Consider the following 72,089-nt stretch of genomic DNA (forward strand, 5'->3'; position numbering starts at 1 on the left):
ACTTGACTTAGCCTAGATAATTTCTTCTTCTCTTTCCATCTTAAAGTTAGACATCCCTACACTTAGAGAGTACGTGCAGGCTGATCTCATTTTATGTCATTTCAGTTTATTGTATTTCACAGGTGGTGGGTTTTTCACAAATTGAAGGCAAGACTCCCCATTAGCAAAAATGATGCTGCGGGATCCATATTCCTTTCATCTTATATTGCTGCCATCTGGATTCACTGCAGAAGGGAAAGTGAGAACCTGGACAACAGCACAAGGAACTTTATGGCCAACCTGAGAGTGACATACATCATATGTACCCTGTCCTATTAGGTAGAATCCGGTCATGTGACTGTAAGCTAATATGGGTCCCCAAGGGTTTCTGTGAAATGTAGTTTCTCTGTGGGCTTGGGAAAGAGATGAACAACATGGGATTTGGTGAGCTCTGGGTTAGAAAAGTGAACTAGAATGAACACCCTGTTCCCCCGAAAATAAGACAGTGTCTTATATTAAATTTTGCTCCCAAAGATGCGCTAGGTCTTATTTTCAGGGGATGCCTTATTTTTCCATGAAGAATGCAGTACGCATTTATTGTTAAATGAAAATAAAGGAAATTTATTACCTGTATATGGTACGGTAATATGGTAGTTGTCGACACACACCAGACAAACTGTGAATCCTACAGTATCAAGAATTTACTCATTTATTCAATGATAATCATGTCATCATCTTCTGGAACATCATCATAACAATCCAATTCCTGAATTTCCTGGTGAATTTCTTGTGACTCCATTTCTTTCAGAATCAGTGGACCAAATCTCTCATGTTTAGCCTGGGGGGGGAGGGGGGCTTATTTTCAGGGGGATGCCTTATATTTCAGTCAGAAGGAAACCTGTAAGTAGGTCTTATTTTCGGGGAAACATGGTAGTTCGCTTATTAGATGCCGTTTGCAAGATCTGGGGCAGAAAGATAGGCTCTTGAGATCATATTCCCAAATCAGAGCTGGGGCTGCTCAAACTTCCCTCCCACCCCTTTCAGCCCCACCTACCGTCTCCCAACAAGTCCAATGCAAAAGTAATAGTTCTTACATCTTAGTGTGTGCACCAATCACCTGGAGATCTTGTTAAAATGCAGATTATGATTCAGTAAGTCTGGATGGGGCCCAAGATTCTGCTTTTTTTTTTTTTTTTTTTTTTTTTATATATATTTTATTGATTTTGTACAGAGAGGGAGGGAGGGAGATAGAGAGTTAGAAACATCGATGAGAGAGAGTCATCGATCAGCTGCCTCTTGCACACCCCCTACTGGGGATATGCCCGCAACCAAGGTACATGCCCTTGACCGGAATCAAACCCGGGTCCTTAAGTCCTCAAGCCGACGCTCTATCCATTGAGCCAAACCGGTTTCGGCCAGATTCTGCATTTCTTAAAAACTCTCAGGTGAGACGGATGCTATTTGTCTGATGACCACACTTTCAGTAGCAAAGATCTCCCATTGGTTCTCAAACATAACTGCATATCAGCGTCATTGTGGTTGCTTGTTTAAGTTACAGGCTCAGTCACCTATCTGGTATGCTCAAGGGCTCAGAAAGTCCTGCTCTGAAATAGTTCCCCTTCAGAAATTTCCATCTGCCTTTTCCACCAACCCTCTTCCTTGGGCTAAGAGGATTCACACAGAAAATCAACCTTGTGGGTGCCAGACATGGCGGGAATCTCCCTTTTCCACATCCAGCACAGAAAGAGAGATGAACAAACCGGTTCTAAGTGGAGGTGGCCATGGATTGAGAAATAATAGAAAGAAAGAAAGAAAGAAAGAAAGAAAGAAAGAAAGAAAGAAAGAAAGACACAGAAATAGATTTAAAGCTGGGAGCTGGGTGGGATGCCATCCTCTCTGATGGAGAAGCAGGAAGACAACAACAACCTGACCCCTCCCAGCACATTTATTTTATACCCCCAATACCAGGAAGTAATACCAAAGCTTAGGATCAAAGGAGCTTATTTGCATTCTTAAGTAGGCCCTAGCATTCCTGTTGCTTGTCTGGATTTACATATCTAGACTCACCCCTGCCTGGGCTGATATGAAGGCCAAGTTGATTACACTTTCTGCCATCCTGGGGAAATGTGTATCCTAATGCGGCTCTGCCAATTGTCTTGGACTCAGCTGGCAACAATTAAAAGAAATGCCCATGTGCCTTCCCAGGCGTCCCTCTACACAACCTGTTAACCTCACTGCACACACATCTTGGTCTACACAGAGGAGGCATCGGGGGACCTGGGGTTTTGAGATAGGGGGTATGGGAAAGGGTAGCAGCTCTTCCAGTTCTAAGGAGCTACTCTTGGGTTTTTCCTTCAGACATCCAAGAGTTTGTTTAGTTGTGAGGCACCCATGAGGTTTGGTGGGAGTTGGTCAACACAGGCATACCTTGGAGCAGTTCCTGAACACCGCAGTAAAGGAAGTCACAATCTTTTTGCTGGTGGAGAGTCTTGCCTTCTATTTGTTAAAAATAAAAACAAAAGAATAAAAGCAGCATCTGTGAAGCACAATAAAGCGAAGCACAAATAAGAGGAGGTCTGCCTGTATACTATGGGCCAAGAACTGGAGGGGGCAATCTGGGAGGTGGGGGAAAAGAGGTGGAAAGAAGCAACCCCTGGCTTTAGGGAATTTAAAGTTAAGGGATATAATTTTAGATCCTTTCAAAGCCCCAACTAAACACATGCAAAAGTAATCAAACAGAACCCTGGGCTGCTGAAAACACAGGGAACTGAACTGCCAGGGATTCAGAGAGGGGGACTTCAGGTAGAAGTGAATCTCACACTGGCTTTGCAGGAGATAATCCAGGGGGATTAGTGGAAGTGGTGGAGGAGGTGGCTGAGATTAGGGACTGAAAGGTAAAGGCCCTGGGGTGGGAGGGGGCGGGGAGGGGGGGGCAGGAGGAGAAGAAGGGAGGGGGAGAGGAACAAGGTCTAGGAAGGACTGCCCTTAAAAGCCATCGGATTTTCAAAATTGGAAAGAAATTGAGGTATTTGTCAAGGACCCACAGGCACTCTCCTCTAACAGCTCCAACAGTGAGGTGAGGACTGGAACAGCGACCAGACCACATCCTGCCTCCTGGCACCTGGATGGGCCCTCCACACTTCCTGCCTGGGCTTTCAGAGACCTCCGACTGGTGTTATTGTGATCATTCTTGCCCAGCAGTCAAATAACACCCAACTAGAGGGCTGTCAACTGCAAACTGTTCCAATCTACTGCGCCCCTCCCCGCCCTATTCCCAACTATTCCAAAGTAGCCGATTTTCCACACGCTTCTGAGCAGGGTCAAGTGAAAGGCACAATCGAGGCTTCTGAGGGGGAGGGGAGGGGCTGCCTCCCTTCAAGACAAAGCTGGGTGAACAACTGAGTCTTTGCCTCGTTGACAAAGGAGAATGAGGGACTCTTGCCAGACTGGCTGGAATTGACTGGAGAAAAGCAACTTTTGTAATTCACAGCCCTCTGCGTGCTATGGAAACGCTGGCAAGGCAGCGAGACTGGCATGCACTCTGCAGGCAGAAAGAGCATGAACCGTGAAACAATTGCAGACTTCAGGGTCAAGGATGGAGTTCCCCAGTGCCCCAGGGAGACAGGGATGGAGTTCCCCAGTGCAGCCTTAGGGAGACAGGGCTGCTGGGGGAGGGGCCTGGCTGCCCCTGCAGGCCTCAGGATCTCCAGCTTTGGCAGCACTAACCAGCGGGTGAGAAAGGACTGTGCCAGCCCATCTACTTCCATAATCACATGAGGTTAAGTTAGCCAATCCGCGGTGGCCACTGCAGGGCCCTATGGAGTGTCTAGGAAGGTTAGAAGGCTGCTCTGTTTGGAGAACAGGTGCAAAGACAAGTCTACTAGACCCAATAAGCAAGTTTAGTAGAATTATTGCAGGATATACACTATTAACAAACAATCAAAAATGAAATTAAGGAAACAATTCCATTCATGACAGCATAAAATAATAAAATACTTTGGAGTAATTTTAACAGAAGTATAAGACCTATACACTGAAAACTTCAAAAATTGCTAAGATAGAGTAAAGAAGATCTAATCAAATGGAGATATTCCATATTCATGGATTTGAAGATTCAATGTTATTAAAATTGAAATTGTTCCCAAATTGATCTATTGTTTTAATGTAACCAAATCAAAATCTCAACAGGCTTTTGATTTGTTTAATTCTAACATTTATATAAAAATGCAAAGGGCCTAGAAAAATCAAAATAATTTTGAAAAACAAAAACAAAACTGGAGTTTTTATTATCAAGACAGTGTGGTATTGACCTAAGGATATGCATATAGGTCAATGAGACAGAATAAACTCCAGAAATAAACCCTTCCATTTATGATCAAATGATTTTGACAAAGGTACAAAGGCAATTCACTAGTTTTTTCAATAAGTGATGCTGAAACAATTGGCTATCCATATGCAAAAGAAGGAGAGATGGAGATGGAAATGGAGAAGAAGAAGAAGAAGAAGAAGAAGAAGAAGAAGAAGAAGAAGAAGAAGAAGAAGAAGAAGAGGAGGAGGAAGAAAAGAAGGAGGAGGAGGAGGAGGAGGAGGAGGAGGAGGAGGATGATAAGGAGGAAGAGTAGAAGAAGAACTTATATCCTAACTTAAATTTAAAACTAAAACTTCTAGCCGGGACCGGTTTGGCTCAATGGATAGAGCGTATGCAATTGGCTATCCATATGCAAAAGAAGGAGAGATGGAGATGGAGAAGAAGAAGAAGAAGAAGAAGAAGAAGAAGAAGAAGAAGAAGAAGAAGAAGAAGAAGAAGAAGAAGAAGAAGAAAGAAGAAAGAAGAAAAAAAAGAAGGAGGAGGAGGAGGAGGAGGATAAGGAGGAGGAGTAGAAGAAGAACTTATATCCTAACTTAAATTTAAAACTAAAACTTCTAGCCGGGACCGGTTTGGCTCAATGGATAGAGCGTCGGCTTGGGGACTGAAGGGTCCCGGGTTCGATTCCGGTCAAGGGCATGTACCTTGGTTGCGGGCATATCCCCAGTAGGGGGTGTGCAAGAGGCAGCTGATCGATGACTCTCTCTCATCGATGTTTCTAATTCTCTCTCTCTCTCCCTTCCTCTCTGTACAAAATCAATAAAATATATTTAAAAAAATAAATAAATAAATAAATAATAAAACTAAAACTTCTAAAGGAAAACAGAAGAAAGGCTTTGTGAACAAGGACTAGTCAAAGATTTCTTAGGTATGACACAAAAACATGACCATTAAAAGAAAAATATTGATAAATTGGACTTCATCAAAATTAAAAACCTTTGCTTTTCAGAAGATACCATTGAAAAAATGAAAAGGCAAACCATAGACTGGGAGGAATTATCTGCAAATTATATTTCTGCTAGAGGATTTGTATCCAGAATATGTAAAGAACTCTTACAACTCATAAGAATATAAACAAATTGTTTTGAAAGAGCAAATGATTTTAATAAGCATTTCTCTAAAGTAGATATACATGATCAATAAGCATATGAAAAGATACTAACATTATTAGACATAAGGAAATGCAAATTAAAACTACAATGAACTACTATTTCCCACCACTAGAATGGCTATAATAATAGATCCACAATATCAAGTATTGACAAGTGTGGGAGAAAAGAGGGCCACATGCTAACCTGACAAGCCCAGGGGAGACCTGCATGGTGGCCTTACACAAACTCATGCTGAAAGTAACCACATAGGATGGACTGCACATAAAAATTCCTAACTAAAAGCAGGTCATGGAGGATAGTCACATTCTAGGCCTGTAGCTTCCTTGACAAAGTCAATCTTTACCTAAGCAAGTCTGTCTATTGTCTTTTTTAAAAATTTGAGAGAGAGAAAAAAAAGAAAACACACCCATTGATTTGTTGTTCCACTTGTCTATGCACTCATTGGTTGACTCTTGTATGTGCCCTGACCAGGGACCCGCAACCTTGGTACATTGGGATGATGCTCTAACCAACTGAGCTACCTGGCCAGGACCTGTCTATTGTCTTTTTGCATTTAAGGTAACACACTTTTGAAATGTCAGAGTGATCCTTTCCAGTCACCTCAGGGTACAACTGCACACAATAGAGTCATTCCCTCATTCTTATCTTCTTCCCCAAATACCCTCTCTCTGTGTTAATTATTAACTATCCCATTCCCACCAATGTAAAAGAAGGATGTGCTTCTCTATTTTGCCTTTTTATCCAATCTCAGAGATTTCCTCACTTTGCTTTCTCCCTCCCCCTTAATCTATCACCAATGGATTTCATGTAACCCTCCTTACATCTTCTTCTCTGGAGCATTTTTCTCAATTCATTGAGATTTTCCTTCCTGGCAATTGTCAGTTTTGCTCAACACTGATTGTGGAGGAAAAAGGAGTCCCATACTAAACCTCACAAACTCCAGGGAGGCCTTACAAACTCAGACACCTAACTGCAACCACAGAGGATGGGCTGAAATTAAAACCTTCTAGCTGAAAGCAAGCTATGGCAGGTAGTCACGTTCTAGATCAATATCTTCCCTGATAAAAGCCAGTTCTTTATCTTAACTGAGCCTGTCTATTGTCTTTTTGTATCTAAGATAACATACCTTGGGAATGTCAGGGTATTTCCTTTTCCCCCCTGAACCCCTCAGGGCACAACCAGAGCAGAAACCACAAATCCCCTCATTGTTATTGTTAGGTGCTCATTGTTGACTGTTAACTATCCTAAACCTACTGATGTACAAGAAGTGTGTCTCTGCATTTTACTTTTTATCCAATCCCAGAGAGTTCCCTGCTTTGCTTTCTCCTACCTCCCTAATCCATCACCAATGGATTTCATGTAATGCCTTTATGCCTCCTCCTTTGATTGTAAAGTATAGTAAAATGAGGTGCAAAACTTCCATCCTCAGGAGCATTTTCTCAATCCGTTAAGGTTTTGCTTCCCAGCAATTGTCAACAGAGTTTGGCTCAAATAAACTCATAAAAATTCTTACAGATTTGGACATTTCTTATGTTGATAAAATAAAGGTTAAGTGAGGGCCCTGGAGTCAGATCGTTTTCAATATTATTTTCCTCATTCTTATCCATCATTCAACTCAACTCAGACTCCAGGAGTTTAATAGGCAATAGGAGGGCAGTGTACCTGTATTGACAGCCCCATCAAGACTGTACATAACTGGGAGAGGAAACTCCCTCCCTACAAGAATCCAAGTGATTTTACCAGAACGAAGCAGGAACATGTGCTGGGCATCCATAACTACAGCAAGTGTCCACTGCGCATTGTTGGGTGGAGGACCGCCAGCCTCCTGAGGCAGAAATGCTGTCCCATTAAACCACCACTTTCCCCTCCGCTCCTCCAGGAGGCATTCCCGGAGGAGGGGAGGAGAGGGTGGAGGAATCTCTCACAAAGCCATCTTTGAATGCCAGCTGGTCTCCTACTTGGGAGTTTCTACAGTGTTTCAGAAAGTGAGAACTCACTTGTCTTCCAATCCAACCACCCCTCACCCCCCCACCCCACCCCCACCCTCCCACTCTCCCCACTTAGACCTGGCCTGGTTGGCTTTGTTTGTTGCTTCTGTTGTTATTCACACCTTCCTGTGGGATCATTTCAAATCCCCATTTCCTGACGATCCAACATCCTTCTGCAATCAACGGGCAGGGGTAAAGCCTGCCAAAACCTCAGGTAGCAGGCCTACCCAGCACCATTTTCAGCAACATCCTGTGTTCACAGCTTTCCAGTTCAGCTCCAGATGCCAATTTTGGTTTGTGAAATTTTCCATGGCCTCCTGCTAGGCTGGTGTTTACATATCCCAGCCCATAGGCCTAGTGACCTTGGCCGGATTATACTCTTATGCCGGGCTCCATCTCCAGCCTGCGCCTTGTGCCATTACTACCTACACAGGACACATTTGATGTAGGCATGCGCTCTCACTTCTGAAGCACCCCAACAACCCCACTTGGAGGTGGGGCATATGTCAGGAACCCGGAGAGGTTTAAGGACCCCCGGGGTTAGTCATATGGTTTGACTGTGGTAGAACCAGGTTTGAAAACCAAGGCTTTCAGGCCATGGTCCCAGATGCCTTCATTAATGAAAATGCCAAATCAGGTCAATGAGAGACTTGCAGTCTGGAACAACACACCCGGAGAGCCCGCAGTTCTGTATTTACAACAAAGCCCCACTTTTCTGTAGAAGTAATTGGTCCAGAGTTTTCCTTAGTAAGTACCCACGATGTTGTCAGGCTCTGGGCTAAGCAGTTGATGTATATATCGACAATGTTCACAGCTGCCTTGGTATTTACTTCACAGGGGCTCAAAGTCATTTGTCTCAAATTCATACGGATAGTAAGTGCTACAACCAAGAGTCAGACACAGTAGTCTGATTCCAGAGCTCTCATTTTCCCACTGCACTGAAATTCATAACTGCCTCCCATAGGTGTTTTCTCTTTCTGTGATCACTATATGTATTCTCCTCTCTCTTCCTCTCTAAAACCTTTCTAGGAGTCTCCCTGTCCTTTGTTTTAGCAGCTTTGTTGACGTATAATTGACATACTACCAAATTCACCCATGTGTACAGTTTGATCATTTAAGTAACTTTATACAGCTGTACAATCACCGCAATTATCTTAATAATCCAGTTTTAGAACACTTCCATCTGTGGATATAAGAAATGTTCAAACCAATAGGGCATTTCTATAATGTCAACATAAGAAATGTCCAAACCTGTAGAATTTTTATGAGTTTACTTGAGCCAAACTGATGACAATTGCTGGGAAGCAAAACCTTAACCAATGGGGAAAATGCTCCTGAGAATGGCAGTTTTGCACTTCATTTTACTATACATTACAATCAAAGGCGGAGGCATAAAAGCATTACATGAAATCCATTGGTGATGGATCAGGGAGGTCGGAAAAAGCAAAGCAGGGAAATCTCTGGGATTGGATAAAAAGTAAAATGCATAGACACACACTTCTTGTACGTCAGTAGGTTAACAGTCAACAATAAGCACCTAACAATAACAGTAAGGGGATTTGTGGTTTCTGCTCTGGTTGTGCCCTGAGGGGTACAGAAAAAAAGGAAATACACTGACTTTTTAAAATTATCTTAGATGCAAAAGAAGAATAAACAGGCTCAGTTTAGATAAAGAGCTGACCTTTGTCAGGGAAGACGTGACTACCTGCCAGGGCCTGCTTTCAGCTGGAAGGTTTTAATTTCAGCCCATCCTGTGTGCTGTGTTAGGTGTCTGAGTTTGTAAGGCCCCTGTGCAGGCCTGCCCAGAGCTTGTCAGGTTTAGGATGTGGCCCTTTTTCCTCCGCAATGTACACCTGCTACCTGAATCTCATCTCTGCCCCTTATATCTTGTCTCTGCCACACTTTCTCAACTCCTCAGTTCTGTAAGCCCTGATATCATGCCAGTAAATTCTGTTTTGATTAAATTAGCTGCAGTCCATTCTGTTTCAAAGAGCAGGCAGAGAGCACGGCGGGGGCACCCTTGCTCGGGCCGCTTTCACAGATGCAGCGGGAGGAGAAAGAGCCCACCCTCAGCGCCCCGCTCAGTAATCTGACTCCTGAGCTTCCGAACCACCTGATCACAGACAGGCCAGTTACTCACTGCCCCTGAGCCTTAACCGCCTTTGTGAAAGGGAAATGCTCTTACTTTGCAGAACCATTAGGATTAAATGTATGTACCCATTCGTTCATTTAATATTTACCCTGCAGCCACCATTTTCCTGGCACTCTGAGAGGAGCCAGAACAGAGGAGTAAACAAGACAGATGTGGTAAGTCCCTGTCTGCATGGAGCATACACTCTAATGGAAAGGGAGACATTGCACATCCATTTGTAAGTCCCTCAGCACTGACTTGAATCACGTGATTTCAAGATGTGAGTGCGAGGCTCAGGGTTTGTGGTTGTACTATATCACACAGCAGGTGCAAGGCAATGCCAGGCCTCAAAGCCCAGGAGGCTTTCCTTGTGCCCTTGGATTCCTTGTATTGGCTCAGGTCCTTTGAGCATGTACGACAGAAACCGACCCTCATCAACTCAAGCACAAAAAGGATTTTTTTTGGAAGGAAAGTGGGGAGACTCAGCTAATTGAAGGAACTGAAGGACCAGACCCCCAGGTGAAGTGGGAATAAGGGTAGCTTCAGGGACATGTCTTTGATCTTCCTTCAGCTCAAGGACTAAGCTCAAGCTCATACCCTAAAGTTGTAAATACCTAGAAGTGAAAATTTGAGAGCCCCACCCAGTCAGGTGTAAGCCCTGGATCAATCAGCCATGGTGGGGTGTGTTGGCGGGGTGAGGAGGGGGAGTAGGAGAGGGCAGGATAACAGAACACTGATGTGATGGCTGAGGTCCACGCCTGTGTATTAGAGAGTTTCCCAAAGTAAAAAGAAACTGTTGTGATCTGGTCATACGCCCCAACTTGAGTTTCTTGCAACCATCTTTCTAATATTTTAAATAAAGTTCACCAAATAAAACTGGGTAATGGAAGGGTTGGGTGAGAACAGCTCCAAAGCAACTTTAACGTTTTAACAATTAGCCATTGCACACTTTTCTGTACAAAGGGCTATGCTAGACGCAGGGCGGGGAAAGAGATGCAGTTGGGATGTGGAAATCAGCAAGGCCTGGCTCAGGGTAAGAGAAGCATTTAAATTATGACGACGCAAGGCAGGACAAAGGAAGCGGGCCTCTGAAAGAGGTACAGAGTGCTGTGAGGTCCTACAGTACGGAGAGATTTCCTAAAATGTAAATGGGGGCGGGGAAGGAGGGGAGGACCAGGAAACGAAAGTCCAGATTTTCCTCCTTATTGTCACTTCATCATTTGCTGGAGAAGCTACAGGACACCACGCGGAGAGGAACACAATGTTCTTATTTCCACCTGCTGCAGCCCAGCTGCCAGTTCCAACATCTGCACCCTGTAAGCGTGCATTTCGGGAAGCGTCGGGCTCAGGGGGCTCCTGTGCCCCTGCCAGGCCTCCACTCAGACGGACTGTTGTAAGCACAGCATCTGGGACGGACAAAGGGAATCGCCAAGGACTTCTGCGAGATTTCAGACGTTTGCTCCCCCGGGGAGGCACTTCTGAAAATCTGCGAGCACAGAAGGAGGAACCCTTAGAATCCTGAGGGAGCGGGTTAAGGACAGAGCCGTTCGCTGATAACAAGCTGTACAGCGAGGGTTTGCTGCAACATTTCCTAACTCAAGAGCCGCAGGCCCAAGGCCGGAGTGTCGCAACAGATTTGGCTCCGTCTCACGCTGTGGTGGTGAGAGAGTGAGAAGAGTTTAAGCATCTTGGTCCCCTTGGGGTTATCAAAACAGTCTTGCTTTATTGAGAGCTCCAGGTGCATCTCGTGACCCTTCAGGTCAGGGAAGAGGAGCTTAGGGCTTGATGTGGAGGTGGGAATGCGAGGGCTTCCGTTCTGCCAGGCCTCTTAGCTTGTTTTCAGTGGGTGGTTCCAGGAGGAGGGAGGGCAAAGGGGATCCAGAGAAAGGGAGGGAGGGAAGCAGGGGCAGGGAGAAGAAGGAGGGTGCATGGGAACAGGGAGAAAGGGGAAGACGCATGGGTTTCACTATTGAAGTGGGAAAGCTAAACCAAAACAGAATCAGTCTCTCCCTTGGCAGTAGAGAGCAAGGAAGTGATTGAGGTGGAAACTGAGCCAGTCGATCATTATTTCTATAGATCAAGCATGTTAAACTCAAAGGCTAGCACGGGCCAAATAAACAAGGCTTAAGTTTATGTGGGTTGCAAAGAAAAAAAAGAAAAAAAGCTTCAATTTTCATAGAAGCATAGGTTTATTTTGATAAAGACATGCTGAAAACAAAGGGCTGAAATAAATGAGTAATCGCTAACACATTATGATAGAACTTTTTAATAAAAATTAATATTTTTTTCTTGAACATTAACTTACCAGACACTGCATAACTGTACAAATTAATAAGTGCAACGCAAATAAACCTATTTTTCTTGTTCTCCGAAAGCCAACTATTTCCTGTTGCGCACACCAAACAAGTCAGTCCAAGACTAATGACGTGGCAATCGGCTGTTAAAACATTCGCTGCTAGTATTAGTGGACAGAAATGGTATGCCTGTGCATAAGGAGCATAAGGGGAAAATGAATGCAACACGATTATAGTAATCAGTCATTAGCAAGCATTGTAGTTCATTATTAATAATTATGTATAACAGGATATTGTAAACATTAAGTTATAAAACTTTTATTAAAATGTTTCTTACATACCGTTTTATTGGCTGGGCCACAGAAATGTCCATTGTGGGCCACATGTGGCCCAAGGGCCACAAGTTTGACATACTTGCTGGAGATCCTCTGTGAGTCAGGGATTGCTGCATTTTCTTTGACTTGGAAACTTAGGAACAGAGAAGCCTCCAGAATGTGTACTTGAAGACTTACAAAGAGATAGCAGACACCTCCTCGTCCTTAATGCCTGAGTGGGTTTTATCTCTAGAATGCAGCTTTCCTTAAGCCAGGTATCCAGCCTCCACCCTGGGTCTGAATGCTCAGAATGCTTCTGTTCGGAGGTTGGGCGTTCACGATCACACAGAGATGAGACACCCTCAACCTTAATGCCAGAGTCAGTATTAGGGGAGTCAAGGTGGGCAGGGATACCTGAGGTCAGTCCTCATAGTCATGACAAGGAAGGGCAGGGCCTCAGAATCAGACTTCTGACATGTATTTCCAGTTGAAGTTGTATTAGGCTGAATTACATAAAATAATTTTTTTTCAAGGTAAAAAAACAAAACAAAACAAAAACCTGACAATTCCATGTGGCTTAACTTGGTATATATAACATATATTATAAATTATATGTATAAGATGTTAATTCATTAGATGAAATATTTAAAAATTAGCATGTTTGTAAACCTTTGCCATTTTGTCATTCTTTTTAAAATAATATATTGGGATCTTTAAAAAATGAAATCACCTAGGCCTTTCTTGACTCTGGCTAAAGCCCGTTCTACCTTTATCTCGGGACCCTCACCGGAGAGGCCTCTGACACGTGTAGATGAGTGCCATGGGCTGCTCAAGACCCAGAGCATGTCCTTGGAAGTGCTTCTCATGTCCAAGTGTATCTTTTTTCTTTTCTGAATGTTACATCTCAGCCTCGTCTCTCATGGTTAACTGCCTAACCCACATGGGTCTCCTGTTGTATATATTTATATCACCATATCTTTGCTCAGATGATTGCTCACAAATATCTTCTTTGTCTCTTCAAATCTTCTGTGGGCTCCCAAATTCTTGCTCTGCAAACTATGTTTAATTGCCTACAAAGTTTACCGTTAATTCTAAATTCATTAAAAAATTCAGGCCAACATAAAACCTGTTTATTTAGTGCAGCTGCTATTAAAAGTCCATCTGGCTAACTCTAAATGTATAGATATTATAGTAACAACAACAAGAAGAAAAGACAAGTATGAATCCCTGCTGACGTTTCTCCTTGGCTTCACTGAGCTCCTCAAAAACAACAAAGGAAATAAAATTATTTGCTTCACTGTAGCCTTGCTATGTGTATATTACTGTGTGTGCTCATTTTAAACTAACATTTGAGGCCTGATTATGTGCCAGACTCTGAAGATACAATGGTGGGTGAAATAGACATGATTCTTCTTATCACGAAGTTTACAATCTAGTAGGTGGCACGGATGAGAGGTATATGCACAGGAGACAGCAGAGTGCGTTGAGAGTAGTCATTCTTTACCATAGGGGTTTGAGTGTCGAGCACTGTTCTAGATTCTAGAGGAAGAGATGATAACAAATAAACCAGGAGGCCTGTTTGAGGAATCAACATTGAGCAGGGCACCGAATGATGAGCAGAATTGGGGGGTCAGGGAGGGAGGGTGTGGTGCATTGAATTCAAAATGAACATTCAGCCCTAGCTAGTTTGGTTCAGTGGATAGAAAGTCGGCCTGTGGGCTGGAGGGTCCCCGGTTCCAGTCAAGGGCACCTGCCCAGGTTGTTGGCTCGATCTCCAGTAGGGGGCGTGCTGGAGGCAGCCAATCAATGATTTTCTCTCATCATTGATGTTTCCATTTCTCTCTCCTTCTCCCTTCCTCTCTGAAATCAATAAAAATACATTAAAAAATGAGCAGTCAAAGATGTCTTCCTAAAAGCAGCGATGTCTGAACTGAGCCCTGAAGGATGGACAGGAGTAATCCAGGTGACAGAGGCTGGGCTTGATGAAGAAGTGTCCTAGGCAATGGAAGCAGGATACGCACAATCTCAGGGGAGAAGGAGCAGAACATATATGTTTTTGGCTGGAAAAGATGAGGCTGTGGTTGAGGAGCACTAGCTTCCCCTTTGCCTGGTAAAATTGTTTTTATTGTGTCAGGGCCAGGATTTTTGTGTGCCATCTTTTCTGTGTTAGTAGCCTTCTTTACCATGCACCAGTCGAAACATGTAGACTGATGACAGGACATGCCAAAGGAACTCCTGCCATCTGGTGGACAGACAGAGCTTCACAATGCATAGAAAATTAGCATTACTAGAATCAGAATCACAGCATCCCAGATTATGGCAATTTTCCATTCAGTGGTTTAAAAGCCCTCCTGTGCTTAAAAAAAAAAAAAGAAAAGAAAAGAAAAAGAAAAAGGTTAAGGAATAAGAATATTCTCAGGCAATGCTCCCTTGTATGGGGTAAATGAAGGGAAACTAAGAGAAGAAAGGAAGAAAAATGTGTCAACGTTATACTTAGGGAGCATGTCCTCACTTATTTCTTGAGACAATGAGGCAGGCATACAAACCCCACCTTCCAGCTGAGCCTTACGAGGCTTACAGTGCAGGGAAGAGTCCGACATAAGGGGTTTATGTTATGCTGCTTGTAGTCGGGGTTCATTTTTAACCAACAAGGGGTAAGTAAGGGGCGTTAGTTCTCCTGTTGTTATATCTGACTTTTAAGAGTGAGAACCTCAATGAAAATACTATGGCCCCATGGAGCTCAAAAGACATTGGAAGGCCCTCCACTTTACTCAGTAATATACACATTAGCTGGTTCCCAAAGCTGAGAGAGCCTCAAGTGCCATGCTACAATGGACACATTCTCAAAGCTGAAAAACTGGAACCCATTTCTAACAATTCCACACTACTTCTGGTTGAGAGGGACCTGCTTAGAAATGGAACTTGGGTCCAGAAATGTTGAAATTCTCAGAACACATCAATGAGGACTGACATTTTTGGTATTAAAACTATCTCAGAAAAATTCAAGATGAATTGGGTCCTGCATGTCTGAAACTGAATCCCAGGAGCAAAGCATAATCAAGTGTGTATAGAATGCTTTCCCATAGTAATTTATAAATACTTATAAATCCTTAAAACAAGTTGATTTGATTTTTATGATGCTTAGCCCACAGTAGGAACTACAAACATCCTATCTAATAAAGAGGTAATATGTAAATTGACCATCACTCCAACACACAAGATGGCCTTCCGCATGTGGTCAAAGATGGCTGCCCCCATGTGGACAGTAGATGGCCACCCCAAGATGGCTGGCAGGGGAGGGCAGCTGTGGTCGATCAGAACTGCAGGGGAGGGCAGTTGCGGGGGGAGGCGGGGACCAGGCCAGCAGGGGAGGACAGTTATGAGTGACTGGGCCAGCAGGGGAAGGCAGTTGGGGCCAACCAGGCCTGCAGGAGAGCAGTTAGGCATTGATCAGGCTGGCAGGGAAGTGGTTAGGGGGTGATCAGGCTGGCAGGCAGAAGCAGTTAGAGGCAATCAGGCAGGCAGGCAGGCAAGTGGTTGGGAGCCAGCAGTCCTGGATTGTGAGAGGGATGTCCCAGATTGAAGAGGGTGAAGACTGCTCTGAGGGACACACACGAGAACACACCACACACACACACACACCATGCACAAATTTCATGCACCGGGCCTTTAGTGATTATAATAATTATGACATTTTTGCTCACTTGCCTCTTAATCAAGGATGTGAAGGGTTATTACAGACAAAATCTTCACCAGCTGTTCTGTCTCCAGAGGCAAAGCATTGGAAGAGGAGTAGAGCAAATTGAAGTGGAGAGAAATTAGAACTGATATGGCTGGGATGGGGGTGGGGAGCTGGGAAATCCTAAAACAGACTACGAAGGGGAAACGATATGATCTTGTAGATGTCTAAAAGTAAAAGGGGCTGTCCTTGGGCTAGGATTATTCTGGTGAGGTTTGGAAATTCCTCTGGGCTTCAGGTTCCTGGTCAAACTAGTTTTGACCAAGTACTTGAGTCTCTAATGTGGTAATAAGAAATGTGTGTGTGTGTGTGTGTGTGTGTGCGCGTGCGCGTTGGGAGTGGGCATGAAAGTATCTATCTTTCAGACGTTTATAATCTGGGTATAGAAAATCAAGGAAATAATAACTGTGATTGAATCAGTGGTCAGCAAACTGAGGCTCGAGAGCCACGTGCAGCTCTTTGGCCCCTTGCGTGTTTTAACACCACTTCTTCAAAATAGACTCACCCAGGCCGAAAACCAACTTCTGTGCATGGGCCACAAAGTTTCAATTGCACTGTATGTGCGTGCCCACACATTGTATTTTGTGGCAAGAGCCACACTCAAGGGTCCAAACAGCCGCATGTGGCTCTGAGCCGCGGTTTGCCGACCACGGCTGGAATAATCAGAGCTACACAGATTGGAGGGAAAGGCATTGTAGGTAATGGCTAAAGTCCAAACTAAAAAAGTCCAAAGAAAGACCCCATTGGGGCTATTCTGAATCTAAAGCTTAGCATTAAATTTTTGCTTTCATTTAAATCACATATTTATTGGGAAGAGGAGTAAGAAGGAGATGGTCTATTGGAAAGAGATTATGTAAGGTTTGGACATGATCCCTGGTAGGGGGCATGCAGGAGGCAGCAGATTCATGTTTCATCCTCTCCCTGTCCCTTCCTCTGTTTCTAAAAATCAATAAACTATTCTTTTAAAAAAAATAATAATGGGTTTTCTTTTTCACGAGGAGTACACATTTGATATGGACATCGTTTATATAGGGAGTTTTAAAATAAGAAATTGAAAGGACACTCAGAACACGAGGCATTCATATCACAAGCCTTGGGGAAAAGTGTGAAGGGGCATTGCTAATACTTGTCTAAAGATTGCTCTCATACACACGAATACGAAGGGACTGGTTTTGTTTTCAATCAGGACATTTGAGTGTAGGGAGACTAGCAACACGCCAGAAGAAATAAACTTCTACTGGGTAAAAACAGTCAGATGAGTGTCTAGAAAAATTCAGAGGTGGCTGGATTCCCCAGCCTCCTGCTCCCTCTGCTTATGGACAGAGCTAAACTAACAGTGAGGCTACAGAGCCCTACATCTGCTTCTGATTTACTGGCTTGGTCTTGTCCTAGTTGGAGTAATTTCCAGATCATACGCTACATTCTTCAGAGAACTTACAGAAGGAATTCACACAACAGGCAAATACATAATTACATAGACACATCGGATGTAGATAAGGAGCATATGCAAAAATTCTGATTACAAAGAAATTATTAAATGGCTCTTTTATTTTCTGATCTGTACCTCCCTCTCCAGCTGACAAAGCCCATCCCTGATTCAGCCCTGGTTCCAAAATAGAGAGAATGATACTGGCCTCCTCTAAGTTTGAGGCTAGAGGTAAATCTAGGAGCTATTTATTCTCAATTTGCCTTCATAAGCCAGCATTAAATTGTCTTGTGCTATAAACCTGTTACTCTCCTCAAAGAACTGCTTCAGTAGGGTCCAAGATGGAATCTGCTTAAGGGCTCAGACAGCATAATGCATTAAATTTATTTATTTATTAAAGCTTTAAAAAAAGTTTGTATTGATTGCCAAAACCAGTTTGGCTCAGTGGATAGAGCATTGGCCTGCGGACTGAAAGGTCCCAGGTTTGATTCAGGTCAGGTCAAGGGCATGTACCTTGGTTGCGGGCACATCCCCAGAAGGGGGTGTGCAGGAGGCAGCTGATCGTTGTTTCTCTCTCATTGATGTTTCTAGCTCTCTATCCCTCTCTCTTCCTCTCTATAAAAAATCAATAATATATATATATATATATATATATATATATATATATATATATATATATAAAGTTTGTATTGATAGAAACATGAATGATGAGAGAGAATCATTGTTCTGCTGCCTCCTGCATGCCCCCTACTGGGGATCAAGCCTGCTGGGAATTGTACCGTGACTTCCTGGTTCATGGATCCACATTCAACCACTGAGACACACTGGCCTGGAAGTAATGATGTGTTAATTTAAAAGGACATTTTACCCATGGTTCAAGCTTAAATTAAAATTCTAAACCATTGACATCTGTTTTCTAGTCATCTTTCTCCTTATAAAAGCTATATACACACTTGCCAAATAAGTTTTTGCTTATCCTCTTGAATTTTTTCCATATATTATTTTGTTAAAATTCTAAAGCATTTAAATCAGATATCAAGGACAGTATAATATTTTAGTTCACTTTCTTCTATTGAGGAAAAAAATAAGCATTTCAAACTGAGTTCAAACTATTTTGCAATCGCTTTTTTGAACTTCATCTTTATAATTTTCTCACCCAATTGCTTTCTCAAGATCATGCCTTTTCACTTTAGATATCTAAAATGTAATTATTTACTAAATACTTGCCTTAGCACTGACCTCTGTGGTTACTCCGTTGAAAATCTTGCTGTAATTTGACACGCATTCATTAACTACTTCTGGTACATGGGTGATAATAAACATCTTTCAAGAAAGGCAAACAATTCAAACACAATTTGACAAAATTACGAAGCAGCGACGTCAGTTTTGAGAACATAGGAAACAATCTGAACAGAGTTGAAGCTTCTGCCTAGGATTGGTGTTCTTTAGACCACGGACAGCACACACAAACGTAGGCGGAAACAATATATCTGCAGGCACTGGCAGACAGCATTACCCGCCAAATTTGGCCACAGTTTAAGATACATAACTTTTCATGACAAGTAGGGCTGAAATTACATAAACAGCAGAAATTACGAAGATATGAGCCTACGGGTTTTCTGGGTTTCAAAATTTTATGCAATCAATAACATGCTGACATCTGTAACACCATTTTATTCCCAAAGTAAAGATGCCAGAGACATAAAAGACGAACGTCACTTGATGACTTTTGTTCAGAAGTTGAAATAAACTCAGTTTAATTCTTTGAAATAACCATTCTTGAGCCACATTTTTATTCAGGTCATTAAGACAACTATAATCATCTCCTTAAAAGGAAACGTTTCATTAAGAATGCAAAATGGGGAACTGAAAGTATCGAGGGGAATACTATAAAAAAGTATATGATTGTCTAACTACTAAGCGGTATACCCGAAAGCAATAATAATAATAGTTAATAAATAAGTGGGGGGAAAGCTAGAGCTGCAGCCCATTTTGAAAACTAATATTTGTAGCTTGTGTAATAATAGTTCCAAATGTGTTTTTTTATTTTTAAAATATATTTTTATTGATTTCAAAGAGGGGGAGAGAGCAATAGAGCCATCAGTGATGAGAATCATTGATCAGCAGCCTCCTGCATGCTCCACACTGGGGATCAAGTCTGCAACCCTGGGTATGTGCCTTGACTGGAATCAAGCATAACCTCTTAGTTCATAGGTCAAAGTTCAATCTTTGAGCCACAGCAGCCAGGCTAAATGTCTGTTTTTTACTACACTTGATCTTAGCCAGAAGGCCGAGAAGCAATTAAATGTCTGTTTTTTTAAATGAAAACACCCTTACTGGTTTTATCTTGAGTTTGAGCAGTAAGAATTTAAAAATCTGAAAATGAAAAATAGCTGGATATTCTGGTACCTTCCATATTAGTAGGTAATGGCATTAACTACTTACCTTCTTAATCTTTCCCTAAAAATGACTCTTTTACCTAATTAAACTTTCTTAAAGAATGTCTCCATCCCTGCCCTTCTGGTAGTTAAATTTTTCTTTCTGGTAATTTTCTGTTAACCTTAATCACATTAAAAAAAAATTTTAGCTAAGACTTCATTTTTGTTATTTAAATGCTTTACTATTGTATTTGTGACAAATCTATATATATATAAAAGCCTAAGTGACTGAATGACTGGAACGACTGGTTGCCCAGTTGCTATGATGCCCACTGACCACCAGGGGGCAAATGCTCAACACAAGAGCTGCCCCCTGGTGGTCAGTGCACTCCCACAGCCAACCTTTCACAGCCACTGGCTCTTCCTTCTGCACCTAGCCCAGCAACCACTGCCTCCTCTCCCACCACGCCCAGGGCTTTCAGGCCCCAAGCTGGGATTGGGAACTGGGGCTGGGTGATGGCAAACGTGGCCCCTTTCCCAGAAGGGCTGAGAGCTGGCAGCCAACCTCCTGTACCCCATCCCTCCTCCTGGCTGGCAGCCCTGATCAGCCTGCCACAGTGACAGTGAGGGAAGAGAGGAGGGAAAGGCGAGGAACTGTGCAGTAACGGGGTGCTGGCACGGGCATCCGGCCTCTGTTCCTTCCACTCCCAGCCTGGCAACTGTCACCTCCTCTCCCAACTCCACCGGGACCTTCAGGGGAACTGGGGGTAGGTGGCGGATGTGGCTTCTTTCCCAAGGGGGCCAAAGGCTGGCTCCCTCCTTGGGGCTGGCCGCCAACCTCCTGCACCCCGTCCCTTCCCCAACCGCAGGCCCCGATTGGCCCGGCCCTGATTGCCAGCCAGGCCTAGGGACCCACCTGTGCATGAATTCATGCACTGGGCCTCTAGTATCCTATAAATGAAATGAGCACTTTATTAAAAAATAAACCCTTCTTCTATCTTTCATACAATATCACTTGAGCCAGGGACTTTTTTTTAATTTTTTTTAATTTTAATCTACTACCTACTATTTGCTGGAGAGCATTCATAGATCTCAGACAGAAAATACTCTCAGTGGCCAATACTTTTTCTTAAGGTATTTTTTCAAATGAGTAGATTGACATAAAACATATAAAAGGATAACTTTATTAAACATACAAATTCAAAAACAAGTTGTTTTTTTTTTAAGATGACAGAATAAGACAGAGTGGATCAATAATAATGGTTTATATATTATACATACCATACTTACCAAATAGAATAGGTAGATGTACCAACTTCAACGTTCAAAATAAAATGAATGTCATATGTTCCTAAGCTGGTTCTATACTCTATGACTTCTGATGGGAAACTTCTCAAAACATCTGCATCCTGACTTATTTCCCATAGGAAGTTTGATATGCTGTCATTGATAGATATCAATTTGGAATATAGGAATACATAAATCCCCCTCTTTGGTCCTCTTTTGCTTTGCCTACTTCATTATCTCTCTTCCCACCGTCAAGAATAAGTAATCACCTTCTCTGAGCAGGACCAATTTAGTCAAAATAGAATACAGAGATTGGGACGGATCTAGGGAGATGAAAAATCTCCATAATAGTCTCTGTGTTCACTCTTTTAGCACCTACCTAATAATATGTACGATGGTGAAAAAGGGCCTACACATTGAGAGAAAAAGAAAATAATTTTGCCTAAGGTGGGATAGAAGGGGTTGTTGGGGGGAAAAGGAGGACATATATAATACTTTCAACAATATTTAATTAAAAAAATAATTTGGATTAGCAGTCTTCACCTTGGTCCTGTAGCTTCCATTTATCAACCAGTATATGCCTTATTTTAAGTTTCTAACTGTAAACATATACAATATTTAACAATGCACCCAAAAGCTTTGTGGAAAGCACCATATAATTTTCAAGAAGAATGTGTAAGGTGGGAGTAGAGAAGGCAAAAAAATCAAGTTAGAAACTTTTTTTAAAAAGGCAATTCATAAAATAAATGCTTCCATAGAATACTTTTTTAACAGATAAATTCAATTTTAAGTGATATCTCCCCTAAACATGTTCTCATTATTTATTTTAGTGTTCATAAAAGGCATAATATATGCCTCAAGGAGGAGACTGTCTTAACCTACAGAATGGCGAGAGCACCAGTACCAGGTTGAGTTTTCCAAAAGTACACACAGCTCATAATACGAAGAAGCCCATTGAATCCCTAACATAGCCACTAATTTTCAGACTTGCACTTTGAACTGCCAAGGACTATGCTCCTTCAGCATATGTCAATGACAAGTAATTAGGGAAATTAAAAAAACTGATTCTCCTGGGGTAGATCCAACTCAAAGAGATAATGCTGTTCATCCAAAAACTATCCCAGACACCTAAAAGAATCTTAATCCTTATTTTGGAATCTTCTAAGAGAGGAAATACTAAAATTTTAAAATAAATTATTCATCCTGGCCTGGTCTCTAATCAAGAACTTACGGCTCTATAAAGAACTCTTTCACCCCACCTCACAATCCACAACAGCAAATAATAAATGAAGAACTAAGTAATCATAAATTCATATCTTTAAAAAAAGGATGCAACAAAGCTTCTTCTGCTGTTATCCTTGAAGCTGGATTTAGGTCCAGAAGTCTATCGAGCAGGTCATAAGCTTCATCAGGTACCGTGTCCCAGCCTTCCAGATTGGTAGTGTGCGCGTCCAAACCCCAAGAGCCGTTTCTGTTCCCTTTGTACGAGTGCCCTGAGTGCTGTGCGTGGGGTGTTTGTAGGAGGCGAGCAGCTCTATGGTCAGTCTTCTCTGAAAAAGTTGGGTCATGAGAAGCAGGTCCTTGTATGTCACTTGTTAATTTGGGAGTGTTTGCATCTATGCCTCTGAGCTTCTCACAGAGTTTTCTCAAGTCTTGTGCTGGGACTTCTTTGCTACACAATATTGATTTGCCTGGAAGAGAAAAATGACACATATTTTAGATTATTTGAACAAACTAGAAGCCTCTCTCAAGGAACATGCAGGTCCAACCATTGCTACATGGATGTATTTACATTGAGCATGACACAGCGTGCAATTACTTGTCATAGGTACATTTTAAGCTGTGTTTTGCACTACAGAGCTGAAGGTGAAATCATAAAGTGGAGGATTGTAAATAGAAAGCAGTGACTCACTAAGCTAAGGCCTCACTTGACTCTGCCAACATCTCCAGCTTCACCGTATCCCTCTGTAATCAACAATCAGCCGCAGCATCTATATGAACTTGACTATGTGGTTCCTGTCTTGGCCAGGATGCCCTGCCTTCCCCCATGTGCCCAGGTAGTCCATTCAACTCAAGAATTACCTCTGCGAGGCCTGACACTGTCAGAGAGTTGACCATTCTAAACTTCTATATTTTATTGTGAAGATTTCTACTATTACTTTGCTCTCTTGTGTTGTAACTGATAAAATGTCTTTCACCTACTAGACTATGAGCTCTTTGAAAATAGGGATATCTTATTTATCTGAATTCCCCAAATTCTAGACAATGTTTGGAACATACTAAATTCTCAATACCTGCTGAGTAGGACAAAAGGCATTATTCAGCCTCTCATGTCACTGATCAAATATCACATCCTACAGAGCTGTCCTTGACCAACTTATCTAAAACCGCTGGGCCCTCCCCACTCCCTTTCCCCTTTACCTTTCTCAACACTACTGATCCGGATGGCAGAATATATTTATTTTGTCTTCCCCCTTAGAATTTAAACTCTGTGAGGAGACTCAATAATAGTCGCTGGCACACATAAAGTACCAATAAATGTTTTTGAATGAATGAGTGATCTTGTTGGTGATCTCAGTTTTTAAAAATATAAATGTCTTTGAAACAATTTTGCCACAGGATTATTATTAGACTAGAGATCCAGTGCAGGAGATTTGTGGGAGAGAGTGGGGGAGGTTGTCCCCTCAGCCAGGCTTGTACCCTCTCGCAGTCCAGGACCCCGTGGGAGCACACTGACCAGCAGGGGGCAGCTCCTGCGTTGAGCGTCTGCCCCCTGGTAGTCAGTGAGGGTCATAGTGACCAGTCATTCTGCCATTTGGTCAACTTGCATATTACACTTTTTATTATAGGATAGGCAAAAATAAATTAAGCCTACAAATGGGCAATAATGTATTATTTTTTGCTTTATATTTCCTTATTAAATAGAAATGTGACTAAACAATGAGTAGCACAGTATATAGATTCCTTTCTGAGGTATTTGTTAACAATGTGGATTACTAAAGCAATTAATTAATCTAGCCTTGGATAATACTAAGTTATTTTTACATATTCTGATCTAACCTAATCAGGAAAAAAGGAGGATTAGCATGGCAGACAGGGAGGAGAAAAAGAAAACAAATTACTAAAAACTAAGTTAGTTGAGGATACAACATACCAATCTCTTTTTACTTTTAATTCTATTTTATCACTACTATTCTCTCTAGAAAATTATAGCCAGATGAGAATAGTAATATAATTTTATTCCTTAATTTACAGGCTACTCTGAAGTTATGAAATAATGTTATGCGCTACAGCATCTCCCCAAGTTACACAATATGCCTAAATTATTTTTATACATATCCAAAGAGAGGACTTATTATTCAGATGCATTCAGTAAGAAAATATTTTGTTGCCCTAGCCATTTGGCTCAGTTGGATAGAGTGTTGGCTTATGGAATGAAGGATCCCAGGTTCAATTCCTGTCAAGGGCATGTACCTAAATTGCAGGTTCAATCCCTGGCTATGTTTGGGCATGTGCAGGAGGCAACCAATCGATGTGTCTCTCTCACATAGCTGTTTCTCTCTGCCTCTCCCCTTCCCTCCCACTCTCTTTAAAAAAATCAATGAAAAAGTATCCTTGGGTAAAGATTAACAACTAAAGAATTTTTTTTTTTTTTGTCTTTTGAATTTATTTGACACAACAGGTACTTACATGACAACCTATCATGGGGCCTGATGTAATGGTTGAGGACAGTGGGGCAGGTTACACACAAGGAAAAAGAAGTATTCTCACTGATAATCTTAGGTAAGTTGCTTCTTTGAATCAGAAAGAATAACACACTGCCGTAACCGGTTTGGCTCAGTGGATAGAGCGTCGGCTTGAGGACTGAAAGGTCCCAGGTTCGATTCTGGTCAAGGGCATGTACCTTAATTGCGGGCATATCCCCAGTAGGGGGTGTGCAAGAGGCAGCTGATAGATGATTCTCATGTACCTTAATTGCGGGCATATCCCCAGTAGGGGGTGTGCAAGAGGCAGCTGATAGATGATTCTCTCTCATCGATGTTTCTAACTCTCTATCCCTCTCTCTTCCTCTCTGTAAAAATCAATAAAATATATTGGGGGGAAAAAAAAAGAAAGAAAGAATAACACAGCCATGGTTGCTTAAGTTTGGAGTACTGTATCCAAGTTATATTATAGTAAGATTTGACTGACATATCTATAGAAGTCATATTAACAAAACTGAGACAATTGCTATCTATGTAGCACTATTTTTTTAGTAGTAAAATAACCATTACAATAATAAATCTCTAAAAGCTCTTGCCTGCTATATGACACTTGCCCTGGAATGTTTTCCTGTCAGATGTTGTATTTCCATTATTGGGCCTGATTATAACTGTGATTAAAGATGGAGAGATTTAACTCTTCAACAAAATGCTTTGGTTTTCTCTGATAAACACCATGTTCAAAACTTCTCATAAAGTTGTTCAATAGTAAATGAAAGTTTTCTTAATCAGTTGAGTCTAAATATACTCATGTAAGAATATAATTTTCAAGATATCAATCTTGCTTTCCATTCATGGTCACTCTTCCCTCGTATGTATGTATTACGTCAGCCTATTTTCCTTAAGATAAAATTTTCTTTTACAATCCAATTAAAAAATGGACAAAGGATCTGAACAGACACTGTATATCAAAGAGGATATACAGAGAATCCTGGCAGGTGAGGCTAAGTGATTGGAGAATCAGCCCAAGCACCAAAAGGCCTTGGGATAATTCCTGGTCAAGGGCCTATACATTGGTTGCAGTTTCCATTTCCAGTGAGGGCACGTGCAGAAGGCAACCAATTGATGTATCTCTCACACATTTATGTATCTCTTCTCTCTCTCTCTCCTTCCCTCCTACTCTAAGAATAATGAGAAAAAATATCTTCAAATGAGGATTAACCAGCAAAAAGATATACAGAAGGCCAATAGACATATGAAAAAATGCTCAACATCACTAATCATCAGAGAAATGCAAATTAAAACTACAATGAGTTATCACCACACACTTGTCAGAATGGCTATAAAACAAACAATAAGAGTTGGTAAGAACATGGAGAAAAGGAAACCCTCATGCATTGTTGGTGGGGATGTAGATTGGTGAAAAGCAGTATGGAGTCACCTCAAAAAATAAAAATCGAACAGCAATTCTACTTCTGGTATATATCCAAAGAAAACTGAAATGCTAATCCAAAAGAATATATGCATTTCCATTTCATTGCAGCATTATTTACAAGAGCTAAGATTGGAAGCAGCCCAGTGTCCCTCAGTAGATGAACACAGAGAAAAGCTGTGGTGCATTCACACAGCGGATACCACTTGGTCATAAAAAGGAAATCTACCCTTTGCAACAGCATGGATGAACCTGAAGAGCATTATGCCAGTGAAATCAGCCAGTCAGAGAAAGACAAGTATCATATGATTTCACTGATATGTGGAATGTAACGATCAAAATAAACTAAAAAACAAAATAGAAACCAACTCATAGATACGAGAACAGACATAGAACTGTCAGAGGGGAGGGAGTTGAGGGGCTAGGTAAAAAAGGTGAAGGGGTTAAGAAAAAAAAGAAAAAAAAACTTGTAGACAACATTATGGTGATACTAGAGGGAAAAGAGGGTAGGGGGAGATAGAAGAGGAAAAAGGAAAATATTTTTTCTTTTGATAGATGCAAGAAAGGTACAAATTGTGGATTGGATTGACTTTGCTACAGAAAGTTTTTGATAAGCCTCTATTATGAGGCTTTCTTTATAACCACCACTAAGTTTTTCTGATGAATCAGACCATGGCACTGGTGCCTAAGCAAGGGACAATTATTTTCTTAAACAGAAGTAGGTCTTGGTTGGTCCAAATCACTTGTTCTTGTTGTTTTTAACTAACAAGCCTGGACCCTTCCTATGAATATTTATCTGAATCATATTTTCCAGGAAGGGATGAGGTGAGATAAGCATATGTATTTCTTGCAGTTCCTCAGATAATCCTGATTATACCCCTGATTAAGACCCAATTTATGAATTGCTCTTTAATGAAAATAAAGTAGTAATTTATTAAAATCCTGGTATGCTTTCATAGTAGCCATTGATAGATGTGATGAATATTAGATGTGGTTGAAATAAGTCTTCAAAGATATATCTGAGAAAGTAGAGGCAACTCATCCTGATCGAATAAAATTATTGTACATCCATATTTACTAAATAATTAGCCTCCATTCTGAAAACCAAGAGTACAGCTCTCATATAATTATATCAGAAGAATAGGAATGTTTCTGAATGTTTATCATGTGTATTTTAACAAATGGTCACACAGCGGGCTTGTCATGCTTTATTTAGGCTATGTTTGAACTTATTATTTTCATTGATAAAGCTGAATACATTTGAATGTACAAAACAAAACAAAACCCTCAAAAAAACAGACCCATTGATCCTTGGGCTGGGCACAAGACAGCTAAATGATTTTATATATATATATATATATATATATATATATATATATATATATATATATATATTTTTTTTTTATTTTATTTTTATTTTTATTGATTTCATAGAGGAAGGGAAAGGGAGATAGAAACATCAATAATGAGAATCGTTGATAGGCTGCCTTCTGCACGTCCCTTCTGGGGATCAAGCCCACAACCCGGGCATGTGCCCTTGACTGGAATCAAACTCAGGACTCTTCGGTCCACAGCCTGATGCTCTATCCACTGAGCCAAATCAGCTAGCGCAGCTAAGTGATTCTTGAAGTAATCTGACTGAAATTTTATCACAAAGGGGTGTTTCATATTGTGTGGTAATAAATGGACTCAATCACACCCACCCACTTTGAAAAATACTAACATAATTTGCCGGGACCGGTTTGGCTCAGTGGATAGAGCGTCGGCCTGCGGACTGAGAGGTCCCGGGTTCGATTCCGATCAAGGGCATGTACCTTGGTTGCGGGCACATCCCCGGTGGGGGGTGTGCAAGAGGCGGCTGGTCGGCGTTTCTCTCTCATCGACGTTTCTAACTCTCTGTCCCTCTCAATTCCTCTCTGTGTAAAATCAATAAAAATATATTTAAAAAAAAAATACTAACATAATTTGCATGAAGAGCAAACACAAGGTAGGCAATTGAGCTCATGTTTGGCCAGAGCAAGGCTGGAATAATTCTCAGGTACCCTATGATGTACACTGTATCTCCCAGTCTAGGACTATAAGAACTAAGCACTCTGTGTAGCTAAGGAGATGATTTCCCATGTCCAATATATGCTTACAATAATACTATATCAGTAAAGGTGTTCTGTTCATTTTCTTCTCTGCTACAATATCCCTAAGAAATTTGACAACTAATATACATTCTATTCTCATTCCTTTTGCTATCCTCATTAGACTGTATTATAATTAAATGATTACTGTTAGTATAGATTAAGATCATTTAAAGAAGGCCCTAAAACACAATAAATAAAATTTTTAAATATTATTAAAATATTTATGAAATAAAGTCAAACCACAACTATCAGGAATTAAATTTTGTGCCTTATTCTTTTGTTTAACATTACAGAGTTAAACTTTAAGTATTGGAGAAGTGTAGTATTTTGTGCTTGACAAGATTAAATAAGTATATGTATAGAAGAGAGTGATGAAAATTTTTCTTATACAATGCAATCAATTTTTAAGCATCTGAGAATTTTTCTAACATGAGAGAACTTTATGAATACAGAATGTTTATATGCAAAGAGAATTTTATAATAATTTATAAAGTAATTTGTGGAAGAAAATCAAAGGCATTTGTTTTGTTCTATAATATAAAACTGCTTACCAAAAGTTTTAGCAGCCTGGATAGTTTCTCTGGATCCACGAATTGTCATAATTTGAGCCAAAGCAGTTAAATCATCACTTGCTTTATAAAATGGATATCGTCCACTGAGCAAAGAAATAAATATGACACCTGCAGACCACATGTCAATAGCTGTAACAGAAAACAAACTCTTACAAAAATTCCCAAATCGATAATTTTATCATCTACACCAGTAATTCTCAATCTTTACTTACATTCAAATTATCTTGAGAGCTTTAAACATTCTGATGCCCAAGCCCAATCCCTTAGATATTCTGATTTAATTGTTCTGGAGAAGGGCTCATGCATCAACGTTTTCAAATGTTCCCCAGATGCTTTTAATGTAATTTCAGATTGAGAATCTTTTGTCTAATATCTTTAATACACAATGCAATGTTACTTTTTCTTTAGCAGCATTCTTGGTAAATTTAAAAGGAATTTAACCACTAAAAAACACCAAGTAAATGCACATTTTATAAGGTCAAAAGAAATGCAAAAATAACTGTGTGGGGAAAAATCTAGATGCTCCTAAAAAATTATACATCACAGTAAAAGTGGTCAACTTTAGTGAAAAGTATCCAACAGTAGTAGCTCTTCTTCAGCCAGGTGCTAACCGTACCTCTCATTATAGAAACTTTATTCTCCAGAATTCTGGCAGTTAAAAATAAAACAAGCTGTTTCATGTCCAGAAACGTTTTTATCTTTTAGGGACATCTCTCCTAACTGTTGATCTCTTAGTATCCCCAAATTAGTTCTCTATTCCCTTAGCCACTGCATCACCTGCCTTTCTTGGTTCCCTTTGTACCCCTGCCTACTCCGTCAGTTTTCTCCAGGCCCCAAGTGCTGAGAGGTTCCCCAGAGCTCCCACCTCTTCCCCATTACACTTTCCCTTATTGGCTCATCCTTTTCATGATTTTAACTACCATTTACATAATGATGACACTCAACTGAATTTCCAAACCAGACTTCCCCGAGCTTAAGATTTACTTTTATTCTGTTAGCCATTTCCATCTGAATGTCCTAAAAATATCTCAAACCAAGTAACGCCCCCAATCTTATCCTTCCCTGTAAGTCAGCTTCTTCTTCATTCTCCACCTTGTTTACTGGTGCCCACCCAAATCCCCAAGCTAGGAATCTGATAAACATCTTTGATGCCTTCCCCACTTATCCACCTAGCTTTGCCTTCCCAATCCTTCACTTTTCCTTTCATTCCCATTACTAATGCCTTCATTCAGGTTTTCATTCTCTCTCACTTGTAGGTCACCACCCTCCAAAATCTCTTTCCTTACACACATGCCAGAAAATTTATCTAGAAAAATTATTACCATCTCTTTCTCTTCATAACTTTCTAATACCTAAAGGATACAGTCCAAGTCATTTAACAAGTGTGATCTGACCTTGTCCCTCTTCACAGGATTATTTCCCATCACTCCTTGACTTCCATCTTATATTCTAGCTACACTAAATTTTTGTTTCCTGCATGACTAGATGATGCTGTGTGTTGAGTTCCTGTGCTCATGTCTCGATGCAATATTTACAATAAACCCTCTTAGAGGTTTCTCTTCATAAAATTTCTTCCAAAATCCCGTCATGTAGGATAATTCAGTATCCCTAAAATACCTTGTATAAAGTTTTATAACCACACTTACTGGGTTATTGTAATTATTTGAGAGTGTGTCCTAACTAGAGTATAAACAAATAGTTTCATTTCTTTTTTGTATCATTAGTAAGCACAGAATACACACAATGAATGAATGCATTTTTTTAACATCCATAATCCAAGTGTATGGCAGCATTCATCTATTCAAAAAGATGTTTCCAGTTTCCAGCTCCATAACAACTTTCTTATTTCTCAAAAAATCTTTTTAATGCTATTACATTGTTTTGCAATAACAAAATATAGTTTTAATGAAGCACAATCGCATGTGCATCACAGAAAAATTTTGAGGTATTAGGCAAATAGATAAAATTCTGCATGTCTTAAGTTACCAAAGACTACTAAACACAATTTATTCCAACAAAGATGATGTTAACAATATTCCTGGCAGACCACCTGCAGACCACAGGTGAAAAAATAAAATGTGATCTATTTAAAAAATTGTGTATCAGATGGTGTGGCTCAGTGGTTGAGGTCATGGGTTTGATCCCCAATAAGGGCACATGCCCAGGTTGTGGGCTCAATTACCAGTGTGGGCCGTGTAGGAGGTAGCTGATCAATGATTCTCATCATTGATGTTTATCTCTCTCTCCCTCTCAGAAATCAATTTTTTTTTCAATGAGAATGCCACACTGCTAGAACTACTTACATAATTTAATTAAAAGCAAGAGCTCAAAAAAAAGTCAGAAATAGATAAGATCACAAAATAAAAGATACTCAGGATGAAACTTTTAATTGGGTTCTATATTTCTAGTGCAACATACCTGTAGTTTGATTGGGGCACTTTGTTAAGACCTCCGGCGCTCTGAATCCTGGTGTACCTGCCCTAGGGGCAACCTGTTGTCGCCTTATGATGACAAAATAAGATTTTTCTAGTTAAAGTTTAATTACTGAAGAACAAAAAATAACACTTATTAATTTACTTCACAATGTATTCCACCTTGATATCTATATAAAAAGTCATTATATAGATATAATATAAATGATAATCCAATGTGATGAAAATTCTAAATTTACTTCTATGGATCCTTCTCCACCATCTCTACTAGTTCCCAGGCCTTATTCCAGAAAGGTTTTAGGGTAACTTCCCGGTATAAAAAGAGGTAGTAGGATAAGAGCCATAACAGAAAAATAGAACTCAATATGAATTCAGAGTATGCAGATTTCCTTTTATTTGGAGTAATATATTTATTCACTAATACATTTATTAATTATTTGATTCTGGTTATTCTACGTTGGCAGGAATAAAGAAAGAAAACAAGAGATTAAATCAGCAAGCAAAACGTGCAATTCTAAGGTTCTGGAAAGGAGATTCCCCCACCAAAATTATTTGCACATAAGAGCAAGTGTGTTTTCCAAAGTGCACATGATATCATCTGAACACTATATGGCAATAGTTATCATTTGCTCTTTCAGGTATCGCTCTGCATCAGTGCCCAAGTAGTTCACAGAACTGTGTTGCTCTCTTTCACTCACTAAATCAATTGACTCAGAGAATCGATGCAGTTTTTAATCTTGCCTAGCAGCATGCTGGTGACTTTATAACACCGTCAAAACACATTACCTTGAAAGGCAAATACTGCAAACTTTATCTGTTGCATAACAGTCACAGGTCAGACTGACTGGGCAAGAACTGGTAGTTTTCTTCATCACACCACTATTCACAACTTTGGCAGAAACAGCCTTCTTTTTGGTTGCTAGCTTTCTGTAGATTACATCCACAGCCTTTGACTGCTTCATAAGCTGTAAAAGAAAAGTCATATTTTCTATTTTCATGATGCCTTCAAATGATAGTATGGCAAAATGCAAAACTTTTAAAACTGCTGCATGTACTATTGGATTATAAGCAAATAGTTGTCTATTAAAACATGTAAGGTCTTTTAGATTTTTCTGTTGAATAAACTTATTAAAATTTACTAATTAGTCCTAGTTTGATAAATAGTTAACTTCTACTTTACTCGAACTTTTCCTGATATGTTACAAACATATAAAAGGTATGTTCTAGTGTCTAACTCCATTTCAGAACTGTAAACTGCACCGTTACATTGGCTAAAATCAGAGTTTTAATGTGTTGCTCACTCTAGCTAGCTGTAGCAGGATAGCTTAAGTAATTTTAAAACCTTTTAACATTGGTGACAGTTTATAAACTTTACAAACATCTTTATGTTATCAACTGTGTCAGAAATGTGTTAGCTGTTGCAAGCTCACATTCTAGCCAGTGAGAGAAAAGGCCTTAATGATCCAAATGTTCCTTTAGAGAAAGAACAGCCAGCTAATGAAAAATTTCACCAGAAAAGTTCAGGAAAAAAAAGAAGAAAAAAAAAAAGTGCTGACTAGATACTCAAAGCAAGTAAAACCTTCTGCCAAAGCAAAATTCTGCTTTTAAAAAATTCCTGACAATAAATACTAATCTAACCATTCCCTAAATTCTCTTCAATGTACGACTAACTGATTGCACTAATAAGCTACATTACTTACTTTCACTGTAGGGCTCTCATGTGAAATGGAGCTGTGTATATTGAAATTTCTTTCTCCAAAAACAGAGCGCTGGACAGAAAGGCCTACAGAGCCATCCTACAATACCAACAAAAACAAGGAAAATAAGGATTATATCTGTAACACTTTCTGCCAGCTGTACTCTGCCATAGTTTTGAAAGAGTTAAGTGACATGAAACAAAAACAGCTGCATCCAAGTCATTCTCAGGCACCAAAACACTTCTGTGAAAGGAGAAAATAGTCTAGACAGAACTCTTAACACCCATACAATGTTATCATAGTCCACAAATGTAAGTAACTAAAAAAATTCAAAAACCACCTGCACGGTTGTTACATTTGGCATTGCAGCTAAAATGGAGATAGACACTTCAGAATTTCCCCCTGTAACTAATGTTTTCTTGTAAAAAGGCTAATTAATCTGAACTTTAAAACATGAAGGAAAAATTTATTATTTTCCATTTTTGTTATATAATGTAATTGTAATGGCAAAGACACCATAAATCTACCACATAAACTTCAGTTTTAAAATGGGAAAACAAGTCATTACAAATCTTTGTAGAAATCTAATCAACTGGATATGTAACTGGAAAACTATTTTAAATTGCAAGTTATTATTCTAGTACTATATCTCCCTCTGTTGGATGAAGAAATACATTTCTAAAACTGTGTTAGTACTTAAGAAATAAAAGAGTTGTAGAACCTTTCCATCTTTTCCTTGTTTAATCTGAATCTGCGCAGGTGTGTAGGGCCTTTTCACAGAAGTCTTTGTGGTGGGCTGCTGCTCCAGCTCCCTCGGTGCAACGGAGCCACTTAATGACATCTTGTTTCCGGAGATCACATGGACTTTATTTTCTGAACGACTTTCCTGCTGAGCTTCAGACTGGACAAATCTGAGAAGTTCTATTTTCGTATCATGGGTCCCTTGGGCCAAACCAAAGTCTACCAAGGCATACCTAAGAAGCAAAAGCAGGTTTTTAGTTCTCTGTAACAATTAAAGCTCATTAACATCATAACTATAGTCATACAGAAACTGTAATTGTTCTGTGACCAATTTAGAATTTATAACATTCTTAAAAAAAAAAAAGAAAAACAAGTTTTACAGACAAAGTAAGGATTTAATAGCTAACTAAGATTGAAAACTAAGAAACGATGTATCACACACACACACCCACACACAAATCTTTTATCCTCTTTTTCCAATGGCTTGTACTGGCAAGGAAGACAAGGAATGGAGTGTATAAAAGCAATCCTTTCTTCCCTAATGGTACCAGAAATGTCATCATAACAAATAATTTTTTTGTTATGTTGTTAATCCTCACCTAAGGATATTTTTTCCCATTGATTCTTAGAGTAGAAGGGAGAGAGGGAAGGAGAAAAAGAAGGAGGAAGAGAAGGAGGGAGAAAGAGGAAAGAGAGAGAAGGAGAGAAACATCCATGTGAGAGAGACACATCAATTGGTTGCCTCCTGCACATATGCCCCAACGTGGCTACATGCCCTTGACTAGGAAGTGAACCCACATTCCTTCTGTGCTTGGGCTGACACTCTAACCACTGGCAAACACTGGCCAGGGCAGCAAAAAATTTTTTATTAAACAAATTTAAAAGATAAAAGTTAGAGTTCTATTCTTCTTACCACTTAATATGATCCATTTGAATGAAGGGCAATATTTGAGTTTCAATGCCTCTATGTATACATATAATCAGCATAAAATTACACATAAACACAAAACTTAGTGTTGAACAGGAAATGGCTATCATGTGGTCCGATCCCCTCATTTACTGAAAAAGAAAAATGAAGCCCAGAGATAAAAAAAGAAATGTATAAGGTCAAAAAGGATGAGACCCTTGCTAAATTTTTTAGCTGAGTGCCATTTCCACCAAGCCATGGAACAGCTAATGATGCACACTGCTTTGCTAATACAAATTTACCTTCTTCACTATATTCCCCTTCTCTGATCATAATGAAAATGTGAAACAGGCAAAACATGTGCCTGGCTGCTGTAGTATGTTCTAAGTTCTAGGAGATAGATCCCATGGCACAAATTCACTCAAGTGTAAATCTTTCCTGGTAACTTCCCATACTTACTTTTTCAGGCGCCTATTATATAAAAAATTGCTGGGCTTCACATCACGGTGAACAATACCAAACTGATGAATGCGTTTCAAAGCTTTGAACAGATTAAACATATATTCCCGTACTTCTTGAAAGGAAAGGGAATTCAAGATATCCTAAAATAAAGTTATAAATAAGGTCATAACATTTTTTAAATTAAACATTTAGTTAATAAAAATTCAAGAAATATTAAAACCTACCAAAAAGGACTCATGCTCCAGATACGGCATAGCAATAACCACATGATCGTTTTTTCTAAAGCAGTATTTAACTCCCATGACATTGTCTTGCCCCCTAGTGGAAAAATGCACATTGAACTTTAGAGAAAAGGTCAAATAAACTGAAACTTCATGCCTATTTTTTTAATGCAATTTTAGTAATGCATAAATAATGCTAAAAAACTAACTTAAAACTATTATATAGGATAACATACAAATTTCACTGACTTGTACAATATAGTTTTTATTAAAACAAAAATAATACCATTTATGAAGTTACTATAGTAACTAAAACATGATATAATTATAGTTTTAATGGGATGAGTGACAGAATGAAAAGAAAAAGATGAATAAGAATGAGTTAATAAGATTAGTAGCAGATACGATAATAATAATAAATTCAAAATAAATAAATTCAAAATAGCCAACATTTATTCACTATATGCCAAGCTCTGATCTAAGCACTTCACATCTATTAACAATTCACTTAATGTTCACAACCCTATGAGGACGGTGATTTTATTTCTACAGGTAAGGAAACTGAGGCACAGAGAGGTTAAGGAGCTTCCCCATTAAACTAGCATGTCATGGAGCCAGGATTTGATTCCAGGCAGTCTGCTCCTGATCAATGTATGCTCTTAACCACGATGCTACCCTGCATCCCATAAAAGGGTAAAGCTGATTTCCATGACTTTGAATCTAAGTGAGTAAAACAACATAGATGCCAATAAAATAAAAAAGAAATTCAGGAAAAGAAGCTTCAAAACCAAGACCTGATTATGTTGATAAAGATATAGAGATATAGGACTAACTCTTAAGTGAAAGGTCAGTGACAGTTCTTGCAGAGAAGTGAAACATACAGCAGTGAAAATTATTAGAGAGAAGAAAAAGCTACACTTTGGAAAATTCTCAAGTTGGAGGTCAAAATAAGGAGGAAGGGGCAGAAAGCCCAGACAGAAATATCACCCAAGGGAGGAGCTTTGAAGGAAGGGGTGATCAGCATGGAGGTCAAAGAGAATAAGAACGGAGGGAAGGCTTTTAGTTTGGCAAAGAGGAATTAACTGGTAATTTTTCAGAGAGCAAATTAAATGGAGAGGAAGAGGTAAACAGGATTTAGGGAAGGAAAATAGATGGAATTAGAACACAAAGACAATTTGTCTGAAATATCTGGCAAAGAAAAGAAAAAAACCAGTGTGGGAAGCTAGAAGGGAAGCAAGATCAGATACTGTTTTAGCATGCACTTTTAAAGTACAGGGAAAGAAAAGAAATTATCTTATTTAAGGAATAAGAATGCATACAATAAAAAAAGAGAATGTATATCATCTTGCCTTAGAGAGGCCATTTCATCCTCTTATCTTCTGTAATAAACAGAAGGATGAAACAAAGAAATAACCTTGTTCATTCATTCTATAAATATTTAGTGGGCACTGTTATTTGCTAAACACTATGTCAGACATTAAGGATGCAATGGTGAATTAAAGTTAACACCACTTATGCCCTCATGGAGTTTATTATCAGATAATAAACAGAATAACAAACAGTGACAGATGATGAATTTTTAAAGAGATCAAAAGGAGCTGTGACAATAAGAAATAGAATCTAATTTAATTCAGGGAAGAACTCAAAGAACTCCTTGAAGTGGTGCCCCTCTTGCTGAGATGAGGAGCAAACACTATGGGTAGTGGCCCTGAATGGGGTAAGAAAGCTCTTGACAAATTTGAGGAACTAAAAACACTGGAGCACAGTGAGTGAGGTGAGAAGATTTGAATGAGACAACGCTAGATTTTTCTTTTTTTCCAAAGTATTCTGGGAAACCACTGAAGGATTTTAACAATATCCAATTTATATCACATACATACCTATTTTTATATTTTAAAGATCACGCTGGCTCTTTTGCAACCATGGGATTAAAGAAGGAGGAGGAATGAAGTAGTGGTCAAGAAAATACAAAAATGTTAGATGAGTTTTTAGATATACTTTGGAGGCAAAATGGTTAAGACTTGGTGATGAATGTGGTTCAGGAGAAAAATAGAGACACTGTGTGCGGATAAGTACTAAGTTTCTGGCTTAAGCAACTAGATAGAGATGGTGGTAACCATTCACTGAGTTTGGTAGAGGAAAACCAGTTATTGTGATAAGATTTTTTTTTTTTTGGTAGGCGAAGATGGATTAAAATTTAGTTTTTGACATATGATGTTTGAGATGTTTATTAGGTACCCAAGTGGAAAATAAATGAATAGGACTATATAAAACTGAAGAGATTCTACACAGCAAAAGAAAGAGACAACAAAACAGACAGCCAACCAGATGGGACATGATATTTGCTAACAGTAGCTCTGACAAAGGTTTAATGTCCAAAATATATAAAGAACTTGTAAAACTCAATACCAAACAAATAATCCAATCAAAAAGTGGACAGAGGGCCGAAATTGGTTTGGCTCAGTGAATAGAGTGTCGGCCTGCGGACTGAAGGGTCCCAGGTTCGATTCCGGTCAAGGGCATGTACTTTGGTTGCAGGCACATCCCCAGAAGGGGGTGTGCAAGAGGCAGCTGATCGATGATTCTTTCTCATGGATGTTTCTCTCTATTCCTTTCTCTTCCTCTCTATAAGAAATCAATAAAATATATTTAAAAAAAAAAAAAAAGTGGACAGAGGACCTGAAAATACACTTCTCCCAAGAAGACATACAAACAGCCAAAAGATATATGAAAAGATGTCCAACCTCACTAGTAATTAGGGAAATGCAAATTAAAACTACAATGAGACACTACCTTACACCTATTAGAGTGGCCATTATCAACAGGACAAGCAATAACAAGTGTTGGAGAGATTGTGGAAAAGCAGGAACGCTCATTCGCTGCTGGTGGGAATGTAAACTGGTACAACCTCTATAGAAAGCAATCTGGCGACTCCTCAAAAAACTAAGAATAAAGCTACCATATGACCCAGCAACCCTACTCCTAGGGATATACCCAAAAAACTTAAAATAATTTATTCACACAGATATATGCACCCCTATGTTCACTGCAACCAAAGTGGCCTGCGATAGAGGACTGGATAAAGAAGATGTGCTACATATACACAATGGAATACTACTCAGCCCTAAGAAAGGATGAAATAGCGTCATTTGCAACAACATGATGGACCCTGAGAACACTATGCTAAGTGAAATAAATCAGACAGAAAAAGCTAAGAACCATATTTCACTCATATGTGGAATATAGAACTGAAACTTATGAACACAAACATCAGTGTGATGGTTGCCAAAGGGAAGGGGGGAGAGAAGTGAATCCTTATATGAGGTGACAGGAGAAGATGTGACTTGGGTGGTGGGCACATGGTGTATATACAGAGTTTATAACTTAGAAATCCACACATGAAACCTCTATGTTCATGTTGACCAATGCCACTCCAATAAAATGTAATAAAAAAAAAATTACAAATAAGCAGGTGGACATATACCAATCTGCAGTTAAGAAATCTGAGGCTAGATATATATACTTAAGAGAATAATTATGATGTATTTAAAGTCATGTGGAAATACATGATCCTAGAGAATAGGCAGATTCAAGAAAGCCCAGGATCAAGCACTGAGGAACTCCACCATCTGGTGGTCAGGTAGAAGAGGAAGAGCTGGCAATGGACAATGAAATGGAAAGGCCAAATAAAGCAGGAAGAAAAAAGAAGTATGTAGCAGTATAGAAGACAGGTTCAAATCAAGTATGTTGAACACTGCCTAGAGTGCATGTGAACAGATACAGGAATTGGCAAAATGAAGTCAAGGGTGACTCATCTAAAGGAGTTTCAGTTTAGCATAGAGAAGAGCAGCCACACTTTATGTGTAGCGAATGGGGGGTGTGGAAGTGAAAATAGCACATGTAGATTCATTTTGGGGAAGTCTGACTGTGAAAGGGAGCAAAGAAATGATGGAGCATCAAGAAGTGAGATGGCAGTATAGGGGGGATAAGAGATACTATATCATGTCCACATGTTGATAAGAATAACCTAGCATAGAGAGACAGACCAATGAGAGAGACATGCCAGGTAGTTCTGTTGCTCAAAATAAAATATGAGATGAGGCTGTCTATAGCAGGGGAGATGTGAAATATAAGTTCCCCACATTATAAAAAATATCTAGACCATATGCCAAGCTTTATGATTTGGCAAGAAGATGAGAAAAAATGTGGTAAGAGAACTGTAAATCAAGCTTATCTCAGGAAAATCCACTGCAAAAAAATTAGTATAAATTTAACAAACCATTCCAAGGTTAGAAGAAAAGTACTAGCAAATTGCAAACACCTGACTGAAGAATATGTTTAATTAATGGACAATCTCACTATCCCCATTACACAGCTACTTAAAAATCTTAAAAAATTTATACAGCCAGTTCAATTAAAATTTTAACTGCCTACCCAGCCACTGTTAGGCACTGGAGTTCAGCTGCAATTCTTATAGGATGACTTGTTGGAATTAAGTGTTTTAGAGCAATTTTCTCTTCAGGTCCTACTTGTAACTGTGCTGTGGCCAAATAAACAGAGCTGAAAGTGCCTGTAAAACAATTTATTACATTTTTCAATATTTGGTTTTTTAAAATGTTAATAAAATAATGCTAAAATTGATCATAAAACTATTTAGAATTATCATACTCATTAATATTTTAATAACAAAGAGCAGACACACCTGTGAACAAAACTTATTTTCAATTTTTAATAAATTCGGAACTGTACTCAGTTTTTTAGGAGATACTATATTAATTTCTAGGGGACACTATAGTAAATCTGTTTGACTGGGTTTAGCATAATGTCATAATCCATTCTAAATAAGTATTTTTCTATAATATTGGCATTTTAACCTACTTTCTTAGATACTGGTCTGTTAGAAGTAAAATTATAATAGTGTTAGGGGGGAAAAACACACAAAAACACCTGGGCTTTTAAATTTAGCATTAAACTAAAGAGAGAAAAAAAATTGGTGGCCAATTAAACTTGAGAAATACTGATTTAAAACAAACTGATAGATTTTTTTTACTAAAATATTTTTCAGAGCTGCTGATGTGTTCATCATGAACAATCAAAAGGAAACTATACACATTACATTTCTCAAACTTATTTAGTAAAAACAGCTATCAGTCTGTAAGGACACTGTTGTTTTCCAGAACAAAGTTTTTGCACACTAAGCCAGTGTTCAAAAGGAAAAGATATAAAGATCTTACATCCCAAATCATCAATCTCATTTTCAAATTTCTCTGCCCCCAATGACACAGACTTTTCTATTTTTCCTTGTGAAAAGCAAGCAAGAAATTATATGGAAGATTTTTAATATTTAGGGATTTCTCTACATAATCACCAAAAACTCCATTATCTTTTTTATTATCTCATTCCCTTCATTTCTGTTTGCCAAATTCACCCTTCATTAAATCAAAATGATTGTCAGTTTTTCCTTTTTTCGATTTTTTACTTAATCCTCCCCTAAGGATATGGTTTTCATTGATTCTAGAGAGAGGAAGGGAGAGGGAGAGAGCAAGAGACAGAAACATCGCTCCATTGCCTCCTGTACCAGATACATGCCCCAACTAGGGATCAAACCCGAAACCTGGGTATATGCTCTGACCAGAAACTGAGCTCGAGACTCTGCAGTGCACGGGATGATGCTCCAACCAACTGAGCCACACTGGCCAGGGCAACTATCAGTCTTTCAATGATATTTATGTTAATACTAACCATCCTATAAATATTGTATCACTGTATTTTTATCATTTTGCCATCTAATTTTCATATATGTTTCAATGTACAATTCTACCTAACTGCAATTGAGAAAGAGATAAGACTTGGCTTTTTGTATCAAATCTCTCCATCTGAATATTAAAATTTTCACTTTTAGTAATTATAATTAGTATATATTATTAATATAGCAATATTTTTAATAGCATAAAAGTTTTATAAAGATTAAATAGGGCTGTTCATTTTACTATAAATACTTATTTATCCTGTTATTCTTTCAAGGGAAAAAAAGAAAAGCTGCTACCTTTATATTACTACTAATAACAGTAAGATAAACATGGTCTTAATATTTTTTAAAGGAGTTTGTTTTTCAATAAGAAATAATAATGAACATCAAGATTAAATAAGGAAAACAGAAGAGGAGAAAAAAACTTAAAAAGATAAGTATATCCCAAATTACCTTCTCCAATTTTGTCCTTTATCCTAAACACATTACGGAGCTGTGGTACAGCTTCATAAAGCTTCTCGATATCTTTTTTAACACCTATCAAGGAAAAAAAAAATTTATAATTAAGATTAATGAGTGTATATTTTACACTTTCTTTTTTGTTTTTCAAAATATGTTTTTATTACTTTCGGAGAAAGGACAGGAGAGGGAGAGAGAGAAACACGATGATGAGAATCATCAATCAGCTGCCTCCTGCACATCCCCTACTGGGGATTGAGTCCACAACCTGGGCATGTGCCCTGACCAAGAATCAAGCTGTGACCTCCTGGTTCATGGCCAACACTCAACCACTGAGTCACACCAACTGGGCATACAACTTTTTTAAGTTAAAAAACTCAAAATTCTAAAACATGAATTAAGTTACAAATATATAGGTATAATAAGCCTTAAAATTCGTAAGAATAATTAAAACCCCATCCAGTTGTTGTAAATCACATACAACTCCATCAAGTTGTTGTAGTTCACATACACCTCTTGAACTAACAGGAAAAATTGATAAGCCCCAAAATAACACACTCAGAATTTCTATTATTTTGGAATTATTACGTATTAACAGATACACTGTCTCTGCCTACAGTACAACACAATGAAGAAGCTAAATTTAAAAAATAACAATTTTTTCTATGATCACTAGATGGCATGACAAGGATATAATGCAATCTCCTTGGAAACTACTTCCTTCCCCCAAAGACATAAAATCTTACAGACTTGGGAAAGTTTTGTGTATTGTATATTCACAGTATTGCCTCAGAGAGAAAGTCTACTAAGGCTCTGAGGAATGTTAAAAAATATATTTTTTAAATTATCCCATTAACAATGGCATCCTCTATCCTTTACCACAAATAAATTGTTACTTTTTAATTCTGTACAGAGAGGAAGAGAGAGAGATAGAGAGTCAGAAACATAGATGAGAGAGAGTCATCGATCAGCTGCCTCTTGCACACCCCCTACTGGGGATATGCCCACAACCAAGGTACATGCCCTTGACCGGAATCAAACCCGGGACCTTTCAGTCCCCAAGCCGATGCTCTATCCATTGAGCCAAACCGGTCCTGGCTAAATTGTTACTTTTTAATAAATGCAAGTTCTTTATAAAATATACATGGTTAAAATAAGAGAAGCTATAATACAAAATGAGATAAACTACTGGAGACAAAAGAGAACTACATACTTGAGTCATCAGATTTTATTCCAATATCTAGGCTAACCATCAGCTACTTTTTAAGTTATCATATTACTCCACAAAGTCTAACAGTTTAAGACATTTCAAAGCACTTTCACATGTATTATCTTTTCAGATCTTCACAACAGCACTGTGATAGTAGCAGAACAGGAATTACTTATTACCCTGACTTTTCAGATAAAGAAATCCTATTCAGGGAAGTTAAATCATATGCCAAATTTCACAGAGGTATTGCTCATAAGTCTCTAGACTCATTCATTCAACAAACACTGTGTTTTAACAAATGCTCAGCAACAGCTATATTTTTAAAAATGAACAAATTTGGCGCAGTTCGTTCTCTAAGAGCTTAATCTAGTGGAAGAGACAGATATTAAAAGCTCAATCTCAATACAAGATGATAACCCTTATAACTTCATGTGGCTGGCTCAATGGTCAGTCCCCTCAGATATCTATTTAAATTAGCACCCTCCCATTATTCACATCATCCTATTTACTGTCTTTGGAATACTTATCTACTGTAAAATTATCCTGTTTATTATTTGTTTGCTGTCTTCCTCCTACCACTAGAATATAAGTTCCACCAATACAAGTTCCCTATCTGTATAATTCACCACAGCACATTCAGCTCTTAGTACAGTGCCTGGCATGGTTGTTCAATGAATGAGTTATTACCATCATTAGGGCCATTCAGAGGTAGCTGTAAAAACAAACAAAACAAAAAAGTTTACAAGTTACAAAAGAATGAAACCAGACAGAAGCAGCTACCTCACCACCAGCTACCACTTCACTCTAGAAACCAAAAGCAAGGCCCAGGTGGGAAGAACAGGCTTTCTAAGTCTTGTTTGCCGCAGTCCATAAGAATCTTTCCAGCTTCAAATTCGTGTCACAGGAAAGGCACCATGTGCCTTTCAACTTGATAGTACAGCATTCATATTTAACCCATACGTGCCAAATGGAGGCAAGGAGGAGCAGCAAAAGTGGTGAAGAAGAAAGCAAATGTAGGCAAGCTCCAAATAATTGGGCTCCTCTTTTTTTTTTCTTTTTTTTAAATATATTTTATTGATTTTTTACAGGGAGGAAGGGAGAGAGATAGAAAGCTAGAAACATCGATCAGCTGCCTCTTGCACACCCTCAACCAAGGTACATGCCCTTGACCGGAATCAAACCCAGGACCTGTCAGTCTCCAGACCAACGCACTTCCACTGAGCCAAACCGGTTTCGGCTAATTGGGCTCCTTTTAAGGGCCCATTAACAATGGCTTAAAAAAACAAAAGGATTCATCATAAAGAAATTTACATTAGTGATATGTAGAGAATATGGTGAGGGGGAAAATAGGGCATTCAATAACTCTGTGTACAAAAAGTGACTCACAAGAAACAGGTCTGAAAAGTTTATTTTCCTGCCCGACTAGTGTGGCTCAATGATTGAGCACAGATCCTTGAACCAGGAAGTCACGGTTCGATTCCCGGTCAGGACATATGCCCAGGTTGTGGGCTCAATCCCCAGTGAGAGGCATGCAGGAAGCAATGGATCAATGATTATCTCAGCATTAATGTTTCTCTCTCTCTCTCCCTCTCCCCTCCTCTCTGATATCAATCAAAATATACTGAAAAGTTTATTTTCCTTTTTAAGTACATACCAGAGATATACAAAGATTTGTCTTATTAGGTCTGAAAAAACTATGTATAAAAGAAAAAATTCTAGGTTATAATAAAGTGTTGTGTCATACATAGTATAACTGCCAGCATTTGAGTAGTGCATAAAATCTTACACTCAACAATGTCTAGATATGATGAAATGTTTTAGAAACCTTGTTTGTAGTATTTTTATTATTAAATGTATTGAAGTGTTTTTGTGCATGTTTTGTTATTGTGTACATGATTGATTATACCAAAAGCTTTGTAGTAGAATAACAGAGTTGCTACTATCCACTAGGTAGTTTCATGTGTCTATTCACATTTAAATTAACTTAATAAAATTAAAAATTAATTTCCTCAGTTATACTAACCACATGTGACAACACAGAAACACTTCCATTATCACAGAAAGTCCTATTGGACAGTGCTGATAGAGAAGCAAGCCTGGAATCTAAAGATCTGGATTTCACTCGTATCATTAAATCACACAGTGCTCAATTCTTAACCTGTAAAACAAAGGCTTTGGATTAGATGAACTTTACTCTCCAGCTATTATAGTCTATGGCTTCCCATTAGTTCATTTTGGAATTTCCCTTTGCATAAGCATGCTCTGGCAATAAGTAGTAGAGATACTGGTCAACTAATAGAAATTACCAGGAAGGAAATCCTGGGCAGGGGGGATGGGAGGGAGTGGAGGGAGCTAAAGGAGGGAGGCAGGGCCAGAGCAAAGGCAGAAGGCGACTCCAGCTGGAGTGAAGGCGGAAGGTGGCGGCCAGAGTGAAGGCCTGGGTCCCAGGTGCCAGAGGGAAGCTGGTGACGTAGTCAGGGAAAGGAAGGCCTATTCTTACACGAATCTTCGTGCATCTAGTAGATGTAATAAGAAAACACTGTAATGCATAAGCCATGTGAATGACTATGTAAGCTTAATGTACTTCCATATCACTACTCACTATGACTTACCTACCATTACAAAACTCTAAATATGTTTATATTAAGATTTCCTGTCACAACAGAACAATTTGACATTTTCAAACAATAATAAAACTCCCTGACAACCAAAGTGAATGCAAAATCCTCAAATTCTGAAGGGGATGAGAGCAGGCAGCAGAAGGGAACATTCATATCATGCTAGAAAATACTAGTAAAGGTAGAGACCTTGTTATATATAATTATATATATAAAAAGTTATTTAAATGTCCATATTTATAACGAAGTCTCGGCTTCTGTTTTTTCTGCCTCATAATATATCCAAGTTGGCTTTAATACAACAACAGCCTCCTTAACTGTGCTCCCTGCTTTCACACTTGTTGGCCTATAGTTGCTCCACATAAAACCCAGAGAACTGCCTCCTCTCACACTTCACTTGCATCACCTTCCCACTTCCTGTCCAAATAACCTCCCTGCTGTTCCTAAAAACCAGGCACACTCCCCTCTGAGGGTCTTCCAGTTTGCTGTTTCCTCTGCCAGGAATGCTCTTGGATTATGACAATGTTTCTCACCTAAATTGCCTTTTACTTTTTTCTATCCTCCAGTGCATCTAATACACTGCTACTAAGATAATCTTACAATGCCGCTTTCACCCATTTTCATGGATGCTGTCCCTCTTCTTTTCCATTCTGTTGCAATTATCTGTTTTTCAGGGTCCAGTTTTCCCCTCGTGTCATCGGACACATAACACAGTAATGCAATTACTGTATTATTTTTCTTGTAGTTTAGCACTCTGCATTTTGCCTCTTCAATTATACTATGAGCTCCTTGAAGGCAATATCTCATACAGCTCCTAATATAGGGTGTACACTGAGTCATGAGACAGTTATGTGTGTGGAACCCATCAGCTTTACTTTCCTTACTGAAGTTATATATTTGATATAACCTTAGCTTTTATTCAGGGTTATAAAAAAAGAACCATATGAAAAACATTTCAATATGTCCTATAAATTACCAAAGGCACTGTTTATAATGTTCAATGTTCTGTTACATAAAAGCCACAAAACTTTAAAAATTTAGAATAAAATTCACCCTACTTTTTATTTCCCAGATTTCCAGAAGAATATTAAAAGAGTAGCTTTCACCTGAACATAATGCTAGAACATGGTAGTTTAAAATTCTGCTCATATTTTTTACATCCATTCTGCCTAATGTATACCATATGTTATATCATACATTTTTTTTAAAAAGATAAGCCCAGCCAGCAAGACTCAGTGGTTGACCATCGACCTATGAACCAAGAGGTCAGAGTTCAATTCCTGGTCAGGGCACATGCCCAGGTTGTGGACTCGATCCCCAGTGGGGACAATGCAGGAGGTAGCTGATCAATGATTCTCCCTCATCATTGATGTTTCTACCTCTCTATCCCTCACCCCTTCCTCTCTGAAATAAATTAAAAAAAAAAAAAAAATCTTTAAAAAAAAGTAAAATATGCCCTAGCCAGTTTTGCTCAGCAGACAGAGCTTCAGGATACAGACCAAAGGGTCCTAAGTTTAATTCCGGTCAAGGGCACGTATCTCGGTTGCAGGCTCCTCCCTTGCCAGGCGCTGGTCAGGGCACATGCAGGAGGCAACCAATCGATGTCTCTCTCTCACGTGGGTGTTTTTCTCTGTCTTTCCCTCTCTCTCCCACTCTCCCTAAAAATCAATGGAAAAATATCCTCGGGTGAGGATTAACAAAACAACAAAAAAAAGTAAAATAAAGTTGGATATGAGAAGCAAATATAAAGCCTAAGTTGAAGAGAACTCTAAAGTTTTAACATAAACATGTGGGATAATGGTGGCTTTTATCACCACAAACAGGGACATCAGGAAGGGTACAAATGTTGACAGGGGAGTTCAGTTTCGGTCAGAAATGAACAGCATGTGATGTCAGGCCTGGCAGGTGGCTCAGTTGATTAGAGTGTCCTCCCAATAGGCCAAGGTTGCAGATTCTATCTCTAGTCAGGGCACGTAAAAGAAGCAACCAATGAATGCACAACCGAAAGAACAAATCAATATTTTTCTGTCAAAATCACAGGCCTAGGAGAAGAGAACTTCTAGTTTGGGTATCAACAAGCTTTATGTTCTTAGACAATCACTAATATTTAGAAGCAACTTCATCTGCAAAGTGACACTGATGGACTACACTCTCCTTCTAAAATGCAATTCAGTCCCAAATCTATATCTTAGAAAACCTAATTGATGTGTAAAAAAATGCTCTTATTTATACATAAACTCACCTTAAGATTCAAGAAGTTGTGTGTGTGTGTGTTTTTTAATATTTGAAATTATACAGAACGGTTGCCTGTACATCTTTAAAATGACACACATACCTGATAGTTTAAAATTCTGCTCATAGCCTTTTAAAGAGCCATCCACCTGTAACCGGTCATGCCGGGGAGAAAAAGCCATAGGTTCGTCCACCTGAATCTCCATCACGACACATCTGGGATGCAAAATGCCAGCTAAGGGGTCATGTCCACCGAGGGAGCCAAGCAGCTGTGAAAATTAGAACACCAGAGAAGGCAGAAGTTTAAATTACTCGCTGAACCAAGCACTGAAAAATGACAAAGGGGCAAACATGTAAATAAATAAATAAATAAATAAATAAATAAATAAAAATCATGTGTTAACATCCCGGAAGGAAGGAAGAAAACTGTGGGCCATTGGTAAGGTTCTGTTTGCTTCCCTTTTCCTTTCCAGAAATATGGGCAGGGGGCGTCTCTAGCCGGGAGAGCCTCCGGGTGGTGGGCTCAGCTGAGGGCGCTTGCCAGGGCCCCCCAGGCCCGGCTCCGGGATCCCGGGTGTTAGGTCGAGGCAGGGGGGAAGCCCAGAGCAGATGCAAGCATCTGCAAGGTGGATGGTGACAGACAGCTGGCTAGCTGGCGCCTTCCTAGGGCCTTCCTAGACCCCTGGCCCGAGGCAGGAACACACACCTCTCATGCCCTCCGCCCTCCCCTCCCCAAACAGCTCTATAAAAGAAGTATCTAAGCCGCTTTTTGGCGCGAACTTCCCTGGACCAGCGAGCTCCGCCCGGGAGGGAGCGCAGATTAAAACCTCCCCCCTTTTAATCGCCTGGATTCCGTGTCTTGCTTCTGCGTCGCTAACCTCTCAGCTGGGACCTTACACCGGGCGCAGGGGGTGGGGGAGGCTCCCGTCGGGGCAGCGGTTGGACCGAAGGGGACAAGAGGAAATGGTTCCACTACGGAAAGGGAGTGCCAGGAAGCTCGGCCGAGGCCCCAGGCAAGCTGGTGGAGAACTGACACACCACCCCGGGCACGAGCGCCCGGAGGAGCCAGGGAGAGGGAATGAATGGGTCCCGCTGGGGGCGCGGACCGCGAGCCCCGCGGGGAAGGACCGTCCTCCCTCTGACCCGACGCCGCACGGGAGGCTCCGTGCGCAGGCGCAGCACGGCTTCCCGCCGCGGGCCGGCGGGATCCCGGGGCGGGGCGGGGAGAACAGCTGCTGCGACCAGACTGAAGTCACCACCCGAAACTCGTTCCTGATCCTTCACAATCCCGCGCCACGGAACAAACCGTTGGAAAACTCACAGTTTAAGGGAATGCGACTTCGGTGGCGCCCCAGACGCCTGGGTCGCCGGCTCCAAAAGCGCACCTCCTAGCGCCTCAGCCTGACGCGCCTGCGCAGCACTTCCCGCCCGGGTGCTCCTCAGCGCTCCTAGCAGCGCATGCGCGGCGAAGCCCCGCGCGCGCCGCGGGTTCTGCTCCCGGGCGCCTGCGCGAAGGGGCTGGGTTACTGCCCCTGGCAGTGGCTGGCCTTAGGCAGTTACGGAAATAAAACCCGGGAATAAACCTTTAATAAAAACATAGAGTGAGCCGTAACGATAAGTATCCTACACAATTTTTAGGGAAGAAGCTAATTCAGGGGCAGAAAAAAAATCTCAGATTCTGGAGTGCTATTATATCACAATTGGGCATTACACACAAGACTCATTTTGACTCCCTGCTTTTGCTTCTTTTTGTTGACTACCCTACTCCGTTAAAAAACAAACAAGAACAACAACAACAACAAAAAAGACCCAAAATGTGCAACTGCTGGTTAGTTATGGCTGTATTCGCAGAAAACAGTCCTGTGGCATTCAGTCAGTGCATGTATTGAGCCTATGGACGGATAAGGGCCACATGCTGGCCCGTAGAAGGCCTTCATAGCAGCCTTGCAAACTCAGAGATCTAAAGTAACCACAATAGAGGGTCTGAAATGGAAACTTTTTAAATTAAAATCAGTTTATGGCAGGTAGTCTTGTCTTACATCAGTCTCTACCCCAGGAAAGGTCAGTTTTTACCTTAACTGAGCCCGTCTGTTGTCTTTTTACATCAATGATAACGCACTTGGAATGTAAAAGTAATATTTATTTTTCCCCCAATCCCTTAAAGAACAGGCATTACTCTGCAGATACCACAAATCCCCTCATTGTCACTGAGTTAATTGTTGACTGTTATCTATCCTGGCACCCATCTAAGTAAAAGAAGTATCTATCATTTTACTTTCTATCCAATCTCAGAGGCTTTCCAGCTTTGCTTTCTCTCCCTAATCTATCACCAATGAATTTCACATAACCCACTTCTGTTATCTCTTTTGATTGTAATGTATAAAATAAGGTGCAAAAACTGCCATTCTCCAGAGCATTGTCTCAATCCGTTGATATTTTGCTTCCTGGCAATTGTCAACAGTTTGGGCTCAAATAAACTCACAAAAATTTGTCACATGTTTGAATGTTTCTTACGTTGACAAGCCTTTGACTATGAGGAGATTTTCTAGAGGCTGGAATATATAGCAATGACCCTGACAGAAAAAAATACTTTTTGAAACTAAATTCCAGAGAGTTAGTGACAATAAACAAATGAAGGAGTGAACAGCATTCTTTCAGATATTTATTAGTGCTTCAAAGAAGGGTTTTGATAGTGACTAAGAAGGGGGCATCATGCTGGAAGCCAGGTAAAAAGATTACCAGGTAAAGAATCGAGAAAGTGCAGAGTCAGGAATGAACTTGATATGCTTGAGGGGGGCAAATTTTTGTAGAACATCAATATCAGACAAGGCCACTCTGTGACCATGATGGATCAATACAGAAATGAGATCACTCTGTAATCATGTATGAACATAGACAAACATTGTCCAAGCCTCCCCAAAATGAGCAAACATTTCCCTATCCTGGTTAATATGAGTGACTGTTTCGTCTTCATCAATTACAGTTTTAGCCTCAGTCCTTCTAGATAATACGTATTAAAATACCAAATTATAGCCCTGGCCAGTGTGGCTCAATTGGTTGAGCATCATCCCATGCACCAAAAGGTCTCAGATTCAATTCCTGGTGATAGCACATGCTCAGGTTGAGGTTCCATCCCCATCCTAGGGGTGCATAGGAGAGGTAACTGATTGATGTTTCTCTCTCTTTCTCACCCCTTTTACCTCTTTCTTCATCTCTCTTCAAAAAATGAATAAAAAATATTTTTAAAATATTATAGGATTAGCCCTGCCTCCCCACAGCTTCCAATTCAGAGAAAAATTCCTCTTCCTTGTATCTTTCCCTAAATCATCTTACACAAATTTCTAATACCCTCTTACGAGGTGTCCCATGGTTCTTCATAGTATGCATTCTCACTGAAACAAATCATAAACCTAACTTGTTCAAATATAATTGTTTTCTTGGTGGTCTTTTTTTTTTTTTTTAAATATATATATTTTATTGAATTTTTTACAGAGAGGAAGGGAGAGGGAGAGAGAGTCAGAAACATCAATGAGAGAGAATCATCGATCAGCTGCCTCTTGCACACCCCCTACTGGGGATGTGCCCACAACCAAGGTACATGCCCCTGACCAGAATCAAACCTGGGACCTTTCAGTCCGAAAACCGACGCTCTATCCACTGAGCCAAACCGGTTTTGGCTCTTAGTGGTCTTTAGCTGGAGAGCATTGATGATAATGAAGTTTGAGATGCCTATTACGTACCCAAGTGCTAATGTCAAGTAAACAGATAAATACTTTGGTCTAAAATGGAGTTTAGGCTGAGATATAAATTTAGCAGTTATGAATTATACGTGAAACTTAAAACCTTGGTACTAGAAGAGATTGTCTAAGCAAAGATATAGAGAACTGGGCTATGAGAATTTCCAACATTTCAAAGTTGGGCAGAGGAGGAAGAGCCAGCAAGAGACTGGCTGCTATTTTACTAGACAGTGATGTGAGAGAAGTCAAAAAAAGAAAGTTTTACAATTGAAAGGAAGTGGTCAAAACAATAGCAAATGCTGCATGGAAGTCAAGTAGTGAGACACAGAAATGGCTAATGGATTTGGCAATGTTGCAATTACTAAAGCCTCTGCCAAGTGTAGTTTCAGCAGTGCAGTGTGGCAGAAAGACCAAGTGTACTGAAGCGCAAAAAGATGTATGTATATGTAGGGAGAAGACTTGAGGTTTTGTTTCTTCTTTTTGTTAATTTCTTGGGGGGAGGGATTGGAGCCGGGGGAGGGAAGATGGCTAGAGTGGGTCAAGTAAAGAAGGGAAGTTTTTTCTTGTTGACATTGTTGTGTTGGTAGATAAAAGTTTATATTATAATTAAAGGCCCAGTGCACAAAATTTGTGCAAGGGAGTGGGGGGTGGGAGGATATGGGGGGTGGGAGTGGGGGTGGGAGGAGTGGTGATATCCCTCAGCCCAGCCTGCACCCTCTCCAATCTGGGACCCCCCCCCCCAGGACTGCTGGCTCCCAACTGCTTGCCTGCCTGCCTTCCTGATTACCCCTAACCACTTCTGCCTGCCAGCCTGATCATCCCCTAACCACTAACCACTCCCATGCCAGCCTGATTGATGTCTAGCTGCTCCCCTGCCAGCCTCTTTGCCCCCAACTTCCCTCCTCTGCTGGCCTGGTCACCCCTAACTGCCCTCCCTTGCAGGCCTGGTCCCTCCCAATTGCCCTCCTCTTGTGGTGGCCACCTTGTGTCCACATGGGGGCAGCTATCTTAATTTTATGTGTTGGAGTGATGGTCAATCTGCATATCACTCTTTTATTAGATAGGATGGAATGATCTAGTACAGAAAGAGAAACCGTTGATGTTGAAGAAAAAGGGAATATCTATAAGAATAAAATAATAGAGGAGAATGAAGGAATGCATCCAAAGCATGGGAAAGGGAATGGACCTTTGAAAAGAACCCAGATTCCCATTCTTTCAATGGGAGGGGAAGACAAAAGGTTAAGTCAGATGTAGATGTTTTGTTTGGGGGGAAGGGGGGGGAGGATAAGGTAGTTCCTACAGGATCACATCAATTTTCTTAATAAAATATGAGATGAGTTCTTTAGCAGAGAGTGAGGCAAAAAGTGGGTATAAGTGGACAGCGGAATGAGAAAAGGTTCAGAGGTATCTTCTGGGAATGAGAAGGTGAACTGAGGAAAGACTGTAGTATTGCCAACAGGGGTAAGTGCTCATTCCAATTTGTGTAATGAATTTAAAGTGTGTCCTGCAGACAGAAAGGTCTTGGGTTCAATTCCAGCCAAGGGTGTGTACCTCCATTGCAAGCTTGACCAATCCTCAGCCCTGGTCTGGGCTTGTGTGGAATGCAACCAATTGATATGCCTCTCTCATATTGTTGTTTCTCTCTTTGTATCTCCCCCTCCCTTCCACTCTCTCTAAAAACCAATAGAAAATATCCTTAGGTGAGAATTAACAAAATAACAACAACAACAATAATAATCCTATATAATAAGAGAGGAATATACTAATTATCCGTTATGCTGTGAGGCATAATGACCAACAACCCAACAACTGGATCCATCTGCAGGAAGGTGAGGATAAGCGCACAAAAGAGGGCATTAACTCTGTAATCGGGAATCTTTTCTGGGGAAGTTGAAGTCCAAGCAGGGTTTTTAAAAATTAATAGGACTTCACCAGGTGAAGAGGGGAAGGAAGAGGCGCCCTCTTAGGCATACAATGAAGACTGAGACAGATAAATGTGTTCCGGCAGCTGTAAGTTGTTTGGTATTACTTCAGCACAAAGAGAGAAAGATCGGTAGGAATTGAGCTAGAGAGTACACAGGGACCTCATCCTGAATCTTATTGTGTGCCATTCTAAAATGAGCATGGTAGAGAGCTAATAAAGGGTATTAAGTGGGGAAGAGAGAGAAATAAACTTGAGTTGTGTTAAGATCACTTTGAGGAGAGTGTAGAAAGTAAACTGTAGGAGGAAGAGGCCGTAAGCTGGGTGAGCTATTCAATAAATGTTTAGAAAGTGGGCAAGGGCGAGAACTTGAAATAGGGAATCTGAAATGTCTCTTTGGAAAACTTCCATTGTTGCCTTTACTCCTACATGAGGCTTTACTCTGCCTGCAAGACATTCCTATTTTGTTTGTGTTTCTCTTCGAGAGATGTTGAAAGGAGAGCAAGCTTCCAGTTTGTTTGTGAACTAAGAGATTTACAAGGAAGCATAAGTAGCAACCCTGTTTGTATTGCTGATGTGACCACAAGAGTGCTGTTTGTAGTGTTGCCAAACGTGGTCTCCTTTGCAAAAGAAAACAGTTGGAGCAATAATGACTAGGTCAGTGATGCTAAAGAATGGATGTAGGAACAAATTAGCCCATGAAAAATACATCCCTCCTGATGTAGCCATTAGGGAGAGGGGTGCATTAATAAGCAGTGGGGTCCCTATTAGAGGTGGGGATTGGGGAGAGGACAGCCTGAATCTTGGACACAGGATCTTGCTTATCTGGGTGATGGATTGAGGCTTGATTCTGTCTTTTTTGGCTTTCCCTGAAAGTTGTGGTCAAAGTTGTGGTCCAAAAAGGATCACTAACATGGCACTTTGTTCCAGACACATCCCCACACAAGAATATGCTGCTCTGGGTCAGTGCGGGGAGAAGACAAACAAACAGAACAGGTACGCTCTGTATACTACGTGTGGACTCACAACTAGAATCCGACAGCTGGCGGCACTACTTTCTTTTTGGCCTTTTGCTCCTTGAAAAAAAATGGGCCTGTTTGTTTTTAAGAATGTAGTGGACAGTTGAAACAGAATTGGAGTAAGGGGTTCCAACGCCCACCCCTTTCCTCAGGGTTCTGCTGTAGGTGAAGTAGTTAGATGATATTGAAGCCTCATCTTGCATTAGAATAGTGGGGAAAATGGGCATTTATACGTAAAAGAGCATAGTACCCGCATTGAGGGCATACATTTCAGCAACTAAACTAGGGGGCTTCCTTCCCTTCCTAGCATCCTGAATGGAAATTAGGAAAGTTCAATAGCAGTGCTATAAGGGAAAGCCTCCAAGAATTCCTTCTCAATCCCGTTTTATCTATATTTGAATTATTGGGATAATGAGAGGAAGAGAAGGGGATATATTTAATGGGCACTGTCATAGGCATTGGCTCATAGTAAGATCTTAATATGTGTTATCCCATTCTTTCCTTTATTGGACCTATTTTATGGGCCAGGAAAATGAGCTTTAGAAAAGGATAAATTGCTGACAATGTTTGAGTGCAGGACTCTTTGATTGCAAAGGTCTTGATTTATATTAGACCTGTACTACATTAAAAAATTTTATTGTGATAAAATACATATAACCTTAACTAACTTAACCATTTTTAAGTGTTCATTTTAGTGGTATTAAGTATATTCTTATTGTCATGTAGCGGTCACCACCATCCATCTCCAGAACTCTTTTCATCTTATATAACTGAAACTCTACCCTTATTAACAATGACTCCCCTTCCCTGCTTCTCCCACCTCCTTGCAACCATCATTCTTTTTTCTCTTTTTTAAATATATTTTATTGATTTTTTTTTTACAGAGAGGAAGGGAGAGGGATAGAGAGTTAGAAACGTCGATGAGAGAGAATCATCAACCAGCTGCCTCCTGCACACCCCCCACTGGGGATGTGCCCGCAACCAATGTACATGCCCTTGACCGGAATAGAACCTGGGACCTTTCAGTCCGCAGACCAACGCTCTATCCACTGAGCCAAACCGGTTTTGGCAACCATCATTCTTTTTTCTGTTTCTATGAATTTGACTCTAGGGACTACATATAAGTGGAATCATACAGTATTTGTTTTTAGTGTTTGAATTATTTCATTTACATAATGACCTCAAGGTTCATTCATATTGGGCAGTCAGAATTTCTTTCCTTTTTGAGGCTGAATAATACACCCTTATTCATGGGAGATATGTTCCAAGTTTCTCTCTGGCGTATCTGAATTGCCAGTGCCACTACTCTTGTGCTTTGGGGCCATTATTAAGTAAAAGAAGGGTTATTTAAATACAAGCACTGTGATACCACAGCAGTTGATCTGATAATGTAGGTGGCTACTAAGAGACTAATGGTCAGGTAGCATGTACATGTGGAGATGCTCAATTAATTTTTACTTATTGGTTTTAGAGAAAGAGGGAGGAAGGGAGAAAGTGTGAGAAACATCGATTTATTGTTCCACTTATTTATGCGCTCATTGGTTGATTCTTTATGTGCCCAGACTGGGGATTGAACCTGAAACCTTGGCATATGAGGAGGATGTTCTAATCAGCCGAGCTACTTGGCCAGGCTAGAAAGGTATCCACTTTATATATATATATATTTGCTTATTTCTGAAAGTTTATATACTTGTTTACAAGTATATATATTTAAATATATACATTTATTTAAATATATACATTTATTTAAATATTATACATATACATATACATATACATATACATATACATATACATATACATATATATTGATATAATTGTTGTTGTTTATTTCTGAAAATTTCCATTCAGTATTTTCAGGCTGCTATTGACCAAGGATAACGGAAACCATGGAAATTGAAACTGCAGATAACCAGGTACTACTGAATTTCATTGTATACATGTACCACATTTTAAAATTTTTATTTTAGAGGACATTTATTAAAGCTTGGGATAGTGAAACAAGGAATGGCCTAGGTTGACGGGAGAAGGACTAGGTGGGAAAATGAGCCTAGGTGGGGCTGCTTTAGCTCACTAAGGAGTCAGAGAAAAGGGGCCATGGGGACAGGTTCAAGGGGTTTGCTTGGGACGAACTGCCACTTCCTATTGCTGCCCTGGTTGCAAGACTCCTGGGGTCCCCCAGAGTTTAGGAGATGCATCCTTGTGGGGAAAGGAGGGTGGGGGAAGTACGGGCATGCTTCTGGGAGGGAGAGCATATCCATATACCACATTTTGATTATCCATTCATCCATCATGGACCCTTAGGTTGTTTTTCACATTTTAGCTATTTTGAATAATGCTGCTATGAACATACATGCACAAATATATCTTTAATAACTTGCTTTCAGTTCTTTGGGGGTAGATACTCAGAAGTGGTAGTACCAGATCATAGAGATATGTATTATTTGCAATTTTTCCTATGCAAAAGGGAATCCAGTAGCCTGTGCCATGTATTAGCTTGGAGAGAGAAAGAGAGGAAGAGAGAGAGAAAGAGAAGTATATAGTTTTAAATTATATGTTTAGGTTTTTTATCCATTTTGAGTTAATTTTTATAACTGATGTTAAGTAAGCATCCAACTTTACTTTTTTGCATGTGAAAATCCAGCTTTTCCAATAGACCTCTGCCATATATATATATATGTTTAAAGTTTTATTCAACATAACTAATAAATAAATGGCTCAGGTTACATTAAATTTGAAATTCATTTTGAAAGTATAAGTAATCATATGCTCTTTTATTGGAAAGAAGATGCTGATTTGTGTGTTATTGTTTTGTGGCATAGTTTAAAGAGATAAAAATCTCACAGAATTAGATAAAAACAAACAAACAAATACATACAAATTTCAAGCACTCTGAAATAAACCCTGTTATTATTACTAAAATTTAGAGACACTCAGAGAACCAAATTCATATTTAAAAAATGTAAACACAAACTTATGAAAGCTGAGATATTCTTTACATGAACTGGGGTCCAATATAAAGTAAAACACTATTAAGACTGGGAGGTCAAGGAGCAAGCACTGTGATGCGTCAAGTTTCAACTCCAGAAACAAACTTGCTTGCATCTGGCACCACTCTGAAAAGGGCTGACAAGCTCAGTTCAGCCATTAATGGGAAAATATCCATTACAATGACATCATAATGATTTGACTTTCAATTGCTTGTTATCTTTAAAGAAGATGATTTAAGGTTTTGAAAAATCCCTAGGAATTTTAAGTTCAGGGCCTTTGTCTTAGTGCCCTTTTTCTGGAAAAGAAAAATACTGGAGAGTGCATTTTTAAAGTGACATATCAATATTGTAGGAAACTTTGAATATTCCTGTATGTTTTAAAATTAGAAGGTAAGATTATAAATAGTCAAATATTAAAAAAAAAAACCCATTTTTATTGATTTCAGAGAGAAAGGGAGAAGGAGAGATAGAAACATCAATGATGAAAGAGAGTCATTGATAGGCAACCTCCTACACACCCCCTACTGGGGATCGAGCTCACAACCTTGACTGGAATCCAACCTGAGACCCTTCAGTCCACAGGGCAATGCTTTTTCCACTGAGCCAAACCAGCTAGGGATAATTAGTAAAATTTTATTTTAAAAACGTAAATGCCCATTGTTTCTTTGTTTTTTTCTTTTAATATATTTTATTGATTTTTTTACAGAGAGGAGGAGAGAGGGATAGAGAGCTAGAAACGTCGATGAGAGAGAAACATCGACCAGCTGCCTCTTGCACACCCCCTACTGGGGATGTGCCCGCAACCAATGTACATGCCCTTGACCGGAATAGAACCTGGGACCTTTCAGTCCACAGACCGATGCTCTACCACTGAGCCAAACCGGTTTCGGCAAATGCCGATTGTTTTAAAGACAGTTTATCAAGATACACTTCAATATAGCAATGTAACTTGTGTTTAGTGCTAGTGGCTTTTCATATCCATCTCTGTTTTAGGTTTTAAATACCAAATCTTGCCTTAAGGAAGAATTTTACAATTTGGTTGTAAATCCCATCCCTCCCTCCACCAAATACTAAAATGGAGACACAGGCACAATTTATTCTGGAGTTTTAAACACAATGGTCAACTTAACTCTCAAAAATTTGATATTGGAGCATCAGGGGACTGTGAACTCGTCCGTGGGTCAAATCTACCTTGCTGCCTGTTTTTGTATACATGGCAAGCTAAGAATAAGTTTTACATTTTTTAATTATTGGAAAATATTTTTAATAATATTTTGTGACACATGAAAACCAAATTTCAGTGTCCACAAAGATTTATTGAAACACAGCTATGCTCACTTGTTTGTGTATTGTCTATGGATGCTTTTGCCGTACAGTGGCAGGGTTGAGTAGTTGCCACAGAGATGTGTACCCCGAAAGTCTACAATATTTACTATCTGGCCCTTAATGGAAAAAGTTTGCCAACTTCTGGAGGATCACCAAGGCAGCTTGTATTGTGGTATGATCATACAAATTAAACAAATGTCATTAGGAGCGCAGAAGAAATTTCTACTATGCACAAATCAGCTGTTTAAGAGGAGAAAGAAAGAACACAAATACTTACCGTAGCTTTATTAGTTATAACAGGAAAGAATTTTGACTAGTGCTTTGTAATGGTAGTTTTTTTCTTTTCCCTTACAGGAGAGCTCACCCTCCCCGGGTGGAAAACCATGGAAAGCAGAGATGGAGGAACTGTGGCAGGAATCATATGCCGACGTCTTTGTGACAATAGATGGACTGCCTTTGTGCTTAGTTTTGACATAAGGAGGGAGAAGTCAGTAAATACTCAGCACCTCTTTAAAATGAAAGCAAAGACTCAGTGAGTCTTTCCTTCCTAGGCTTGTATAGGGGGAATGGGCTGTGGTAAAGCCAGTAAAATTACCTTGACATTCTTCAACAGCAATGATTCTAATCTTAATTAGATTAAGATTTAAGTCCTATTTATGTGCTACTTATACATTCTAAAATGTTCTCACTAACCACATGAAACAGACAGAATAATTTTACAATTGGAGCAAATTTTAAAAGGTTACATCATAAACTTTCTTATAGAATTTTATGGCCGCTCTTTAGGAAGCTGGAAGCTCCTCTGGATGCCCTGATACCACCATGATATCCTCAATGTCTAAAAATAAGCCCTGCAGAGACCGATTTGGCTCAGTGGATAGAGCGTCGGCCTGCGGACTGAAAGGTCCCAGGTGCGATTCTGGTCAAGGGCATGTACCTTGGTTGCGGGCACATCCCCAGTGGGGGGTGTGCAGGAGGCAGCTGGTTGATGTTTCTTTCTCATCGACATTTCTAACTTTCTATCCCTCTCAATTCCTCTCTGTGTAAAATCAATAAAATATATATTTAAAAAAAGAGTTTTCTTTAAAAAAATAAAAATAAAAATAAAAATAAGCCCTGAAGTCTTCCTTCAAAATAAGGTAATTATGATTTCAGAATATGTTATAGGGAGCTAAAGAATATCTGTTACGCTCTAGCTGCCTCTGAAGATGGGGAGCTATATGCTTTAAAAATGTAGAGCCACCATCTCTTTTGGCCATTACATGGCTAAGAAGATGGCAGAGGGTGACAACTAAAAACAAAAGAGAAGGGAAAACAGAGGCCCAGGAATAAGGATGACAAAAGAGAAGTGCTAATAATATAGCACTTCTTACATGTCTATAATGAAGCATAACATCCAAAATATCCAAAAGCATAACATCCTTCATTTTGTAACAGCAATGTTACAAAAAATATTAAGATAAAAAACCAATATATTCTAATTTTCAGATCATATAAGTAGAAAACAATTGATTCTATAAACTCTCCTTTCTATATAGCAAGAACTCATACTCTGTGATCCATGCTAGGCTCCACTATATCAATATTTCTGGGGAGATGAAGCACATCTGGAACTTGTCAAAGTGAGTTAACTTTACAAGATAGTTCCTTATAGCAAGACCCCTGGACAATGCATTCTTTCCACCATATTTCCACTGCAGTTTATGCATGGATAGTCACCATAAATATTGAAAATGAAAAATAATTTCCCTTAAACTTTACATTTTGTTTGAACAAAGTGAGCACTTTACTGTAAAAATCGCTCTAACAACCAGCATTCCAATTTCCTTTTCCTATTTATTTATTTATTTATTTATTTATTTATTTATTTTTGGTAAATCTTGAGTAGGTAGTTATAGAAATGAACTAGTGGCCCGGTGCACAAAATTCATGCATTTGGGAGGCGGGGGGTGTCCCTCAGCCCAGCCTGCACCCTCTCACAATCTGGGACTGCTCGCTCCTAAATGCTCACCTGCCTGCCATCCTGATCACCCCCTAACCATTCCCCTGCTGCCCAATCGCTCACAACTGCCCTCCCCTGCCATGACCCGCTTCCTCTGCCGGGCTGGCCTCCTCTGTGCCACGCAGAGCTGCAAGACCCCCAGGCCTCACCACATGGAGCAGCCACCCAGTCCTGTCTCCACTGTGCATGTGACCATCTTATGGTGACCATCTTGTGGTGGCCATCTTGTGACAACGTCACATGCAAGGGCCATCTAGACTTTTATTTAGTATAGATGTGTTCTAGAGATATGCCCACTTCCCTCTTCCATGCCATTTTATAGTTATCATTTTATACTTGCTCTTTTTCACGAGGTTAGGAGGTCTGATGAAACACATTAACAGAGACTAACCATTCTACATAAGGCACCTGGAAAGCAGTGGTATTCTGTTGGAACCCAGGATCCCAGACTCTGCCATAACAGCTTCATCCCAACATCTGATGCAATAATAACTCTTCAAATATTCTGTACATTAACTTGTGGGAAAATAACATTTGCTAAACCAAGACGTATAAAACGGTGTCTTTGTCTGAGTTCCCCTTAGGCCAGTAACATTTATTAGACGGTATGACTCAGGGAGCAGGCATACAAGGCAGGAAGGAGGAGAAGCCACGACAAGGATGTGTTGAGTGCTTGATGATGCTATGGGTGATTGGCTCATGATATCTTCTGAGGATGCTTTTGAAATGTTATAGAACTTTCCACCTGGGTTTAAAAGCAGCAGCAAGTATCTGTCCGTTGCTAAATACTGTTGCCCATTGGTCAACTTCAGTACCCTTCCAGGCAGCACCTATCAGTGCTAAGTGGGGTCTTATGGTTGTCCCACAGGTAAGTGTCAGAGTCACAAGAGCAGACGCTTAGTGACACTTCATAAGTTGAAGCAAAGGTAATATCCAGATACTTCAGCACATGCCCTGGCTGGGTGGCTCAATGGGTTGAAGAGTCCTCCCATACACCAAAGGGTTGTGGGTTCGATTCCTGGTTAGTGCGCATGAGTTGTGGGGGAGAGCAACCCATTGGTGTTTCTCACATCAACATTTCTCTCTCTTTAAAATCAATAAGCATATGCTCAGGTGAGGATTAAAAAACATTGCTTTGTCAAAAAATTAGTTGAAGTCTGCTTGAAACAAGTTGCAAAAGCAGGAAAGAAAAGAGAGAATGATTTAAAAACAAATGAGTGATAAAAAGAGGTGTTTTTTGTTTGTTTGTTTGTTTGTTTATTTTTCTTTTGTACACAGGGCATTGAGCAAGGAAGATTGCTCAGAAAGAGAAGAAAGAAAACCGTGCCTAGCATGAATCAGACAGGTATTGTGTTCTTTTTTCCCCCCGCAGAAACATTTTTATTGTAATTATCCAATAATCCTGCTAGGCAGGTAAGTAAAGTAAGGTTTTCCTTTTTTCAAACATAGTGTGATGGTTAATTTTATGTGTCAAGTTGACTGAACTAAGGGATGGCCAGATAGCTGTTAAAACATTATTTCTGGTATGTCTGTGAAGTTTTTCCAGAAAAGATTAGTATATGAATCAGTAGAATGAGTAAAGATCACCCTCACCAAATTTGGTGGTCATGATTCAATCTATTGAACAAGGAGTGAATAGAACAAAAAAGTGGAAGAAGGGTGAATTTGCATTCTCTGCTTGAGCTGGGACATCCATCTTCTCCTGCCCTTGGACAACAGTGATCCTGGTTCTCTTCCTCCTGAGTCCCACTTCACACACCTGGTCCAGCTTGACTCTGATTGGCAGTCTGGTTTTATAGCCTTGCTGTTCAGTATGTGCTCTGGGAACCAGCTGCCTCAGCACCACAGGAGAACCGGTTAGCAAGGCGGCTTCTCAGGCCCCATCCCAGACCTACTGAGTCAGAATCCACATTTTAAAAAAGATGATCCCTGTGCACATTGAGGCTTGAGAAATCCTGCTTCCAGGGCCCTCATTTAATAGGATTGGCACAAGTGATTTGCAGACTCCCCCAGACAAGTCTGATCAGCAAAAGGAGCCTCTGCTTAGACTGTGCTCCCTGGTTCTCCAATTAAAAAATAAGAAAGATAACTTTATAATGTTGCCAAACATTGGAAACTGAAGACAGAAATTTCTGTTTTATAATGGAAAGGAAGTCGCTATGTTTTCTCAGGTGCTTTCCTATTTCCTAATGCAGCTTATCACTTTTTCATTCAGTTGGCACCTCCCAAATGTTTACATATTTATGACCAATTTGGAGGGGTGCCATTTTACATTAATATCCAATTAGAACCATCCTGCTTATACGTTTTGGGAGAGACAAGAAACGTAGGAAAGCGGTCATCTGGGCTTTCTTTGGACTTAAGGTGGTTTGAGCTTTTGGAGCTGGCAAGACATTCCTTTGGAAAGCCATTTTCCATTTGTGCTGCCGGATGCCCAGTTGTCCTGCCTTTCAAAGAACTGTAGTTGTGGTTGGACAGCATCAAACCTATTTGGCAAACAGTGTGGGGCAGGTGAGGACAGGAGGCTGTTTTTTAGCAGGGCATGACAGCCCCTCATTCATCACCTCCCAGCAGTATTTTAAGAAAGGAAAATACAAATGTTTAAACAGTAGCTCTGTGGGCGAAAATTGCGCAAGAAGTATTGTGCCGGATGTTCTCTTCCTTCCACATCCACTCCCCACCCTTCCCTCTGCTCTGTGCCTTGGGAGGCTGATCTCTGCTGACTGGACCACATCACCCAGACTCCCTGGCCCTCCAGACCCTGGGCAAGGTGGGTTGACTGGCAAGGGAGAGGTGAGGGGGAAAGAGAGGTTGGAGTTTTATTTTCCCAGGTCCCTCCCTGCTGGGCTGTGTTCCTAAGGCCACAGGTTTCTCAAGTAGCTCCTCTCTCACAGTTTTCATTCTTACCAGGTTCCAAGAACAGCTCCTTCATTCACTCTTCTCATCTAGAAAATGGAAAAGTTTCCCTGTCCCCTCACCCCACCCCTCCTGCTGTTGTTAGTGACCCAGCAGGTTCATTAGCCCTTAATTCTCATCACAGTCCTCCTTTGAACTTTCCCCAAATACCCTTTCAAGTGTGCTTTTCTCCCCCCCCCCACCTTTGCCTCCCCCACTGCCCCCCAGGACATTAAGCCCTAAAAATATTTGGTACTTTTTCTTTTCTAAGTAATTCTACCACTAAGACTCTTACAACCATCAGAGTTACAAAGATTTATGACTTCACCTCTAGAGGTGACACCCATCCCCATCCTTCACTGTATTACGTTCTCCTGGTCATAGTGATTGTTTCAAAAGAAGCCACATGACTTAAGCATATGCAATCAGGATGAATTTCAGGTCTCAGGCTTATGCGTGGAACCCTGTCAATGAGGGGGATGCTCTCTGTCTTCCAGACCAGGAGGCACAATGGAGAAAGGGAAGGAAATCGAATCTCTGACGACAGTCACTGGCTTCATTGAAGCCCATCCCTGTCTACCTCAACCCCACCTTTTTAAGACAGCTTTATTGAGGTATAATAATATACCATGCGTTATAAATATTTGAAGTGTATAATTGGATGAGTATTGACCTATGTATATCCCATTAAAGCATCATCATAAAGGTTCCTCCTGGCCCTTCTCAACCCAGGCAACACCTGATGTGTCTTCTTTCACTGTAGTTTAGTTGTGTTTTCTGAATTTTATGTGAACAGAATCATACAAATGTACTTTTCTTGGTCAGGCTTCTTTCAGTGAGCATAGTTATTTTTAAAATCTCTTCTTGGCGTGTATATCGAGAGCTTATTTCTTTTTGTTGTTGAGTAGTGTGCCACTGTATGGAGAGGCTGGAGGTTTGTTTCTTCATTTCCCATTTAGTTGAACATTTGGATTGTTTCTAGTCTGGGGCTATTCCAAATAAACCTGCTATGATAATTTGTATCCAAGTCTTTGCATGAGCGTATATCCCCATTTTCTTGGATAAATACCTAAAAGTAGAATGGCTGAGTAGCAAGGTAGGTATATACTTTAACTTCCAAGAAGCTACCAAACTGTTTCCCAAGTGCTTAAACATTTTACACCAGCAGTTATGAGAGTTCCAGTTGATCTACATCCTCACCAGTACTTGGTATGATTACTCTTCCTCATGTTAGCCATTCTAATAGGTGTATCATAGTATCACTTTGTGCATTTCCTTAATGGCTGATGATGCTGAGCATATTTTCATGTGTTTTTATGCCAAATGTTTATCCTCTTTTATAAAGTTTGTTTAAATCTTTTTTTAATTTAAAAATTAGGTTGTTTTCTTTTTCATTTTTTAAAAGTTTGTTTGAGACAAACTGATGACATATGCTGTGGAGTAAGATCTCAAATGTTCCTGTTTTCTTATTATTAAGTTTTGAGAGTCTTTTATGTATTTTAGACAAAAAAAAAGGACTTCATCAGGTATTTAATATGGAAATATCTTCTCCAGTCTGTGACTGATCTTTTCATTTCCTTGACATGTGAGTTACAGGAGTCAATAAATCTCCTTTAGTGTTTAAGGCACTTCGAGGCCTAAAATTATAGGCTTATTTGTAATATTTAAAATCTGGAGACAGCCTATATGTTTAATAGAAAGAGAATAGGTAAGTAAAGAATGAAACAGCAAATGGGTGATGATACAAACTACATAAAAAATGAGAAAGATAAAAGCAGCCCTGACATCAGAGAGCTGGCCTGGAACCATTGGGTAGGCCTACCGCTCCCTGTTGAACATAAACAATTTCATAAAATAGCACCATTAGACAAGGGCACTCTGCAACTGGGATGGATCAAAGCAAAAAATATGACCACTCCATACTTATGTCAGAACAAAATATGAACCTTCTCCGGTCACAAAAATAATCAAACATGCACTGATGCTGGTTAATATGAGTGACTGCTTGAACTCCCCTTTCTCCTCCCCTCCTCTAATCTCTCCCCCCTACTTTCCCTCACCTCTGCTTCCATTCTCACATCTTCTCTGACTCTTCTGCCTTCCTTTCATAAAAGTCCCATGTGGTTACATTGAACCCATGTGGATAGCCTAGGCTAATTTTCCCATCTGCAGATCCTTAATCACACCTGCAACATTTCTTTTGCCATGTAAGGTAACATTCTCATGTTTCAGGGATTAGGAAATAGAGATCTTTGAGGGAGCATTATTCTGTTTATCACACTGCACAATAGGGATATTGTGGAGATTAAACAAGAGAATACATGTAAAATGCTTAGCTTGGTTCAATTTTAAATGTATTAATAGGTCTAGGCCTGTGAAATTCATAACCTGAGAAATATTATTTGCAGCCTGCTGTCATCTTACCTTTTTTAAAAAAAAAAATACATTTTTATTGACTTCAGAGAGAAAGGGAGAAAGAGATAGAAGCATCAATAATGAGAGAGAATCATTGATCGGCTGTTTCCTACCTGCCCCCTACTAGGGATCAAGCCCACAACCCAGGCATGTGCCCTTGACCAGAATCAAACCCAGGACTCTTCAGTCTGCAGGCCAATGCTCTATCCACTGAGCCAAACAGCTAGTGCCATCTTATCTTTGAGGCAATGCATATCTCATATTCTATCTGCTACCTGAGAAAAGAGAAAGGTTGTGAGATTATGAGGAAATGTGGAGTAAAATGTGTCTGTTAAATTGTAAAGATCCATTCCTGCCAAGCCTGTAAACATTTTCCTTTTTCCTGAATTGGTCCACATGCTAAGAAACTTACTCGTTATTGGTTTAATTGGCTTTCAGGTCCATTCTTACTCTATTTTTCACTAACACTAGGATCCTCAAATTTAGGTCATCTTTTCTGAGTGAGTGTGAACTCATCTGGGACCCCCTCTCTTTTCCTCTCTTTCCCTTTCTTCCTCTCCCTTCTCACTAAAATCCCTGGGGAATCGCATAAATGTTGGGAAGGGGAGCATGCAGTCTGGGTTGGAGTGCAGTTGGGACTGGCATCCTAGAAGGGACTGCTCATTTGTGTTGGGCCCTGCCAACCCCACACCCCACAGTGAAAAGTAAATACTTTATGGCACTGCATTAACACTCGAGAGTATGAGCATTTCCAGGTGCCACTTGAGAGGGTCTGGAAAGGGAAACTGAAGTTTGAGGGAGTCTTGCCAGGTTCATCTGAGCAGAGCCAGCTGGTTCTCGTGCAGTCCTCCATAGCTGTCCTAGCATCACCGTGCGAAGGCAAGGCTGCAACTCATCAACTCTAAAAATGACATCAAATGGGCAGCATTCTGTTTTTTTTTAAAGCCAGGAAGGAAATTCTTTTACAATGCTGGGAAAATGTAAGAATGTATTCCCCAAAGTGGGGTCAGGAAGTCCCAAGAGGAGAGAGAAGCTGTCTCTCATTCTGTGAAATGATCTCTAGAAATTAAAGATGTGAACCTTGTGGGAACTAAGGGTAAGGCTGAGTGCTGAAGACAGGAAGTAATTGTCTCAAGAAAAAAAGATGAGCCATTAATTTTAAATTGTGAGCAGCTGTGGTGTATCTGGACCATCACTGACAAAATTGTTAGGAGACAGTAATAAGCCCTGGCACTTAACCACTGATCAATAATTGTAAGTATCACCAGTTATTGAGTTGCTGATATGTTCAGGATCCAGTGCTTGGTACTTGTTTACATTATCTTTAATTCTCAAAAAATCCTGAAAGACAATATATTATTATCTTGTTTATGCATTCCTCAGCTTCAGTTTTCTTTATCTTTAAAACTGAAGTAATAGTTGTCTTATAATATTGCTGGGAGAATTGAATTTAAAAGTATATATCAAAGTGTCTGGCATTTATCAGGTCCCCAATTTATATTTGTGAAATTTTTGTTGAATCAGGCAGAAAAAGATGAAAATGTGCAAGATATTTTGATTGAATATCTGATTTGACAATTGTATCAGGCCTGCTGCATGATGGCCCAATACAAACAGAATTGAATTATAACCTTGATTTTAAGATGATTTTAGTGTAGTGGGGGGAAGACAGAAAAGAAAAATCACTGATTAGACAAAAAAGTTACTGATTAAAATTTAATGCTATATATTTTAGGATAAGATGATAAAAAAGTGTTTCCCAAGCCAAGAAGCACATAAGTGGACTTTTAAAAGGAGCAAGTGGAAATTGGTGTGTGTGTGTGTGTGTGTGTGTGTGTGTGTGTGTGTATGTGTTGTCCTTTCCATTTATTTGGGGCAAGAATAACCTCCACTAGTTTTATACTGCAGGGAAATTCCTGTGTGATATAGCTGAACAAGTAGGCAGGAGCTGAATCATATTGGCTCTTGTACACCTTTCTAAGAAGTTTAATTTTTATGCTCAAAGTAATGGGGCATAAAGAATTTTTTAAAAAAATCTATATCTTTGAGTGTGTTTTTAGAATTTAATTTTAGAGAGATTGAGAGGAAGGTAGAGAGAGAAAATAATCCATTTGTTGCTCCACCTATTTATGCATTCATTGGCTGAGTCTTGTATGTGAACTGACTGGGGATCTAACCCACAATCTTGGGGTATTAGGATGACACTCTAACCAACTGAGCTGCCAGGGCCAAGTTATTAAAGGATTTTGAAAAAGGTATATTCTGTTCAGATTCATGTCTACAAAGATTAGTAACAGTATGGAGGGGAAAGGCACAATACTAGATGCAGGGAGAGTTAGGAAACTAAGAAGAGGCAGTATTGTGTAGTGGTTTAAAATATGAGCTTTGGCCCTGGCTGGGTGGCTCAGTTGGTTGGAGAGTCATCCTGTAAACCAGAAGGTTGTGGGTTTGATCCCTGGTTGGGGCATGAACAGGAAGTAATTGCTATATCTTTCCCTCTCTCCCATCCTCTCTCTCTCTCAAAATATATATAAAATTTTTATCTATATATATAATATAAAAGCCCAGTGACTGGAACAGTGGAATGACCAGAACAATCAGAAAAACCAGAATGACCTGTGGCTATCACGCACACTGTGGCAGCCAACCAGCCTGATCGGCACCCCCACCGCTGGCCCAACTCCTGATCGGCCCCCACATCCCGATCAGGTGCAGGACCAGCTGGCCAACCGCTCTCGGCCTCTCCCTCTGGCCATCCCTGCCCCCAATCTTTTCCCCTGGATGGAGGGCAGGGCCACAGTGGGCTGACCGGACCCCACCCATGCATGAATTTGTGCCCTATGCCTCTAGCATATATATAAAATATGAGCTTTAGAGACCGATGCCTGGGCCCAGATATGCTGGCTTCACCATTTTCTAGTTGTATGGCCATGGATGATTCTTTAAACCTCTTTGTGCCTCAGTCTTCTCATTTGCTAAATTGGGATAAAGATAGTACCTACCTCAAAGGATTGATGTTACAATACAAACAGTTGATAGATACATTGCCTGCTACATAACGAGGCCCAAATAAATGTTAGCTTGTTGTTGTTGTTATTGTTTATCATTATTATCTATATATATAAAAGCCTAAGCGATCAAATGACCGAACGACCAGTTGCTATGATGCACACTGACCACCAGGGGGCAGATGCTCAATGCAGGAGTTGCCTCCTGATGCTCAGTGACCAACAGGCACCAGACGCAAGGCTCATAGCTGGCAAGCGCTGCTGCAGCAGTGTGAGCCTCTGCCAATCAGGACTGACTGAGCACAAGCCCACAATAGGTGCAGTGGGGCCAGGATGAGTGGGAATGGCAGGCAGAAGCAGCAGGGAGCATTAGACTGCTGGTTTTGGCCCAATCCTCTTCCATCTCTTTCCTCCCTCCAGGACTGAAATCAGGCTCTTATCTTTCTTTTCTTCTTTTTCTTTAAAAACAAACAAACAAAAAAACCTGCCCAGAATCTGTTCAATTCACCTCAGGGCCTAGGTTTTGAAACTCAAAAGCTAAGAAGAGGCTCTTTAAAATCTACTCTCTTCTGTAATACCCCTTCCCTGAGGCAAAAGGAGGAAAGTGTGAGAGAAAAATCTTCTATTAATATTCCATAGAAATCATCCCACCACATTTTAAACAGTCACTAGGCCATAACCTACATCGCCTTTGTCTTTAGTCTTTGAAAGTCTCTCATCTTTTTCCTAGTATTTGATAACATGTTGTATGTAATTTTGGAAGTCAGATGACTTATTGGTGTTAGACATTCAGCAGTGCTGAAAGTTACCAGTGCAGAAATCTCAAAGAGAAGGTGAAGCCAGCCTCTTTGAATTAGGAGGAAAATTAGTGTAGGAATAAAATATGGACTTCTTCCTCAGTATTACCTGAGTGCCATCAGGGTGTGACAGGGCTGAAATTGGGAAGTGTCCATGAGAAGCTGAAATGGGAGAAGGGGTTTGCCCCCAGCTAGAGTAGAAGCAGCACCCACTGGTTTGCCTGAGATGGTCCTACTTATGCCTCATTTATTTCTCCTTTTCTCACATGCCATCTGGTTAGTGCTCCCTTTCTCTCTCCAAACTCTCCTTGCTTGGACAATAAATTATGTGGTCACCCTATTTCCAGCTTACACATAAGTCTGTTCAAATGTTCCCATTTAGAACTAAGCTGGAGACACCAGAAGCCTTAATTATCAAGATTTTCCTAATGTAATGCAATCAATGAAATCACCCAAGACTCTGGGATCAAGGAAGATCTTTGTTTATAATTCTGAGACTATATACATTAACAGCATTATAAAAATATAAACATCATAATCTATAATAATACAAGAGTAATATTCAAATTGGTCAAGACACCCTCACAGTAACAACCAAACAGCAGGCTGCATGGGGATACTAGGCTGGCAGGGGGTTAGCGAGGGACAAACAAATGACTGACCAGCAGGTTGCATGAGGCAACCAGGCCGGCAAGGGGGGGCCAGTTGGGGGTGACCAGGCTGGCAGGTGGAGCTGTGAAGGGTGATCAGGATGGCAGAGGGGGGGCAGTGAGGGGTGACCAGGTTGGCAAGGGGGACAGTTCAGGATGACCAGGCCAGCAGGGGGGGTGGGCACTAAGTGAAGACCAGGCTGGTGGGGGGGGGCGCGTTAAGGGCCACCAGGCCAGCAGGGGGGACAGTTGGGGGTGACCAGGCTGTCATGGGGGGCAGTGAGGAGTGACCAGGCTGGCAGACAGGGGCAGTGAGGGGCAACCAGGCCAACAGGGGGAGCAATTGGGGGCAACCAGGCTGGCAGAGGGGGACAGTGAGGGGAAACCAGGCTGGCGGGGGGGAGGGAGGCAGTTAGGGGTGACCAAGCTTGCAGGGGGGAGGGAGAGTTGGGGGCAACCAGGCCAGTGGAGGAGGGGGGACAGTTAGGGTCGATCAGGCTGGCAGACAGAGGCTGTTAGGGGTGATCAGGATGGTAGGTGGGCAGTTAGGGGTGACCAGGCAGGCAGGCAGGTGAGCAGTTAGGAGCCAGTAGTCCCGGATTGTGAGAGGGATGTCTGACTGCCAGTTTTGGCCATATCCCAGGTATTGGGCTGAAACTGGCAGTAAGACATCCCCCAAGGGGTCCTGGATTGGAGAGGGTGCAGGCTGGGCTGAGGGGACCCCCTACCCCCATGCATGAAATTCATGCATCGGGCCTCTAGTTTCAATATAAATATTAAGGGTATATGCTACTTAGCCATTTCTCCTTTGTTTCATTATCCACATCTATCACTGTGGCTTCAGAAACCTTTAGCCATTCAATTTGGAGTGCCAAAGATAATCTCAATTCACCTGATATTCTATGTTTTATACCAACATTTTTAGAGTTCTTAATTATCCATGAATAAAATAAAAATATATACCACCTAAGAATAATCCTCCTTTTCAACCATTGATGCCATCTTTCATTAGGATAGTTTTTAGCAAAATGACCAAATTTGTGTTTGTTAGTCATAGACAGCACATCTGAATATGTTTTTGGTGTCTTATGAAACTGATTAGATTCTGAAGACCAAAAATAAAAAATCTGAAGCCAAGATAATTCCCAGTAAATACCAATTTTCTGCTGCAGTCCACTACCCTGGTCCTTGAAACTCCTCTTGCTTTCTTCAGAATTAGGAGATCAGGTACTAGAATGGTCAGAGGAGAGTCAGCAGGCTAACTAGGCATCTAGAACCCAATGAACTAACTCTAAAGTTTAGGACAACTCTCTGCCTTCTTGTTAGAGTATTTCATTAATTATCCTCATTGGAGACCTTTAGTTTTATGAAGGGAATATTGTATTACTAGAAAATGTAGTTTTATTATTTAAATAAGAATTTTTATGTGCATGCATTACAGCTCCTCTCTTAAATATCTCATAATACCTTTATAACAGGGGTCCTCAAACTTTTTAAAGTGGGGCCAGATCACGGTCCCTCAGAGAGCTGGAGGGCCGGACTATATGAACTACTAATTCCTACTGTAACACCTCGGCTGCGCTCACTGCCCAAAAAACCTGGCGGGCCGGATCAGTCTCCTCTGCGGGCCGCATGTGGCCCGCGGGCCGTAGTTTGAAGACCCCTGCCTGCTGGGTCTTTATATAAAGTTTATAATATAGTTATAGGTCATTTTTGAAGAAAACGTATATTGACTCTCCAAATTTATGGA

General features: G+C 40.2%; 1 protein-coding gene across 4 annotated transcripts; it reads right to left on the bottom strand.

The window, feature by feature from the left end:
* Positions 1 to 20,896: 20,896 nt before the first annotated feature.
* On the bottom strand, positions 20,897 to 49,043 carry CDC7 (cell division cycle 7). 4 transcript variants are annotated; one of them, XM_084873425.1, is made up of 12 exons: positions 48,901 to 49,043; positions 47,683 to 47,848; positions 41,514 to 41,597; positions 39,746 to 39,881; positions 35,315 to 35,408; positions 35,088 to 35,230; positions 33,702 to 33,954; positions 32,984 to 33,079; positions 32,070 to 32,248; positions 31,270 to 31,352; positions 28,831 to 28,980; positions 20,897 to 22,705 (listed from the first exon to the last, which is right to left on the bottom strand). In XM_084873425.1, the coding sequence occupies exons 2-12, from the start codon at positions 47,783 to 47,785 to the stop codon at positions 22,317 to 22,319; spliced, it is 1,710 nt and encodes a 569-aa protein (XP_084729551.1). In that variant the 5' UTR covers positions 47,786 to 47,848; positions 48,901 to 49,043; the 3' UTR covers positions 20,897 to 22,316. The 4 variants fall into 4 exon arrangements, with proteins under 4 accessions (XP_084729551.1, XP_084729552.1, XP_084729553.1 ...); XM_084873426.1 differs by lacking the exon at positions 48,901 to 49,043 and adding an exon at positions 48,458 to 48,721; XM_084873427.1 differs by lacking the exon at positions 41,514 to 41,597 and having other exon boundaries at positions 48,901 to 49,026.
* Between the last annotated feature and the right edge of the window lie 23,046 nt (positions 49,044 to 72,089).

This window comes from Pipistrellus hanaki (assembly GCF_964339955.1).
Source record: "Pipistrellus hanaki genome assembly, chromosome: 2".
Classification (NCBI taxonomy): domain Eukaryota; kingdom Metazoa; phylum Chordata; class Mammalia; order Chiroptera; family Vespertilionidae; genus Pipistrellus; species Pipistrellus hanaki.

Bases quoted from the DNA above. Each gene is read 5' to 3' on its own strand.
- CDC7 (XM_084873425.1), bottom strand. From the start codon at position 47,785: ATGGAGATTCAGGTGGACGAACCTATGGCTTTTTCTCCCCGGCATGAC. The intron at 33,080-33,701 runs GTTCTACAACTC...TTGGTATTGTAG, and splicing joins AACAAGGAAAAGATGGAAAG to GATGGCTCTGTAGGCCTTTC. The intron at 22,706-28,830 runs GTAAGCAGTTTT...TTTCTCTTCCAG, and splicing joins CCAGGCTGCTAAAACTTTTG to GCAAATCAATATTGTGTAGC.